The sequence below is a fragment of the Callithrix jacchus genome, chromosome 5 (genome assembly GCF_049354715.1).
Source record: "Callithrix jacchus isolate 240 chromosome 5, calJac240_pri, whole genome shotgun sequence".
NCBI lineage: Eukaryota > Metazoa > Chordata > Mammalia > Primates > Cebidae > Callithrix > Callithrix jacchus.
Genome location: NC_133506.1, coordinates 155,924,565 through 155,996,653, shown reverse-complemented (window position 1 = coordinate 155,996,653; position 72,089 = coordinate 155,924,565). Strand labels below are relative to the sequence as shown.

The 72,089-nt window shown below is 41.4% G+C and overlaps 1 protein-coding gene and 1 pseudogene across 1 annotated transcript; one reads left to right on the top strand and one right to left on the bottom strand.

Moving 5' to 3' along the window:
• The first annotated feature begins 10,526 nt into the window (after window positions 1-10,526).
• On the top strand, window positions 10,527-11,468 carry LOC100403684 (caspase-3 pseudogene; annotated as a pseudogene).
• Window positions 11,469-46,288: 34,820 nt separating this feature from the next.
• Window positions 46,289-49,342, bottom strand: SERTM1 (serine rich and transmembrane domain containing 1). Its single transcript, XM_008998140.5, has one exon. It carries the CDS (start codon window positions 49,193-49,195, stop codon window positions 48,872-48,874), a length of 324 nt encoding a protein of 107 aa, XP_008996388.1. The 5' UTR covers window positions 49,196-49,342; the 3' UTR covers window positions 46,289-48,871.
• Window positions 49,343-72,089: the final 22,747 nt, after the last annotated feature.

Here is a 72,089-nt window from a genome sequence, read left to right as displayed (position 1 = left end):
GATCTTAAGGAAAAGATAAAAGCAAGTTGGCCACACATACTCTAAGGTTCTCAGCTTCTAGTAAACTATCCGGAAAGTGAGTAACCAAACATGTAGATTCCTGGGTCCTACCACTTTAAGATTCTGATCTGGTTGTTCTAGGGTGAGGTCTAAGAGCTACGTTGCTAACCAACTCCATGGGCCACACTTCTGAGTGCCACTCAATGAATGTAAGAGCAGACTTCTCAACATCAGCAATAGAGGCCCTAAGATGGAAAATAGTATTTTCAAAATGCTGAAAGAAAATAATTATCTAATTGGTAAACTATACTTGGCTAAAATTGCATTTAAGAAGGAGAGTAAAATAATATATTTTTGGACAAGTAAGTATTAAAGGTTTATTACAAACATATCCTCAGAAAGGAACTTCTAAAGGACTTACTTTAGAAGAAGAAATAAAGAATGTATCATATTCAACAAGGATTGATGAGCAAAGGTTAATATGTGAGTAAATCTAAAATGTTGAGCCTATTTAATATTTACTTTTGCAGGTGAAAAAATGAAGTTAGCATTAGAAATGTGGTAAAAATCTCTATGAGCTAGGCGATTTTAAGTAAAGCTTTCTAAGAACCTTTATTTCTTAGATAGAGATATTTTATTTCTTGGGTAGAGCTTTTATTTCTTAGCAATGTAGATTAATTTTTAGTTGTATATGAATATTAGCTTATTAACGGTTATTCCTCAAGAACAGAATGAATACTTTCAAAATTTTGAAATTAAAAGTTTAAAAAATAGAATCAATCAAAGGACAGAAAGGAAGAGAAAAGCATAAAGGAGTAGGACAAATAGAAAACACAAAATGGGATAATAGAAATATTTTCAAGTATATCAGCAATAAAAATAGATGTAAATGAACCAAACTTGCCACTCTCAAAGAAAGAGTGTTAAATTAGATAAAAAGAAACCCAGTTTATTTTCTTTATCTGATACAACTGAAATATAGAAATGCAGAAGCTGTAAAAGAATGTACCCCCAAACCTAAAATGCAATAAAATATATATTAAAAAAAAAAAAAGAGTGAGATCATGTCCTTTGCAGGAACATGGATGAAGCTGGAGGCCATTATCCTTAGCAAAACAGGCTGCAGGAGCAGAACAATGCAGGAACAGAAACCCAATACTGCGGGTTCTCACTTATAAGTGGGAGCTAAATGATGAGAACACACGGATACAGAGGGGAACAACAGACACTGGGGCCTACCCGAGGGAGGAGGGTGGGTGGAGGGAGAAGAGCAGAAAGAAGAACTATTTGGTACTATGCTTAGTACCTGGATAATGAAATAATCTGTACAGCAAGCCCCCATGACATGAGTTTAACTATGTAAAAAACCTGCACATGTACTCTTGAACCTAAAATAAAAATTTTAAAAAAAGAAAATAAGGACATTATTATAATTTTTGAAAGAAATCAGCAAATGTACTAGATACATATATATAATGAACACATATTTAATATAAGAATCAATCCCATTCTGTACACAAAAAATATGTAGAAAATGTTGTTAAACACATTAAAATAGCAACAAAATATTGAGAATTAGAAAAAAAATCAAACAAAACATGGCCATGACTTAATTCACACTAAGTCATAGTGTCTTTGCTTGTATGAAGTCTTACGTAATTCCCAGTTTGGTGTGGTGGCTTATGCCTGTAATCCCAGCATTTTGGGAGGCCTTGGTGGGTGAATCACTTATCACTTGAGGCCAGCCTGGCCCACATGGTGAAATCCTGTCTCTATTAAAAATACAAAAGTTAACCTGGCATAGTGGTGTACACATGTAATCCCAGCTACCTGGGAGGCTGAGGCATGAGACTTGCTTGAACTGGAGAGGTGGAGGTTGCAATGAACTGAGATTGCACCACTGCAGTCCCGCCTAGGCAAAAGAGCAACACTGTCTCCAACAGCAACAGCAGTAACAACAACAAAACGTATATAATTCCTAACTGTTTGCTTTGCTTAAGATTGGTTGTCTATCCCAATGAAACTCTCTCCAGGTAAAAAATTGTGCCTTCTACTCATCACACTATCTCATTCAATAATATGCAATAATAAAACATGAAAAAGAACACCTTGAATGAGTTATTATTTTGAAAAGTTTCAAGTATGTTAATCCAATTGGGTTTGGGCATATTTGGTGAAAATAGTGGAATAAAAGTAAACTAATATTTTGGTACAAACTTTCAATTACATCATACATACAATAATTTGGAAAGATAGCCATACTTCAGCACATGACACAAAGCTATCTGAAAAAAAAAAGTAAACAAGAACATTAATATAAATACAGTGGTTAATATAGACAGAGCATCTAAGATCAGCAAACAGAATAAACACTTTCAAAGATATCTAGCCAAATGCTATTTGGAACCTATTGTAATGCACACCACCAACAAAACCTCTGTTACTGTCCCACATATAATCTTGAATGATAGACTTTCTTGACGATCTCTAAACTTTTCATGAGGTTTGAAGCCTTGCCTATGAAGATCAATGTCTTTAATACTTTAGTTTCTTCATTAAACAGAGTTTTGGCAATAGATGCTACATTAAAAATGAAGCTCTTTCAACCAGTAATAAGCAATTAGTGGTTTTGGTTTGTTTGATCTTTGCTAAGCTATTTTTTAGTCATCTTGAGTACAACTTAAGATTTTATAAAGGTGACAAATGAGATAATGAATCATTTTGTATGCCATAAATTGTAATTAGAAAGTAAAGAATATTAGTCTAGAAAAGAGAAGTGAAATTTATTTTCCTCTTGTGGTTCTCTCCTGTGGGTTTCCATGAAATGCTGAGATTTTGCTGGAGAGGAGGGTTGGGGTCTTTTGGGTTCTCTCCTGGGTCTGTGGTGTTCTATGCATCTCTCTTGCTGATGAGGCTGAGCTGAAAGCCACCATGATTTTGAATGCATCTGCCTGCCACATGGTGAGAATGGCTAGAGGGCCTTGGTTGAGGTTAGTTATATCTGAGGTCCTTGGCCTATCCTGGAGAATCGCAGCAGCTCTTTAACGACCAGCAGTTCCTTGTTGGCTTGGAGACGATGAGGGATAGATGAGCTTTAAAGGCATAGCCGTCATAAATCTGCATCATATAGTGGTCTTCCCTAGCTAGGATCCCCCAGGAAGAAGCCACTGTGAGGAGCGGGTAGAGGGGCTCGGCCAGTTGCCTCAGATTAACCCATCCCTGCTGTTATTTCTTCTTTCACAACCCCTATTGAAACATGAACTTTGAATTGCTTTTCGTTTGTATTTATCTTATAGAACTAAAATTGCATAGCTTACATTTCCTTTACTCAAACTCAGGGATTACTTGGAAAAAAATAAATAGAGTAAGCCTCCTGGGTAATTTGAATAAAACTTAGTGCTTGAGAGATTCTTTTAAATGGAAATGAAAAATTGTTATTCACTTCTGACCAGTTTCCATTTTCATTTCTTTCTTTAATTACTGAGCTTCCTTTCTCTGAAATCAAGTCTCTAAAACAGACCTTAATTATTCATTTTGAACTGTGGGAAGATTTATTATTCAAAGAGCAGCCAGGATTCTAGAATAGATGTTGTTTTGTTCATATTTTAAAGGGTTAGTCAGAACTATTTCTTCTAATGGGAATATTTTATACAAAAAGGCAGTAGTCCAAAAGGTAAAAAGCTTAAAAAATATGGAGTTAAAGTCAATTTATAACAGAAGAAAATGACTAAATCTTTCAGAACCTTTAGTCGCACGATCCCATGGAGGAAATGAATTAAATTAACATAATTAGAATAGAAACAATATTTGCACTCATACAACATGTATTTTTCCAAGATCTCATTTTGCTTTCCATCTTGAATAAATGATCCCTCGAAAGTACTCTTAAGCCTATCTTGTCTTATAAGAATCTGTCTAACACTCTCTATGTGTGTCCCCAGAAATGATTTTCTTTGAAAAATGAGCCTTTTTTGATCTATAGCTTTCAATTACACAACTCAGTTTATCTTAAGATGTAAAAGCATCATCATTTTTGTTTTAGTTCTCTGTAGCCTGTTTTATAAAGTTTATTTGCCAAAGGACCTTAGGAAATTATTATTTCTGGAAGCCTTTAAAAGTAGGAGAGATCTTATGGAGGCTAAAGCAACTCCATCTTGGATGCTAAACCATCAAGCTGACTTTGGATTAACTCCGGTTCTGGGAATGCCTCTAAGATTTCCATTTTGTCTACTGTTCCTTGTGTAAGAGCTTGCATGTATGCAGATTCCCATTGTACCCTTTCCTTTCCCTACAAGTTCTGTTCCTTCCCTGTGGTACATAAGCCCTGGATCTAGTGGGTAAGGGTGTGAGGATCCACCATCTTATCTTGCTCTTGCCTGGGTCCAGGACATATGGCTTCTGTTTTTAAGTCCCTATTAAATGTTTCTTTCTGAGAAACTGAATTTGTCATCCTCTTTGTTCCACCTCAGCTTCCTTGGATTTTGGGGGTAGGTTTGCATAGGCCTGCTCACTGCAGAACAGATCTTTACTCTTGTTCATGAATTAATGTGGTTCTACTGGAAGGAAAAACTGATTGATAGACACACCGGTACCTCTGGAAAAGAGCAGATGCAAATTAGTTGTAGACATGTTGTCCCAAGGCTTGATGGTACCTGTAGGTGGAAACCTAGGCAGATGGAAATCAGAATCAGGGCTTGGCAGAGAGGTCAAGACTTCCATGAGGCTCATCCATGCAGGAATGTTGGTTAAAGCTGTGAAAGAGTGATAGTCAATAAAAGAGAAGAGGACCAAGGACATACCTAGGGTGAGGGAGGAGGAGAAAAGGAAGAATCCATGTGGGAGTCTGGAGGGGTGCACTTGGAAAGGCTGGAGGAAAACTAAGGGAACTGCAGCATCCCAGGAGGAGGGCATTTCAAAAGCTAAGACAGGTCAGCTATGTCAAATGGAAACTGAAAATAAACCCACTGTGTTTGGTAACTCAACTCTGATGATGATGATTTTTTATAGATAACCTTGAAAGAACTGGGATAAAAGAACAGTCAAGAAAGAAGGAAGCCAGCCGGGCGTTGTGGCTCACGCATGTAATCCCAGCACTATGGAAGGCTGAGGCTGGTGGATCACCTGGGGTCAGGAATTCAAGACTAGCCTGGCCAACATGGTGAAACCCTGTCTCTACTAAAAATACAAAAATTAGACATGCATGTTGGTGGATGCCTATAATCCCAGTTATTTGGGAGGCTAAGGCAGGAAAATTGCTTGAAACCAGGAGGCAGAGGTTGCAGTGAGCCGGGATCGTGCCACTGCATTCTAGTCTGGGCAACGAAGGGAGACTCCATTTCAAATGAATGAATGAATGAATGAATGAATGAAGCTAAAAGGAGCTGTGGACAAATAAATGCCTTAGTAACAACACAGAGGCAAGATAGGTATGATGCTCCCTGGAATTGCTAGGTGGGAAAGGTTAGAAATAGGATACTAAAAGGGCACTGAGATCAAGTGATTTAGGGTAGAGACATCTAAGCAAATCCGTGGGCTGACTGGCACACTCCAGACCAGAAGAAAGGGTGAAGGTAAATGTTACAAGAAGAACCCAGGAAACCAAGTCCCAGAACAGGAGGGAAGGGATGGGATCAAAGCTGTCTGCAGGAGTAAACCTTAGAACTGAGAATGTGAATCCAGGCGTCTTCTGCCCTTCCTCCCATTCCTAGCCTCAAGGATTCCACTGAACTTGACTAGTGGAATCATCTTGGAACATGAGGACATGTAGTCGAAAACAATGAAGGGGTCACTGATGGCAACAATGTTCATTTTGCCAGTGTTGAAAGGAGCCCTGTATACTGTATATATATGTATATATAATACTGCCAAATCCATTTATTTCAACCTTGCGATGGTGTTACACGAATGTGGCTGGCACTGCACGAAAAAATGCAACTACCTGTCCAGTGGAGAGGAGCAGAAAGTGCCTCGGGGAGTCATTGTCCCGATTTATAGAAAGTGATTGAGGCCTAACAGACATTTCACATTTAGTATGCGTAGGACACAACTAAAGTGTTCCATGAAATTATTCATGAGAGTGACATCTTTGGCATGTAATGGATGAGAAGGAAACTTTGCCTAGAAGGGAAGGGAGGGTTGGGCTTGTGACTGAAGCATGGGAGCACAATGTTATCACCTGGGAAGACTGGTTTGCTCAAGGGCCTAACAAGAGACTCAAGTTCACTTTAGGACAGGCTTGTGGGAACCCTGATAGCACCAGCCAGAACCAGGTCACCGTTCAACCCATCTGTCCTACAACCCTTCCTTCTTCCTGGTTCTATTACCCCGCAAAGCTTCCCACCCCCAACCAAAATGCCCTGGCTTGACATCAAGGGGCTTTCTTTGCTGCTTCCCTCCTGTGCTGTATGCCTTGGGAGTGTAGCTATCTGCCTTGATCCTCCCTGGTCACTGCCTGGCTGAGAACAAGCATGTCTCAATAGCAACCTAATTATGATGTAGGTAAGTCAAGAGATATTCTTGAGAATTTAAAGGGGTATAAATGCTGGAGGTGGTAGTTTCCTCCATGGGCTTTCACACGAACTAGAGATAATGAGGTTCTAACCAATAGATTACACGTCCTCCTATATTTGACAAGGAAGTAAAGACTTGCTAATGTTTACCATTTACCATTATTGCTTTGAATGCACATACTATCTATCTTTTTGCTTTAAGTTTAAAACACTCAGTGTGACATTTTCTCAGTTTTGAAACCAGACTCTTAACTCTCAAGGAGCTTTGTTAGATTGCAATAAGATTTGTACTTTGCATTCTAAGTTGAATGAGAAGTGGTGCAGAAAGAGAACATCTTTACATCTAGTCATTTAAAAAAAATCCTTCTAAACAGACATCCCAGCATAACACTTGAATGCTACCAAAAGCTTAGATAAAACAAAATATGATTTTGATCAGGCATAATGAATTAGTAAAATGTCAGTCTGTGTTATTTTCAAATGAGATAGGAAACACATAATGGCTGGTAAGTTGCCTTTCATTAGAAAACCACAGAATAAAACTGTAAGCTTTTTCTAAGTATTTTTTTCTGAATTTACATGGTTTTGATGTATTTACCAACCACGCTTATGCTTCCTGAGTTATTAAATAGATATGCTGCTTCACAGAATGGGTCAAACTATAAACCAATTAAACTTTACTGAGGGGCAAAATTCTCTGCACTTTTCTATCTTTTTGAGTTTCATGGCTGTGTGGCTAATCCCACTTGCCCCATCCTATCCACCTTCATTTGTTGAAAATTTTGCCACCTAACTCACGAAGGCCTGATTTCCAGAACTCCTGCCATGGTTATAGATAGCATTAACATTCTGGCAAAGAATCCATCCAGACTTCAACTTGAACTCCTTAACGTTTAACTTTTACTGCTATTTTGCATGAGCTATCCATCCTCAACTTCATTCTCACCAAGAAGAACTTCATTTTAGAAGCTGTCAACGTCAATATGAAAATAACCTGTGACCACAGCCTTTTCGTTCTCCAGTTTTCACCCACCATGCCCAGAGAGTCCTTTGGTCCCCCACGCTCCCATTCCCCCTCATTGCTTCCCTTTCTTCTATTCCATCCCTGCATAGAAACGAGGGGCATCTCTCCAGTTTTTCTCCTGCCTGGGCCTGTATTTCCACCAGTAGTATCAGCCTGCTGTGTTCTGACTTGGTTAATGTAAAATTGGTCTTTTCTGTCCCTTAAAACAGGTGCTAAATGCTGGAGGAAACCACAGAATTGTTGTCACCACATACTTTTGGTCTTCAATCTCAGTGAGATTCTCAAAGCTATCCTTTGGTGATTCACCAGGGAACAGCCTCTTGCTTTCTTCCCAGGGATTCTTGCCCTTTCCTTAAGCCCCAACCTCCCTGCTGACATTTCCCTTCTCTCAGCACATGACACTGCCTCACACTTCACAGTGAAAGGCAGCAGCTTTCAGGCACAGATATCACCACTCCCATTCCTCAGGGTTCCAGCCTTTCCTGCAAGGCCTCTTGGTGGACACATATACTGAGATCTCAGCTAGACAGAAGGGATTTGTGTTAAAGTGAGGCAGAGTCCGGGTCATTACGTCAGGATGTTGGAAAACCTCTTTTTGCAGCTACGTTTGTTCAGTTTCATAGCAACTAGGCTTCCAGCTCACAGATAATGAAAATAAGACTGGGTAAGAGAGTGGGTTATTTAATCCATGGGTATTTGTTAAGCACACATTATGGAAATAGCCCTTAGGCCCCATGGACCCAGTGATATCGACAGTGTCTCATTCATATTTCATAGATGCTCACTGAATGAGCGAATTAGATAAATGGATGAACAAATGTAGTTAACAGTCCCTGAAGTGAAGTAATGGATGAAAAATTAAGTGCAAGCTGAGTATCCCTTATTAAAATGCTTGGGACTGTGTTCCAGATTTCAGATAGTTTTAGATTTTGAGTATTTGCTTATACATAATATCTTGGAGATGGGACCTAAATCTAAACACAAAATTTACTTACGTTTCATATACACCTTATCTACATAGCCTGAAGATAATTTTATCTGATATGTTTCATATTTTGTGCATAAACCAAGTTTGTGCTAAGTACTTAATGGAATTTTCCACTTGTAGTGTCAAGTTGGTGCCCAAGAATGTTCAGATTTTGAAGCGTTTCAAATTTTGAGTTTTCAGATTAGGCATGCACAACCTGTATAAGAAATTTTTCTGCTCAGAAGGAGCATATACTCTAATTTAGGAATACCTTAATAGGACCTTATGCAATAAAGTTTTGAAATGTGTGGAATTGAAAATTACAGACAAGGTAATGTATAAGAAGGTGCTACCTGTGTAGTCCAGGCAGGGTAATTCAGGCAGAAAGCTTCTTTTTCTTCTTTTTAATACAGGAGAGATCACATTATCTAGCATTGCATATTCTAGGTTCACAATATATCTCAGGAAAGAGAACCAATAAATACTTCATATTGCTAGAGAAAGGGGATGTTGGACCATGAGATTTAAGGCAATAGGGAAAGAAAAAGGGAATTTCTTCTAGGGAGCATGGCCAAAGGAAAAACATAAAAAAGGCAATGTGAGAATTGCGGGCAGTGAAAATTGTGTCTGGGGAATGACAAGATCAGTTTAACTTGTTCATTAAATTTGATAGATAGAACTTGTATGTGTGTGTGTGTTACACAAATTCCAACTTAGGGACTAGTTTGTTAGGAATTTAGTGACCCTACTGGGACTCATGTTAGAGCACAGTTTTCATGGTGCACTCGTATTGGAAGAAAAACACTTTTGCTTATGATTGTATCCTAGGAGCTTACAAGAATAAATAATTTATTCTTGTTCAGTTGGTAAAGAGTTGATGTCCCTAATAATTACACAGAAAACTTGCAGAGCCTCTTTCAGATGCAAGCGAATACCCTAAATGCTTTGGGAGGTACGGTATTTACAAGAAAATCTCAGGGCGGGCAAAGGAAGGCATGCATAAGCAGTTTGTAATACAGAAAAACTGGATTTGTAAATATTTCATGTTAATATGTGGTCACCACCAGGGGGCGAATTCCTTTCCATTTGTGAAAATAGCTGCCAGAGGGAAGGAAAACTGCTTCCACCAGAGCTAGTGGAGAAAAAAATCCCTGATCCACTTTACGGAGTCACAGAAGACAGTGAAGGTCTCCTCTTTTGCCAGGGGTAGGTTTGTATAGGTTTCTAACAGTAATTGCATTTCCCTCATAAAAATGCCATAAATAGTGTCACCTTCTGACACGAGTACAAGGGATAGCAGGCATGTCACATGGTGAGAGTGGGAGCAAGAGAAAGGTGGGAGGAGGTGCCACACACCTTTAAGCAACCAGATCTCATGTGAACTGACTTATCACCAAGGGGATGGCCTAAGCCATTCATGAGGGATCCACACCCACGATCCAAGCACTTCCCACCAGGCCTCACCTCCAATGTGAGAGATTACATTTTAACATGAAATTTGATCAGGGACAAACATCCAAACTGTACCATCTGTGAAATGGAGTGTTAACTAATTCCAACCCACAGGGCAGGTGAGATGCTCAATGAGCTATAACAGGGGTTTTGAAATTTGAGGGTGCATTGGAATTACCTGGAGGGCTTGCTAACCCCCACACTACTGGCTCCCACCCTGGAATTTCTGACTCGGTGGGTGGAGGATGGAGCCTGAGAATTGGCATGTCTGGCCAGTTCCCTGCTAAGGCTCAGTGAGTCCGTAAGTGATGCTGCTGGTCTAGTGACCACCCTTTCAGAACCACAGCTTTCCTTCTGAAACACTCATGGAAACCTGGCCCTCGTGATTTATTTGTCCATTTATTTGCTATTGGTGTAAATCCTTCTGTTGCTCTATGGTGCAACCCTTCATTTCAGTACCCAGCATCTGAAGTTCCAGCTCAGACCTTTTGAGCTGGCAAGCCTGCTGGGTTCAGTCTGACCTCACCAGTAAAGAACAGAATGGGTTTTCGATGTCTAGTAGAAATATACTGCATGGCACACATGTAATTCTGAATTTTCTAGTAGCCACGTTAAAAAAAATGAGGAAGCCGTGCATGTGGGGATCCTAGTGGGTGGCTGTTCCTGTGAGGTGGCTGTGTGTTAATAAAGGTATCCATGGAGAACACTGAAAACTCGGTGGATTCAAAATCCATTAAAAATTTGGAACCAAAGATCAGACAAGGAAGCAAATCAATGGACTCTGGAATATCCTTGGACAATAGTTGTAAAATGGATTATCCTCAAATGGGTTTATGTATAATAATAATGAGAACTTTCATAAAAGCACTGGAATGGCATCTCAGTCTGGTACAGATGTTGATGTAGCAAACCTCAGGGAAACATTCATGAAGTTGAAAGATGAAGTCAGGAATAAAAATGATCTTACACATGAAGAAATTGTGGAATTGATGTGTAATGTTTCTGAAGAAGGTGACAGCAAAAGGAGCAGTTTTGCTTGTGTGCTTCCGAGCCATGGTGAAGAAGAAATAATTTTTGGAACAAATGGACCTATTGACCTGAAAAAAATAGCAAGCTTTTTCAGAGGGGATTGTTGTAGGAGTCTAACTGGAAAACCCAAATTTTTCCTTATTCAGGCCTGCCATGGTATAGAACTGGACTGTGGCATTGAGATAGACAGCGGTGTTGATGATGGCATGGTACGTCATAAAACACCAGTGGAGGCCGACCTCTTGCACGCACACTCCACAGCACCTGGGTATCATTCTTGGTGAAATTCAAAGGATGGCTCCTGGTTTATCCAGTCACTTTGTGCCATGCTGGAACAGTGCGCCCACAAGCTTGCGTTTATGCACAAGGTTAACCAAAGGTGGCAACAGAATTTGAGTCCTTTTCCCTTGACGCTACTTTTAATGCAAAGAAACAGATTCCATGTATTGTTTCCATGCTTACAAAAGAACTGTATTTTTATCACTAAAGAAGTCGTTGGGTTTTTTTTTTTTTTTTTTTTTGGTTGTAAGCCAAGTGAGAAGACAGTATATTTGGTTCTGTATTTCCCTCTCATTTTAACCTACTCATGCTGCAGAGGGTACTTCCATCAGGTAGAACCACTATGAAGCTACCATGAACTTAGCATCAATTAAATGCAATTGAATTTAATTAGGGATACATAAAAGTGGATACCGGTGCAGTCATTATGAGAGGCAATACTTATTAATTTACAGCTTTCATGACTAGCAAGTTATAAGGACGCTATGCTATGAATTTTCAAGTAATTGTGAAAAAGTTAAACATTGAAGTAATGAATTTTTATGATATTCCTCCCTCTTAAGGCTGTGTATTCTAGTTTTGTCAAACTATAGAAATGATGGTGTGAAAGAACTTGGGCATCTATGGGCATGCTCAAAGGCTCAAACCTTCATTTTAGAATTGGGATGCAAAGATAAATCGACTGTGTTCTTAGACCATTTATCCGGGATTAAGGTTGTTTTCTGATGTTTGTCCCGAACACCTTTGTTGTAAATTTAAAAAATAATAACGTTTAATATTGAGAAAGACACTAAGTATTTTATGGGAGAGAAAGTGAGCAAACCAAGTTGACTCTTTTAAGGCTAAAACATAACATCGATAGAGAGGTGGAGTTTCAGCTGTGAGGTGCAGTGCTATCGATCATGCAGCCAATCTACCAGCATAAATATCTTCTCATTTGTCCCGATGCAAATCAGTTGAGCTTCACATACTAGCAATATATCTGAAGAGCTATTATAAAAAAACACGCAAAGTGTTGATTATTAGCCGGGTAATGTGAATAAATTCTACAGGTACATATGAAAATACTACTTAAATAATAAAAAGTGGAATGTAAGGAAAGCAATAAACGGATGGGCTGAGCTGTCTGTAACTTGAGAGCAGATGGTTTGAGCCTAAGCAGAGACGTGACACAGCCTGTTCCATAAAGGCACAGGCATAGACCGTGGTTTCAGGACGGGCCTGCAGCTCGCTTCTCTGTACACACTGGGGTGTGGGGAGAATGCTGCCAGGGGACCATTGCCAAGTAAGAAAGTGAGCAAAATCAGGAACTTCTGAAGTGGAAATGTTCTAAAGGTGGCGAGCCACAGTAGAAATCACAGTACTCTTTGTAGTAAAATTCTTAAGCATGTTATTTTCTGTTGAAGTTTACAATCAAAGGAAAATAGCAATGTTTTATACCATCTACTGAAAGAAAAGGACCATGGCACATAGGACTCTAGATGGCATCCAGCCGGAGGCCAGAGCTGAGCACCCAGCCCAGGAGGCAGGCTCCAGGCCTCCTCACTCAGCAGGTGCTGAGCCATCACCGCACTGCGTCTCACTGGCTTTCAGTCTGACATTACATGGGAGATTTCTTGTTGCTCAAAAAGTGAACTTGGCATTCGTTAATGACAGTTTTTAAAAAAAATTTTTTACTAGATCTGTAATTTTTGTAAGTACACATAGCATGTAATGGTTTGTTTCCATTTTTTATTTCAAAATATACATTCAAACTTAAAAAAAGACAAGTAAAATAAATCTTAGTTATATATTTTATTTAACCTAAGATATCATCAATGATAGGATATTATCATTACTCTATTATTGATATGGACATTATTAATAAAATATTTTTCTTTTTTTGAACTTTTGAATGAAGTCTTAGAAATCTGGTATGTTCTGGAATGTACTTTAACTTTCCAGTACATCCTCACTGAGAATAGCCCCATTCTAGGTGACTAAGAGCCATATGTGGTTCATGGCTACTGGGCTGGGTGGCACAGTTGTAGAGTATTTTTAAGTGGGAGAAAACTGCTGTGTATTCACAGCATGAAAAACCCCACAGAGAGTAGCGGGTTCTTTATGTTACAGACTCTTCTGTTGCCAAAATGGTATAACCCCTCCAAAGGCCAGGCGTCGTTGCATGAGAAAATTGAAGGTCTAGGCCTGGGATATTTTTTATAGGAAGCTACACATTTCACCAGGCAAAGAAAACATCTTTTGATTTCTGTCACAATGCCCCTAAAATAGTCACATTTCCAAAATAAGGTTTTTCTACTTTGAAATTGAACTAACAACATACCCAGATTCTGATATTTCAGTCAGGCCTGGAAGTGGTGAATTCACTGCTTTTAATTCTTCCTGGGAGAAATTCTGGAAGACCATTTTGAATAGAAATCTCCAGGCAAATTGCCACGTGGGTGAATTAGAGTCACTGTCTTAGAATTCAGCTTCTCCCAGACAGTGGTCTCCAATGCTCACACCCAGGAAGGTAAAGCCTACCCACCCTAGAGAATTTTCACAGCAGATGTGGTTGAGTATTTCATAAAGAAAATGCTCAGTCTAAATTTATGTTTTCTTTTCAGACAAGACTAAAACTTATTTTTACCATTTTTTCTCATTTCTGCTAAAGCAGTTCTTAACCCATAATACATTACCTTTGTAAATATCTCAAGCCAAAAATCATTTAAATTTTGTTTCTTCAGAAAAGTGTTGGTGATTCATAACAGCATACTTGTATTTTCTAGTATTACTGAGAGCTATTTTGAAAACGTGACTATATTTCATGGACAGAATGTCAGATGTTTTGGATTTGCTATGGAATTGCTAAAGTTGTACCATTAGTTGAGAACAAGGTACCTCTAACTTTTTCTACCTGAACCTCTAAACACATCTAGGCATTTTTCAGGCACATAGTTTATCAGGGAAAAATAATATTATTTTCCTATTGAACTATATGAAACTACTGTTTTCGTAGGCCAATAATTGTTAAACCGGGACAATTTCATGTATATAATCAAAAACAGAGAGGATAGCCTTTTTCTTTTCTGTTCATTTTCCATGCCATTTAAAATTGAGTGGTAAGAAAAAAATGTAAAAGCTATGAATTTCAAATATGCACTATTTCTAGTGGAAAAGAAATAGAGCAACATACTTTAGAGTTGTGATTCTCAAACTTGGCAGCCCATTAAAATCACCTGTGTGAAAAATATACTCTAAGGTGACCTCCAATGAGTCATGCCAGTGGAATATAGAAAAGGCAAGTCACTCCCTTAGTTAGGTTTCATTTTATGGTAAAGGTGACATAAATCATTTCTATGATTACATTGTGTTGTATAAGACTCCATCTTAAGGGACTGGAGCAGAGATCTCCTGCTAGCCTTGAAGCAGTAAGCTGCCGTATTGTGAGGGGGCCTAGGAGGGGGCCATGTGACAAGGAACTGTGGGCAGCTTCCAGGAGTAAAGAGTGCTGCTTGACCATCAAGGAAATGGAGACCTGAGTCCCCGAGGGAGCTTAGACAAAGATGACTTCACCGTGGAGTCTCTGATGAGTCCACAACTGGCTGATGATTGACTCATGGCCTTGTGCGGAGGACTCTATTAGGCTGTGCTCAGATTCCTAGCCCACAAAAAGTGTCGGAGAGTAGATGTGCCATTATTTTAATCCTGTAAGTTTGTGGTAATTTGTTTTGCAGCAACAGATTACAGCATTTCACCAGGCAAAGAAAACATCCTTAGATTTCTGTGATAGAAATATGGGAATCTTTAACAAATTGGAATATACCAGACAATGGCATCCATCCGAATCTCTGGGGCCAGGACCCAGGCATCATTGATTTTTACAGTTCCCCAGTGACTCTGACGCACAGACAGAGCTGAGAACCACTGCTGGGGAGTCAGACTGGTTTGAATTCTGGCTTCGTTCACCAGTTCCGAGCTAAGTGACCCTGCACAAGTGACTGGCAGTCATCTTTCTTTGCCTCTGTTTCCTCACTTGTAAATATAGACAGTGATGTTACTTTCTGAGGCTCTGTGGGGATGAAATGAGATCGCATCTCTTAATTATTCAGCAGTGTCTGGGGTACAAGAAACCCTCAATAAAATGTAACTCCTAGATGCTAAGAACAGCCCCCTTGTCAAATAATGTAATTGAATCCTCTATTAGTCAGCTTGGATTGCATAAAAAATACCACAGGCAGGTGGCTTTAAAAAACAACAGGAGGCCGGGCACAGTGGCTCACGCCTATAATCCCAGCACTTTGAGAGGCTGAGGCAGGCAGATCATGAGGTCAGGAGATCGAGACCATCCTGGTCAACATAGTGAAACCCCGTCTCTACTAAAAATGCAAAAATTAGCTGGGCATGGTGGTGCACGCCTGTAGTCCCAGCTACTCGGGAGGCTGAGGCAGGAGAATTGTTTGAACCCGGGAGGTGGAGGTTGCAGTGAGCCGAGATGGTACCATTGCACTTCAGCGTGGGACACAAGAGTGAAACTCTGGCTCAAAAAAAGAAAAGGAATAAACAACAGGAATTTGTTTCCTCACAGTTCTGGAGGCTGGAAGTCCAAGATCAAGGCGCTGGCAGAGTGGGTTTCTGGTGAGGCTGGTCTTCCTGGCTTGCAGATGGTGCTTCCTGCTGGGCTCTCACATGGCCTTTTCTCTGTGCTCACCCCTCGTGTCTCTTCCTTTTCTTGTAAGGACACCAGTGCTGTAGGATCAAGGCCTCACTCTTATGACATCATTTAACCTCCTCACCTCCCTAAAGGCCCTATCTCCAAATATTGTACATCGGGAGGTAGGAATTTCACATATGAGTTTTTGAGGACCACGTGCAAGTTAGGGATTTCACATACAAATTTTTGAGGGCCACAATTCCATCCATAAGAGACCCATACTCAACAGATAACATCGGTGTTTCAGGAGGACATTTACAGCGGTGGCACTGACATGCCCATGAGGTACAGAACTTCTTCTATAGTAGACAGACTATAATACCAGAAAATGAATTTACTGAAAATAGGCCAAAATTTCTCGGGAAATAGTGGAGAAAAGGTTTTACTGAATTTTATTCTGAAAAGTGACACTAAACATGCAAAAATAAGTTTATTTCTGTTTTTAAACACAACTTAATAAAAACTGGAACTATATGCTAATTTTTAGAATAATAAAGAAGGAATCAAGTGTTGTTTTTTTAAGGCATAAATATTCTAACAAACTAGTATGCTAGTAAATACAATTTCCTTCTAGTGTGACTTTCAAAGCACAATCATAATGAAGATCCTTTTTGCAAAACTTCTTCAGCTCTCTCCCAGACCTCCCTAAGTTTTCGCATGTAAATGGCTAAGGCTGTGCCTCTTGTGCCACCATTTCTTGTCTGTTTTCCCTGGTTAACTGTGCCAACTCTCTTGAACCTCATTCGTCAGAGTCTATGATTCTAGCAAAGTTTGCAACATATTTTCATGAACTTGATGAAATTCTGCATCTTTCCAGATGTTTAAAATTTCAATTTGCAATGACTCGGCCTTGTATTTCCAGACATTTACAATATCTGACCATCTGCAGGAGGCTAATCTACAAATGTGTAATGCAAGAAAGACTGTTTGAGGAGGGGCTAATATTGTGAGTGGTAGGTTCATTAGTGAATTACTTCGTGATTGTTTCCATGCCATGAAAGAGGAGCTTTGCGGTGGCTCAAGCCTGTAATCCCAGCACTTTGGGAGGCCGAGGCGGGTGGATCACGAGGTTGAGAGATCGAGACCATCCTGGTCAACGTGGTGAAACCCTGTCTCTACTAAAAATACAAAAAATTAGCTGGGCATGGTGGTGCGTGCCTGTAATCCCAGCTACTCAGGAGGCTGAGGCAGGAGAATTGCCTGAACCCAGGAGGCGGAGGTTACGGTGAGCTGAGATCGCACCATTGCACTCCAGCCTGGGTAACAAGAGCAAAACTTCGTCTCAAAAAAAAAAAGAAAGAGGAGCTTTGATATTCTTATTTCGATCTATCCTGAATAACCTAAACTTGAGGAAATTTACTGCTGGGAGTGAGTGCAGGTGGGCCTGAGCTCTGAGCAAGGGATAAGGTTTCTCTGAAGTGGCGTGGAGCCATGCTGTGTGAGGCTGGAAAGAACTGCTCTCCAGGGGACATGGGTCTGAGAATGAAGAGCACAAGAGTTGGGTGTGCCATGTAGGGAATTTTGTTAAGGGTTTAATAGTGGAATGATTTTTCCTTAGGCAATGGGAATGTCAGGTTTGGTGAGTGTTAACAATTCCTTTCCTTCACACATTCTTGTTTATTTTAAAGTTTCTGCATGGTCTACATTTGGGGAAGTGCAGTGTTTTAAAGAATGGACAGCTCTGCAAGACTGCAAAAGACACTCAAGAGAGGAATCGCTAGGTGAAAGCCATCCTCTCCTATCCCCAGGGAAAGCGGGAGGAAGCTCGATATCTCACTATTGATTTTATTTAAAGGGCAAGATATCTCAGCTGGCATCTGAGCTGCTGATGGACTTTACTTTTTAAACTAAAGATATTCTGGAATATTTTTCTTCAGTGTATTTTAGAATCCAAAAGACATTTTACCAAAAGCAGTAGTGGTGGTTCTGAAAATTTTTATGAGGATTAAAATTTTGTAAACCAAATCACAGATGTCAATTGTCATGCATAAAGATTGTAATGTTATTTTATCTTGATTTAAAAATAATCTCTAATTAGCAATGGTTACTAACATGTTTTTCTGCTCTTTAATTATTTGCCTTTTATTTTCTTTTGCTGAACAAATCTTTTTAGTTAAGTGGCATCCAAACTATTTTAGTTATAAACAAATATTTTAATCTACCCAAAGTGATGTTATTTAATCTTTTTTAAAGATTATTTTAAAGATTTTAAAGCTTATTTTCTTAATCTTTTAGTAAAGCCAATAAATCTTTGTAACAGAAATGGAAACCTTTATTTCATCTGTTTTTTGGTTTGGATGCCAAAATATCAGGTTTGTATACATAATCACTGTTCGAAGGCCTTTAGTGGACCTAAACCTAAAAGTTAAGCTCTTTTGTCTAAATTTGACCTATTTATTAGGTTGGTGCAAAAGGAATTGCTGTTTCTGCCATTATAAGCAATGGCAAAATATTTTATTTATTTTTTTTTGAGACGGAGTCTCACTCTGTCACCCAAGCCGGAGTGCAGTGGTGCAATCTCGGCTCACTGCAACCTCCGCCTCCTGGGTTCAAGTGATTCTCTTGCCTCAATCTCCCAAGTAGTTGGGACTACAAGAATGCTCCATCATGCCTGGATAATGTTTGTATTTTTTAGTAGAGATAGGGTTTCTCCATATTGGGCAGGATGGCCTTGAACTCCTGACCTCGTGACCCACCTGCCTTGGCCTCCCAAAGTGCTGGGATTACAGGCATGAACCACCATGACTGGCTGGCAAAATATTAATATTAATATTATAGAGAAGTAGTAGGATTAATATCAATATAAATATTAATTCCACTACTTCCCTGTAGATATCCCCATTCAACTATACCAGTGTTCTGTTGTACCCAAGTTTGCTGTGCCCACTATTCTATTCCTTCAGCCAGTGCTATTCTTCCTCTGTGTTTTCTGGAACACATCCTTCTGGGTTCTTCCTTCTAGGTCCATTTTCTTCTCAGCCCTTTCCCTCAAGATGCTAACTGTAACAATTTCAACTCCAGGCTGGTATTTCCCTCCTTTCATTTCACAGGGCAGCTATAATCTGGCCTTCAGCCATGCCATTTTGAAGTGCTTTTAGGCAACTAGTGTTTGTATCATTAATTAAGTTACTCCACAAGTATTTATTGAGACCCCCACTATGTACCAGGCACCGTGTCGGGGCTGAAGACGGAGTGGTAAACAAAATCATTTGCCCTTGTGGAATCTGCAGTCTAGTTGAGGAGATTATCATTACGAAACATCAGCTCTCCTCCCTACGCTCCCCCAATCTCACAAACAGCTGTATGAGACTAATTTTTATAGATTCAGTGAAGGAGTGCACAGGGCTCTAGGAGAAAGTATAATGAGGGATGCAGCCTTAGAGAGACAGGACATGTTCCAGTAAGTGATATTGAAGCCAAGAACCAATGATAGGTTGGAGTTTGCCAAATCAGAGGGCTGGGAAAGCCATGCAAGGTAAGAAAGAATGGCGTGGCCAAAGGCCCTAAGGCAGGCAGGAGCCAGGCTGATTGCAGTGTTAGGAAGAGGTTGGAAGCTCCTTGACAGCACAGACCATGCCTTAGATCTCTTTGTACCCTACTACGTCCTAATGGAAATGTGATTACCATTAACATAGTGATGATGTTACATTACACAGCATTTCTCGATGTGAAAATTAGTATATAATTTTCTATTTCAGCTTTTTTTTTTTTAACCCTGGGAATAAGATGACATGTGATAACTTTTCTAAACTCATCTTTCATCTTTTGATCAGGCTCTGTTCAGTTTAAAGCATAGCAATAGAATTTCACAAGAAGCCACACCCAAAGTAATTAACTTATTGTGTGAAATCCTACCCATGGTATATAAATAGGTTTTATTTAACAGCTATGAAAGAAGAGGTACAATATTGAAAATGGTTGCTTATTTTCCAGAGCAGCAAGAGCTCCCTAAATGCACGCTGGAGTGTAATCCCCGACTTCATACTGAGGAGGATTTTTCATTTCATTTTGAATAAACTCCAAGGCCATAATTTGCTATTGACATGCTCTGTTCTCCACCTCTCTCGTTAACCTTACTCTGTGTTCCTCTCCCCATTGTCAGCCAGCTCTAGCCTCACTGGACTTCTTCCCTTCCAGCACTTTGAGGCAGGCTATTCCCTCTGCCTGGAACACTGTTCCCCATCTCTTTGCATGGCTGACTGCTTTCATTTTTGAATCTTAGCTTAAATGTCTGAGCCTTACAGAAGGCTTTCCTGACACTGTCTTTAATACAACTCCAACCTGCTTTACAGATTTTGTCTGTTCACATCTATTTCTGGTTTGCCTCCCCATTAGAATGTAAGTGCTATGAGGGCAGAGACATATCTGTGTTGTTTATCTTTATCCTTTTTTCTTTCTTTTTTTTTTTTTTCAGACAGGGCCTCACTGTGTTGCCCCAGCTGGAGTGCAGTGGTGTGATCACAGGTCATTGCAACCGCTGCCTCCCAGACTCGAGTAATCCTCCCACTTCAGCCTCCTGAATAGCTGGGACTATAGGCACAGGTCACCATGCCTGGCTAATTTTTGTATTTTTTGTAGAGATGGGGTTTCAACATGTTGCCCAGGCTTGAAACTCCTGGGCTCAAGGGATCTGCCCACCGTGGCCTTCTGAAGTGCTGGGATTACAGGAATGAACTATTGTGCTCAGCCTGTTCCAGCAGCTAGCACAGGGTCTCACATAATAGGCCTCTCATTAATGTCTACTAAACGGCCCTGTGAAAAATTAAACAAATGATGCAGAATTCCTCACTGCTACAGGGTTTTCATATATAAGCAGAACATCAGACACTTACCTCTGAGAAACCCTGCAAGGCCCTGAAGGTATTTATCCCTTCACATCTATTAGGGTTCTGCTATCTCTTTATGTCACTGGGAATACTTCTCCATCAGAATTACTTCTTTTCTAAGGCGTTGCTTCTGGAAAGTCACTGTTAGAAAGCAAAATAATCTCCAAAGGGTCATGATCTTACAGGAGTTCCATTAGCTTCCTCTATTCATTTATTAATGCAGGTGAAGTTAATTTGCTGAGTTAGCTGGCTCCTCCCCTTGGAAAACCCAGGGCATGTAGGGCCAAGAATGTACCTGCAGGACCGGTGAGGGCCATGAGAGGGGGCAGAAGAACAGGACTTTAGGGCCAGAGTGGCATGAGACTTCGGCCCAGAGAGAGTTCTGTAAGGATTAAGATTCTAAAAAGAGCCCAAACTTCTCCAGATTCATATTTTGACTCCAGAACAGTCCTATTCACCAATCCACTCATCTGTGATCAGAATGTGACTAGGAAGTTTGCCTTGACAGTCTGAATTGGCTTTAGCTTCAATCTGCTTCTGCAGGGATCTCCCAAGGCCAGGGAACCCTGAGGCAATTTCTCCTGGGAAGACGAAAAACCAACACATACTTAGCCTTACCCTTAGCCTAGCTGTCCTCCACAGTCCCCTCTCAATGACTGGCAATGCCAAAGAAGATGGTGCAAAGGGAATTTTTGCCCCAGTTTGTAGGTTTTGTGCTTTGGACTGGAAAATGAGGTTTCAAAAAGCAGGAGTTCTCATCCATTACTTTTTGGCTTCTTTTAAATATTCATTGACCTCAGCCACTTTTATCAGTGCTAACCTAGTCCCTTTCTAGATATACCTTCCCTCTTCTATTGCTTTTCATCTCAGAAATCCAGGAAGAAATAATCTCATAAGAACCAAACTAAAGGAGTTAGAAGTGGAAGGGTAGGGGAACTCAGGAAGGGAAAATTCCACCGAAGATTTGGCCTGATGAGCTTTCACACTTGTAACTAACCAAGGTTATTTAAAGCTTGATTAGAATAGGTTTACTCAAAGATATTAATTTTGTAGAGGGCCAGGGTGAGCCTGGATGAAAAATTAGATGTCAAGGACTTCAATCTTTGGCTCTCTATTTCAGGGCACTCTACGGCATACCTCAAGCATGCGGTCTCCTGCCAACAAAGCTGTCCTTCAGTTCTCTCTGTACTGGGCCTCAGCCCTAACATTTCAGGTGCACAGAGGATTTGACAGCTTTGCCTTCATGTGTGTTAAATCTGCTCTAGTGCCTTTAAGGAGTCACACTCTTGCTTACCAGAGACCAGATGATACTGGGAGTATAGGAGTACCTGCAAGATAACCCTTGGCTCATGAGGTCTGGTACAGAGCCCGAGAGGACTTCCACTCTAATTTATGCCATTGGACCCTGCTGAAAACTGGAGAATTGGCTCCGGGCTTATCCCAGGGTGGCCGTTTCTTGTTTTGCTACTCTGTGAAAATCTATCCAGTTGGTACTTGATTTTGCCTTGCTAGGCCTGGAATAGCTGAAACCCTCCCTGGACCATGAGAGCCCATGGGACTCGAGCAATGGCCAAGGGGGTGGAGCTGTGGTAGCTCACCTGGAGCAGGGACGTCCAGGTTCAGAGACCTGCCCGTGCCTCAGCTGTGGTGTGGAGGTCTGCACCAGAAAGTGTGTGGCCCATGTCTAGCACACCCACAAAAGTTCACAACGTTCTGCCAAGGAAGCCTAGAGAAACCTTTACCTTGCTCTGACTAGCATGTCACTCTGCGTGTGCAGGTGGTGATGCCTGGAGGGCGGTGAGTTTAAGAAATGTGTACAGATGGCAACCTGGAACAAGGCGTCTTCTGACTTGATGTCCTGACTGCCCAGTCTTACCCGCTCTGCTTTGTGCTTTGTTCGCTTGATGCTTCAAGCCACCATCCTCACTGCCCATCAGTGGCCTGGCCTTGCCCTTTCACTCTAATGCCCCATCCTGTCTCTTCCGCATTTGAGCTGTTTCCTTCCTGGATATAATTGTGTCTTATAATTTTTCTTGCCTCTGCATTCATGGATAGCTCTTGGGCTAACACTCAATCTAATTCTACCTTGTTTGCCTAATATTATCAATTCCCTTTTAGTACATTATCTTTAAGCTAATTGCATATTTTATTACTTTATTTTCCATTTTGCCTTTTAAGCAGGCAGAAGTAACAATTGCAGGGATAGCTGAAAGTATAATTGATGTCATAAACTTTAGAATGAGTGGAAAGAGCTACTCTTCATTCTAATATCAGCTTATGAGGAAAGATCGAGAGGCTTAAAAAATTCCCTAAACCCACTCTCCTGCATTTTTTTTTTTTTTGAGATGAAATCTCACTCACCCTCGCCCAGGCTGGAGTGCAGTGGCATGATCTCAGCTTACTGTGACCTCTGCCTCCCAGGTTCAAGGGATTCTTATGCCTCAGGCTCCTAACTGGGATTACAGGCGCCAGCCGCCATGCCTGGCTAATTTTTGTATTTTTAGTAGAGACAGGGTTTTGCCACGTTGGCCAAGCTGGTCTCAAACTTCTGACCTCAAGAGATTCGCCCATTTTGGCCTCCCAAAGTATTGGGATTACAGGCATGAGCCACTGTACCCAACCTACTCTTCTGCAGTTTAGAAAAAGCCCATGCTAAAATTCTCATCTTTCCTTTCAGAGTAACGGTGAGCTCTGTCCCAGTGACAACTCAGGAAATTGTGGGGCATTGATACTACTGTGTAGAGTGAGGCAGGCATTAAATGAGGACCATGAATGTGTGGTGTTGAACCTATGAAGCAACCTGGCTTTCTATAATTTGTATAAACTGTGCATAATACAAAGGAAGGAAAATCTGGGTAGAAAGGTCTGCCTAAAAAAGGGCTTCTCAATATAGAAATGTAAGGTTGAACCTAAGAAAATCCTTATAAAGTACTGGTCCTTGCCATGAGAACCTCAGAGGAAGACTCCACTAAGAACCCATAATTATCATTAGAATGTGAAATATACTACATGGGTTTTATAAAGGCTGAAAAATTAAATAATTTCCAAAAAGTAGGACTTTCATATGTTAAGCTTAACGTGCAAGTCTTCATAGCAAAAGAATATTTTTCATGTCCCCAGTGAATGGCAAACATGGGGCTTTGCTCTGGGTACACAAAGGTGCAGAAGACATAGTCTCTGCCCTCAATGAACTCCCATTTCTGGGAAGAAGACAGACACACAAGCAAATGATGACAATATATAAGGTGAAGAGTGCTTTGGGAGGTGTAAGAAGGAATGACAAATTCTAGTTGGGAATGAAAGAGGACTCTAAAGAGGACGTGATAGTGAAGCTCAATTTTGGAGGATACATAAAAGTTAATCGTGTACAAAATCGATGAGAACCATTCCAAGCAAAGAGAACAGAGGCACAGAAGCACGAAGGAGAAATGCTGGGAAGAAATGCAATCATTTGGAATGGCAAGAATGCAGAGCACATGTGGGGCCAGCAGAAGTGGAGTAGAAGGTGAAGATGGACAGAGTCCAAGTCATGAAGGACCTTGTTGTTCTCACAAAGGCATTTAATGTTATCTGTCAGATAGGATTCACCAGTCAGGGGAGTGATGCTCCTGGACACATTTTGGAAACATCACTAAGAGGAGAATTGATTGAAGCAGAGCAAGACTAAAGGCATGGAAACTAGACGAATATTGTAATAGTCAAGGTGAATTAAGTAGTACAAAAGAAAATATGAGGAAAATTTTAAAGAATTGAACCAACAACTTGATGATTGATTAGACGTAAGATGTGTGAAAGAAGGAAGAGTCTCAAATGGCCTTTCATCCACTTTATTCCTTCATGTAATTTCGCACCCCGATTTCTTTCAGTCCTGTGTTAATTTGTCCAGTGAATATGTATTGAGGGTCTATTATGTGCCAGGTATCATACTAAACACTGAGGAGACAAATGCCTTTAATCAGCAAACAGTTAATGGGCACTTGCTTTATGTCAGGTGCTGTTCTAGACTCTGGGAAACTAGCAGTGGATAAAACAGACAAAAACCATTGAAACAGGCCAGGCACGGTGGCTCACAACTGTAATCCCAGCACTTTGGGAGGCCAAGGTGGGCAGATCACGAGGTCAGGAGTTTGAGACCAGCCTGACCAACATAGTGAGACCCCATCTCTACTAAAAATATAAAAAATAAGCTGGGCGTGGTGGTGGGCGCCTGTAATTTCAGCTACTTGGGAGGCTGAGGCAGGAGAATCACTTGAACCTGGGAGGTGGAGGTTGCAGTGAGCTGAGATCACACCACTGCACGACAGCCTGGGCGACACTGTGAGACTCTGTCTCAGAAAACATTGAAACAAGCAAAAAAGGGAATGTCTGTGCCATAACACAATACTGCAGACTGGGTAATTTATAAACAAGAGAAGTGTATTTGACTTGTGCTTCTGGAGGCTAGGCAGCCCAAGAGCATGGTGCTGACATCTGGTGAGGTTCTCCCATGGCAAAAAGCATCACATGGTGAGAAAATGTATTCCAGGAATAGAGAAAAAATGGGGGCTGAATTCATTCTTTTATAAGACTGCTCCTGAGATAACTAACTCACTCTTCTTAGAACAGCACTAATCCATTGGTGAGGTGGAGCCCTTGTGGTCTAGTCATTTATTAAAAGCCTGATCATCTCTTAATAGTGTTACAAGAGCATATGAGTTTCCAACACATGAACATTTGGAGGACACATTCAAACCGTAGCAAGGAGGAACCAAAGTTTCCATTAACAAATGTGCTGGGCGTCAGGGAAGACAGCCTCTATAGCAGCTGCTTTGAAATGACTAAACCGCTGAACTATTTTATAGAGTTAGGAGAAAAAGTCAGTCCAAGAAGAATTTCTAGGTAGCGGAAATTCTGACAACAGAAACCAGAGCAAACTTTTGAGCATTCTAGTAGTAAAGTTCTGGAAAAACAGGATATTGGTGGTATTGGTGGGCATGAACAGTAACAAAAGGACTCCTGATGTTTCTTTGAGAAGGGTACATGTGGTTATTTCTTAGTAACTCAATCTTAACTTAGGGCTGAGTAGAATAGAAAAATCAGTATCAGACCAGGGAAATTCAAGGCGGTTCCCCCCCAAAAAATACAGGCTTTCAAATTCTTGCCCTTGTGCTGTTTACATAAAATGAAGAAGATGGAAAACAAACAAAATAAGTAAATTATATAGTGTATTAGAAATTGATGAGTGCTATGGAGAGAACTACAAAGTAGGGAATAGGAATAGGGAGCATGGGGGATGTGTGTGTATGTGCATGTTCACACACGTGTGTGTTAAGTGGGATGGTCAGGGAAACACCCGCTTAGACATTGACAGATGCAAATAAGAAATGCCTATCCTTAAACTCAGTGTCCTGGAGGAGTCAGACAGTGCACGCCACATGAGAAGTGCCAAGACAGGGGAATGCACAGGATGGTATGGGAGGGCGTGCATTGGGCACCTCACCCCAGTAGGGAGTAGGGAGTGGTTCAGGAGAGCATTTCATATGAGGTGGCGCATTAGCAATAACCTGAACTGGAGGCAGAGGTAAGGAAGTTGAGTAAGACGAAGGATCTGAAGGGTTCTGTAACAGCAAGAAGCATCATATGCCAAGGCACAAAGGTCTCATGGTTTGGACCATTCAGGGAACTTCCAGTTGTTCAACATACTGGACACCAGGGTGTGTGTCGAGGGATAACAGTGACAAAAAGGAAGGGCCGAATCATGCATGGATCTCGAACATCACAGCAAGGTGTCTCGATTTCAGAATGAAGGCAATGTGTGTGTGTACATTTGCCTGTGTGTGTACATTTGCCTGTGTGTGTGTGTGTGTGTGCGCGCGCGTGCGCGCACGTGCAAGCATTGTGTGATCCCTGAAAGGATTTTATGCACTGAAAGGATTTTAAGCAAACAATTGTTGGATTTGTTTGTAGAGAGTTCAGGCTGGAGGTCATGTCAAAGATGCCTAAGAGGAGACCAGGGTGGAAAAGAATACTATAGTGATGCTAGGGAGACCAATTTAGAGGTTACTAGTAAATTCAGGCAAGAAATGAGGAACACCTGAAGAAGTTGGAGGCAGTGGTAATAGAGGAGTAAGAGAAGCACATTTAGGAGCTATTTAGATGGTTTCTGTTGATACCAAACTCTCTGGCCAGCAACCCATTTCCCCATCCATTCCATTCTCTCCATTTCCTGTGGCTATAGAAGCTCAGACAAACTCTTCCACTTCAAAAGCTCAGCCTGCGTGAATCAATATGCCTGTCTTTGGCGATAATACTCAGGCAGCTGCTCAGGAACCACCAGCCTCTTTTGACCTTTGATACAAATCATCCCACTGAGCCTCTGCTGTGTGCTAGGCATTGTGCAGAATGTATAAACGTGATGAGCATGAATAAGACGTAGCACTCACCCTGAGCAAGTTGAGTGAGAAAGGAAGACAGACGGGTCGATTGATAAAGTACATTATGGCAAGGGCACTGAGTCATGGAAAGCAGATGCTTGATAAAACATCCACTCAATTCCTTGTGAGTTCAAAGAATCAAACACAGGCTGCTGGAATATAAAGAAGGAATGCTAAACTCTGCCAGGCGAGCTGGGGAAGGCTTCACAGAGCAACGTTTGAACTGGGTCTTGAAGGAGGAATATGTGGTTTTTCAGGAAGTGCACAGACAGCATTCAATTAAAATTAGTAATGGCAATAGAGACATGCATAGTCAGCTGTGAAATTATTTTTCTTTCTTGAAATCTAGCTTAGGTCCACAGCTATATTCTGTTACCTAAATTCAGCCTGATTAGGCAGGAAGGAAATGATTTCATTCCGAAGGCAGAGACATAAATAATCACAGAAAACCAAAAATATAAATGCTATTTATTTCTAGTTCTTCTGTTAATGTGTAATTAACATTTAGAGCAAAAATCTCAGGGGAAGCTAATTCTAATATTTGAAATGATTAACAAAAGGGATTTTTGAGGGTCTAGGAAAGGCCTGGATCTTCTGGAAGCATCTGAGGCACAGGATTTTAAGAGTTAAACCGAGAATTCCCAGTTCCATTTCTGTGTACATCAGCCAACATGTCTCTCCTCAATGAGTCAAACGTATTAAAACAAACACTCAATATGAGTAGCCCTGAAATGGTGCCATTTGAAATCATAAAATTGTTTGCAAGCAATGTGATTATGTGAGCTTGGTCCAGGCTAGCAGATGACATAAAGGAGGTGAGGATGACCAAGGGAAGCTTAGTTTCCATAGCCATAAGCTCTCCCATCAATTACTCTCTTTAGCTTCTTATCACATTTCAAATAGGACACAGATTTGAAACCAACTGCGCATATCTGAGAAAGCAGCGAAAACCCGCCAAAGGCTAACATTAAAATTTGGTTAACACTGAATGAATTTATAGAAGCTTCTCTCTGACTCAACCAGCACAGATCTGCATTTGCTAAAGAGGTAATGTGAGATTGGGTTTGTAGTAAGAATGCTAATACCTGGCTCCCCAGCTGCTGACATTCAACTAGAGATAATCCCCTATGGCCTCAGGGCAAGAAGACAGATAGGGGCTCTAAAATCAAGGGCCCAGTAAGTATGTATACCTGCTATTGGCTTTGCCCTTCCCTAGTTATGGAGGGAATATAAAAATAAGTCTGAGACATATTTCCAAGGGAGCCCCAACCAACAAAATACAATTAAGTATATCCATGTTTTGACTGTCTGCTTCAGGCAGAAAGATTCCTGTCTCTCTTTCTGCCAGTCTCACCAGCAGGGACTGGAAGAGTCAGAGAACACCCCAGAAAGCAGGGCTTCATCTGCCCCTGGAGAAATGGGCAAATAGTTGGGAAAGGGGTGGGGGGGGAGGCACTCCCACTGTGGGCGAATGGAGACAGGCCAGGGTAGGGAGTAGGGCAGAGATGAGAATGGCCCTGTGCAGAAAGGAGATGATTCTATCCAGGAGGAGGGAGGCGGGAAGGGCAGGAGCGTGAACAAGTAGGAATGGAGCCAAATTCTGAAGGTCTTCAAAGCTGCGTGAAGGAAGACTTGACATGGAAAGCAACAGGAGCCATTGCAGGTTCTCGAGCAGGACTTCAAAGTGGAAAATAACTTACGTGCACAGAAGATATATCTGCCAGTGTGGCTCAGAATGGATCAAATTGGAAGACAGCAGTCTGGAGATTGTAGCAGTTTTCCAAGTTGTTTTCAATCATTCAATCCCAGTTGTCCACGTGCCAACAATGGTAATGGGGAGGAAAGGAAATTACTTTATCATCTTTTATTATCCAAGCATCATTCCTTGAGGAAAACATTGGGGATGGGGGGAGTGTGGAGAAAACTGGTGTCCTGTTAGGAATCTAGGACAAGAGCCACACAAGTTTACCCATTGAACAGTGGGGGAAGCTGCCATGATCCTCCGCTGTTCCACAACCCACAGGGGCAGTCGCATTATTTGAAAATGGCCGGCTTTGTATTCTTGTCAGTGGAAGACTAGACAGGCAGCCACGTGATCTTTCAACTGGAGTGTGGAAGCCTGCATATGGAAGTGCAGACTTTCCAGGTCAGGGAAGAAAATGCAAATGCAGAGGGAACTGAGACAGTTGGCATTTCTGTGACAGAGGTCACCGACTCTTATCTTGGGGCCAGGGTCACAGTGCTGCCTGGGATGGCACTGGAGAACACAAATGGAAAAGATAAACCCTCCTGAGCCATTTCTGAATTCTCCACACATTTACATTTCTTTTGACATAGCCCTTGAGATTCTAGGCCTGTCTGATTAACTGTTTAAAAGAGTTTCTCAACATTTTCTCTCTTTTCCGCCTATGGTCTCTTTCCTCATCCGTTGGATTAGCACCAAGTTAGAAAAGTAAATTTCTACACTTCATTCTTATTTTTATGCATCTCATATTTTATTTAGCCATGAATATATCCTATATTATAGTAGCATGAGAATCTTCATCATATTTGAAAATAACCTAATTTCCACAATGCTCGATAACCAGTTTCCTTTGTCAAACTTAATATTAAACTATCAGCAGCAAAGGGCTCATGCCATTCATAATTAAAAGTCAAGAGTAGCATGTCTACTAAAAATCACTGAATCACTGTTGGTGACCAAAGTCCAACACAGTTTACTGGACTTAATTTTTTCAGTAGAACCTTCTAATTGTGAAGTCAGGGAACAGGGATGAGTTAATAACACTCTGAGCAGAATTCAGCGATTTGGTTCCCAAACATGAGTGTCTCCACTGTTCTGGGCAGAACACTTGGTGTTGGTGATTCTAGTTTCCAAGGAAGACGTGAACCTCCTTTCGTCCAGCGCTAAGCTCGCCATCTTCACTCTGGATTTCATTTCCTCCCTTTTTCTCTAGGACTTCATATTTTAATCATTAGTTCATTAAATCATTCATTCAGTCGTTCAATAAGTATTTCCGAAACAGTGGATAGCCCTATTCTAGATCTAGAGGTAAAGGGGTGAAAAGACAAGCCTGACCTGATGTGCTAGGAGGAGCTCGCCATCTAGAGGGAGAAGATGGCTCCCTTCCTGTCCATCTCCCACCTCTGCATGCCATGGGCTACCTCCTAGGTCTCAGTGCAACCCAGACCCTCCCATATTAACAGCAAAATTCAAATTAAATGCAGCCCTCCTTTGACGCCAGCTTTTCCTTTGTAGCTTTGACTCCATGGCACCATGTTCTCCTGCTTCTTCTTAGTCTTTCTGGTGTATTCCTCTTTTATGTGCCTTTATTTTTTTTTGAGACAGGGTCTCACTCTGTCACCCAGGTTGGAGTGCAGATCTTGGCTCCCTGCAGCCTCAACTTCCTGGACTCAAGCTATCCTTCCATCTCATCCTCTCAAGGTAGCTAGGACTACATGCACATGCCACCTTGCCTGACTAATTTTTGTATTTTTCTGTAAAGACAGGGTCTTGCTGTGTTGCCCAGGCTGGTATCCAATTCCTGGCCTGAAGCCATCCTCCTGCCTTCGCCTTCCAAAGTGCAGGGATTACAGGTGTGAGCCATTGTGTTCCGCCTATGGACCACTTAAGTACTGTTTTCTTAAAAGCCACAAAGTTCAATCCTCAGCCTTTTCTCTTTTGGATTCGTACATAATCCCAAAGGGTCCCTTATTCATGCCTTCAGCTTTGGCTGTCTTCTAACCTCCAGACCCATTTATCCAGCTGTCTAAAGCAAGTCTTCTCAGGAATAACTTAGATGTCAAAATCAGAATCTTTAAACCCTTCTCATCTTTCTATTTGTCCTCCCTCCACTTGTTACATGGGCGACCTCCTTCTCTGGCTGCTACAACTCTTACCACATTGCTCTGCAGCAAGTTACAAGCTGTGTAATCTTGGAGAATGGATCTCTCTCAACCTGTTTCTTTCTCTGTAAGACAAGATAATAATCCCAACCACATGGGATTATCATGAAGATTCAGTGAAATTATATATTATCTCATGTAGTGCCTGACACACAGCAGACATCCAGCACATGTCTGTTTCTTCTTCTTTTTTCTTTCTACTTCTTCTCCTTCTGCCCCCGACAGGCTGTGAGTAACCTGGGGACAGAGTCTGTGCTTTCCTAATACCCAATACTGAGTAATCGTTTAGTGAATCACAGAACCTATAAAATTACAGGACCTATAATAGCAGACATTCCAGATATGTATTTAAAATTCTTTGAGGCTGCTAATCTTTCAGCTGCTGCATTCAGTCTGTGAGGAGGTACAAAGAAGTACAAATTTAGGATAAACTCTATACTGTGATTACAATAAATATTCATTAAGCTATTTACAAAAAAGTGTGTCTTCACACGTGTTAGGAACAGATCATCTGTACACCCTATATTATCGCATTCACGGCACGATCTGAAGCCCGCACTTCTAAAATTCACCAAAGTTCTCAGTCTGCATATTGTGTGAGCCAAGGGATTTCATGTTCTTAGTTTTTTTTTCCTTTTGCTTAATTTTAAAAACGTATGATGGGCACATTAATGGTACATATTTACAGGATACAATGTGATATTTTGATGTGTGTATGCAAAATATAATAATCAAATGACCATATCCATCACTTTCAACATTTATCACTTCTTCTAGCTATCTTAAAATATACGTTGCATTGTTATTTGCTATAGTGGTTAACAGAGGCAGGGGAGGATGGAGAGGGAACCAGAAGAGTTTGGTCAATGGGTACAAAGTTACAGTTGAACAGGAAGAATAAACGTTGGTATTCTCATGTCTCTAATTTTAACAGAGTTTTATATTTTAATCAATTTTTCATTACACTGGATGCCAATGTATAAGTAATTATTGGTAGAATACATCTTTATTCTGTGTGTGTGGCGGGGATGGGGGAACTGGAGCACTGAGGAACTGGAGCATGCTTCCTTCATGAGAAATTACCTGTAGTTACCATTCAGTACGACAACGTGGCTGAGCATGGTTGAATTGTGATCTTGCCTTAAAAAAAGATTCTAGCTATCTGCAGTTTATAAGCAGGTACCTTCTGATTATGCAGAGATCTGTTCAGCGTTTCTGTAATTTAATTGTCGTGTAGTATGCAGTGGTTCATTGTGTTCAGTCTGCTTTGAGCAAAAAGGTCTAACTCATTTCCAAGCTGCTGAGTCACCGGGGCTCCTTCAACAAGGAGAAAGTGGCTCCGGAAGAGAATGAGTAACAGCTTGGGGCTGCACAGTCCACAGCAAGGGCATGGGATGGAGTGCATGGTACTCCCACTCCTGCCTCACAGGAAGCTGAAAGGAACGGGTTCAAAGCCTGGGGCACCCATAGATCGGGAACTGCAAACACTGAAAGAGGCTGTGCCAAGCTCTATGCAGTAAATGACTTAGAAAAACATTTAAACCACATTTTTTTTCTGTTTTTATTTCTTTTATGGGGCATTATGTAGCTTATAGACAAACATTTAAAAGTGAAAATGTTTTGTTTACTTTAAATGGATTCTATATGGAAACACTGATGGACACAAGGAAATTTGACTTCTAGTTTTCCTAGGTTATCACTCATTCCACAATCAATTGTGGACTCTTGATTGAGGGGTTTTACGTGCTGCACCCTCTGGGTTGTGAGGATAGCCTGCAGCCTTGCCTACAGGAGCTCAGAGTATCATGCAGGAGGGGAGACCGATGAGTCACCCCAGGGGTGAGTGCCGCATGTTCCGTTAACCTCAGGTGATAGGAAACCTGTAGGAGATGCCCTGCCTGGAAGTGTCTAGAAGATTCCCTGGAGAAACTGACATCTAAGTGAAAAGCAAGGACGTGTATGATCTAGCCAGGCATTAAGGATGAGGGAGGAATAGGTGTCCCAGACAAAAAGAGCAGCGTGTATAAAGATGGGTGGGGGTGCGTTGAAGGAGGGTAGGAGAGTGGTAGGAGATGAAGGATTGCAGGGCAGTGCCCAAAGGCCTTTGACCCACTGGAGAAATTATATCTTTATTTTAGCTCAAGGGAAAGCCACTGAAGGATGGTACATGATGGGTCAGATTTTCTTTTTAGAAAAATTTCTCTGGCTGTAGATTGGAGATTGGATGGAAGGAAGGTGAGCTTAGAAGCCAAAAAAGCCAGGTAAGGATCCTAGCGCTGTGGCAATGTTATTAGGGAGAGGTGGGTGAATCCAAGAACTCTAGGAAGGCCTGAAGGTGAGGATTTTGTGATTGTTTGAATGGAGGTGAGGCAGTGGGTGGAGGCAAGTGTCAGCGGAGTTGGCAAGAGATGGAGAAGGTTGGGGGCATCATGACAGGAAGATGAGGAATTTAGTTTTGGATGTGCTGAGTTTGGGGCAGAAGGTAGTTAGATTGTAAGTCAGCAGAGAGTCAACAGCATGTGGGTGGAAATGAGGCTGTGGGAGTGGACGTGATTGTGTGGAGTGGAAGATAGCCAAAGACAAGTATCTGGGGAACACTAACATTTGAAAGAGGAGTTGTAGGCCAGGCATGGTGGCTCAGGCCTATACTCCCAGCACTTTGGGAGGCCAAGGTGGGCAGATCACCTGAGGTCAGGAGTTCAAGACCAGCCTGGCCAACATGGCGAAACGCTGTCTCTACTAAAAATACAAAAAAAAAAGGAGGGGGGCATGGTGGTGGGTACCTGAAATTCCAGCCACTTAGGAGGCTGAGACAGGAGAATCACTTGAACCTGGGAAGCAGAGATTGCAGTGAGCTGATTTCATGCCACGGCACTTCAGCTTGGGCAACAGAGCAAGACTCCATCTCAAAATAATAATAATAAAAAAAGAAGAGTTAAAAAAAAATGCAGGGAAAGGTATTGAAAAGGAGTGGCCAGAGGACTACCAGAGAAGTATGGGGTCTTTGAAAACTAGGGGAAGAGCGCGTTTTGAGGAGGGAACATTCAACGGTATGTTGAGTGTTGTAGGGAGTTCAACAAGCAAAGGACAGAAGTGACATCCTTCCAAGAGCACAGCAATGTCAGTCATGGTTCTATGTGTGAGAATGTCTGCGTGTGCCAGTATGTGTGTGTGCATAGCAGAAACCAGACTGCAGTAACTAGTTAAGAAGAAAACAGAGACTGTGGGAGTGGAGGCAACTCACTCAAAAAGTTGACATGACAAGGAAGGAGAGAGCGACAGCTGAGGACCCCACGGCTTTGGATGTTGGCATTGGCTCACTCAAGTGCCCTCCTAAAGACCCATCTTTATGAGACTATTTCCCCCCATAACTGCTCTGCCTCTTTTGGTGACCTTGACCTCTTCCCACTACCTAAGGTCTTGACATTCTCCCTACTTGCTCTCTCTTCCCCCAACTCAAGTTAGAACCACGGAGGTTTGTGTAGAAAAAAAAGTGTATTATGAGGAAATAAACACCTGTAAAAATGCTATTCTTTGGCTGGGTGCAGTGGCTCATGCCTGTAATCACAGCACTTTGGGAGGACAAGGCGGCAGGATGGCTTGCACCCAGGAGTTCAAAACCAGCCTGGACAACACAGTGAGATCTCATCGCTACAAAAAATACAAAATTAGACATGTGTGATGACACACGCCTGTGGTCCCAGTTACTTGGGAGGCTGAGGCAGGAAGATTGCTTGAGCCCAGGAGATTGAGGCTCAGTGGGTCATGATCACATCACTGCACTTCAGCCTGGGTGACAGAGGGACACTCAGTTCCCCCCTCACAAAAAATGCTATTCTTCATACACAATGACCACGTTCCTCATCTAAATTATTGCATCAAATTTGAGATACTAAATGTGGCATTCATATAGGAAAACAGAATGGTGTCAAGATTACAGTAAAATAATCCCAGATATTGTGGTTATATTTTGGAACAGAGGTAGTACTAAGAGTAAGAAAAAGCTATTCCATCACCAGTGCAAAGCTGATCGCTCTAAATGCTTTCTGAAAAATTTATATCTGATATTTAGCTCTGTCACAAATCATTACAACATGCATATTGATTTCATAAATGAATTTCCTCCTTCAGCACTTTCTCATGGCAATGTAATTGAAAATCAAATCCTAGGGAGAAACTTTTATAGATTGGAGTATTGGATGTCTCTAAGACCTTAGCTTTGCTGGGATTACCAGTCAAGACAGTTTGAAGTAGCCCAAGGTGCTGAGGAATAAGCCAGCAGGCATTGCTGACTCTCCACACAGCCTAGAGCCTCAGATGAGTCCCTGAGTGAGAGGGCTACTTGTTCCTGGCAGAAGGTGAAGAGACCAGGGAAAATCCTAGAGAAGAGGACCTTTGGGGCTTTGGGGCTAATGAAGGATAGCATCAGAAGGAAGGAACAAATTATTCTCACAAGTGAAAGGGAGCCCAAACCAAGAGACAGCAAAACCTTTAAAGGGGAAAAAGAATTCAGGCAGAACTGTGGATTTCATAAAGCCTTGTAAACAGTGTGGGATAAATTGTCTGCAGGGTCACTGAAGCAGAGAGTATAAACAAGCTTGAAATACTTCCATATTTATATAGAACAGCTTATTGAGAGCTGCAAGAGCATAGTCAGAGAGAGGTTTAAAGTTTCACAGAGGCTGAGTTCACTGAACCAAATAAGATCCTTTCTCCTGTTCGGCCATTTTTTGTGTTCTTTGGCTGATTACCACTGTCCTCATGTCCCCATGAATATTTTCATGGCATGTAGTATACCTTGCTTTACCAAACCACTACTCAATTCGAAAACTCAGTGACGCAAGCTGCATTACTTGCCTTGCGATCTCACGTCTTTCCCCTGACTTTTCTAAGCAAAAGAATGTTTGCTAAAGCTGGCATTATGCCAGCTTTATGGAAAGATTCTCAGAGGATCCTGAGAAAGTCAAGTTGCTTGTATTGATTTTTCAGATGGTGGCAGTAAACTCAATGAGTCAGTTCTCCTCTCTGGTTTAAGGATTCCAGTGCTGTTCTTCTCCGGGAGTGGAGGAAATTTGTTCCTGCCTGGTTGATCTGTCTTTGACTCCCTCATGCATCCTACAAACATTAAAGGGCCATCGTATGTTTTAAGAGCTGGAAAAACAATACTTCAAAGGGGCCACTTCTATGAGCTGGTGGGAATGGAAATTAGCACAACCTCTATGGAAAACTCTGCGGAGATTCCTCAAAGAACTAAAAGTAGATCTACCATTCTATCCAGCAATCGCACTACTGGGTATCTTACCTAATGGAAAGTAAGTCATTATACAAAAAAGACAACTGTATTTGTGTATTGCCACACAATTTACAATTGCAGAGATGTTGAGTCAACCTAAATGTCCATCAGTTGATGAGTGGATAAAGAAAAGGGGGTGTATATACACCATGTAATGCTACTCAGCCATAAAGAAGAACGAAATAATGTCTTTTGCAGTAACTTGGTGGGAACTGGGGGCCATTATCCTAAGAAATGTAACTCAGGAATGGAAAACCAAATACCACATGTCCTCACTTACAAATGGGAGCTAAGGTATGGGTATGCAAAGGCATACAGAGAGCATTAGTGCATGTTGGAGACTCAGAAGGGGGAAGGATGGGTGACGAGGAATGAAGCATCACCTATTGGGTGTGATGTACACTATTCGGGCGAAGGGTACACCCAAAGCCCAGACTTCACCACTAAACAATTCATCCGTGGAACCGAAAGCCACTTGTACCCCTAAAGCTGTTGAAATTTAAATAACAAAAATAATAACAAATATTATGCCTTCTACTTTAAAATGAAGCAGAAGATCGTGTCATTCCCTTGCTTAAGAGGGCTGAGCAGCAACCCCCAGCCACACGATAATGCTCAAACCCAATGTGGCCTAAAAGAGAGTCCTGGAAGGCTGGGTCCTGGCTCACCCTGACTCTCACCACTTCCTGGAAGCACCTTAATGAGTGTTTTGTCATCCTGGCATCAACAGCAGGAAATGCACCCTCAGATCTGCAGAGATGGAGGTGCAGCCTACTCATGCAGGGCTGCTGTCCTTCAATCTGGGTTTCCAGTTCCTCCTCCCCACCCCGTTAAAGTGCTGCATACGGTATCTAGCTACGAGCTTTGAGATGCTGTTCAGACACCGGAACACTGGGAATTAAGATGCCACACTAGGAGTGAAAGGCAGGGGCACTTGGAAGGTGGTTCTGCACTAATCTGTCTCCCTGCTTTTGCACTGTGTGCTGAGAATATGGAAAGCCCAGTAATTCCTTGCACATCCTAAGCACTCTCAGCCTGTATGCCTTTGGAGGGCTACTGCTACTGGCACTCATCTGCATGGTCAAGAGCTGGCACAAGCATCCCCAATTTGGAAGCAAGCTTCTTTCTCTGTCTCTGCCATACGTTATACTTACTTCCAGTAGAGCTAGTTTTCCAGCTAGAAAATGTCTATTACTGTTTCTAGCTATTTAGCTGAGGCTGAGTTGGCAGAACACTAAAGTATGTTTTCATTCCGATTAGGCGAAAAAACTCATAAAAACCTTTGGACTGGGAATTGCCCATATAGACCACATCAGCAATGGAAGATGGAGCAAATGAGAATGTCAGTTCAATGTATCAGAGAGCTCTTCTTTTTTTCCTCCCACCAGGTAAATATGTGAAAGCTCTGTTTGGATTTGTTTTAAATTATTTGTTTTACATGTTTTGTGTTTTATGTTGGCTGACTCCAAGTGGTTAAAATAGTGGAGGTCCAAAATCCATTTTCACACTGTAATCTTCAGAAGTTCATTCTTTGGGTTGTAATTTCATGGTGAGAAGGAGCAAACAGCATCTTCTGAGAAAGGTCTCTCTTTCACTTCTTTCTTAACTTACAACTGAATTCAACTCTTTCTATTCCCATTCCTCTATAGTTTATCCTATGCACCTATAATTATCCAATTTACTATATATTTTATACTTGTCCATTATCGTCTGTTTCCTCCACTAAAACATAAACTTCTTGCAGTGTTTTTGTCTGTTTCACTCACTGTCGAATCCCAAAAGCAAAGAAAAATGCCTAGCACATAGTAGGTGTTCAAGAAACATTCGCGAAAAATGGATGAACACCTCTTTGTTTTGTGAGAAATGAATCTTCCTCAAGAAGGGGCTCCTGGGTGCATCTCGTGCATATGCATCTCCATGTCCCCAGGCTGCTGTGGAGCTGTCACGTTTGTACCCAAACCTGGGAAGCAGGACCCTTATTAATACTGTTTTGGCCGTGGGCATGTCAGTGAGTAAAGAGGCTGTGTTGGACTGTGTCCCTCTTTACGTAAGAAAGCAATAGCCTAGTGTCCCTTTCCTTTTCAGCAAGTATGTGTTTCTACCACAAACTTGAATGTTTTGTTATACACTGATTTCTCAGCTACCTTTGCGAATAAACATTTTCTAAAACATGTCTATTTTAAAAGGGACAATGTTTGAAGGAAAGGAAGAGGAGGAGTGAAGCCTCGTAGTTCATTTGCAGAACTCAGAGCCTGATATTTTGGCTGGATCTTTGATTCTACCACTCATTAGTTTTGTGACCTTCTTCAGTTTCCTAATCTGTAAAATGGGAATAATAATAGTATCTACCTCATGGATGCCAAGAGTGAATATAAAAAGGTACATGACACCCAGTGATGACTACATAAGTGCTAGCAGTTAATATGATTCATTATTATTCCTGCTTGAATAATCACTTTGAGCTAAACTAGTTTGTTTTTACTACTAGCAATAAGCATGTTCAAATACTTTTAATGTTATTCTAACTGGTATTATAGTAAACTAATCTGGAATTTTATTAAGCAGAATTCCCTCTAGACTTGCATCTATGCATAAAGAGCAAAAAATGATGTTTATAAGAATAAGTTTGAGGCACTGGAAGGTCTTGAATGAGCTTCTGAATCATCAAAGTTACTCTATCTTTGGGGGTAAGTGAATTTTATTACAAAAAGCTTTTTCTTAAAAAAATTGGTAATCCTTAAGTAGCAATATGTAAAAATCCTTCAAGAAGTGCCATTGAATGCTAGGGGTAAGTAGTGTAACAGCTACTCTGAATTAAGAAAATAAGGCCAGTTTGAGAATCAGCAATATGCTGTGCAGCTGGGCTGGAAGCACAGCGGTGCTGGGTAATCGGGCCAGCTCTGGAGAACCTGAACGTATCGACAGAGGTTGTGATGTCTGACTTCTCCAGGCACTGTTGCATCCCAGTCCGACTTTCCTAGGGTCACTTCAAGTTTGATCATCACCCCACATCCCTCAGCACCTTCACTATGTCTCATAAGCCACAGGGTGCTCACCCACAGTCCTTGCTTCTGATCTGTTTCTCCACCACTGTGACTTGTATTACGGCACATGACTCTGTCCCCAACACCCTCAGTCCTTGGGAAAGGGATAGGTTGAAATAAGTAGATATTGTTGTTGGGAGAAACAACTTCAGTGAGTTCTCCCCCGATGTATCCTTGCTGAGGTCACGGTGAGACATGGAGGGAGGGTAGGCAAAAGCAGGAAGATGACAGTGGAGCAGTAAGGGCTCAGCAAACAAGAGACTAGGGCAGGTGTGTGAAGAAAGGGAGGATGGAAGAGGAGTTAGATGCATGAAAGAGAAAGCAGGAGGTAGGAAGAGATAATGGTAGGCAGAAATAACAGGAAAAGTGATTCTTTAGAAGTCAAAAGTTAGTGGTTTGCTTAACATTTGCATATATGGTATTACTCCCTAAGTATGTGAATTAGGCAGTTTACATATGAGGCAGGAAAATAGGGTCTGGAGGGAGGGAACATAAGGCAATTCACACTTCAGCTATGACAGCAAATATCTTCTCCACAGGGCATGGTCGCCAGGGCCGCTCAGGGAGAGAGAACCCCGAAACCTGGCATGGAGGCAAAAGGGTAAGAATTTCCTACCAGCCAATCTCTGGCCTCTTTCTCTTTGTGCAAACTGGTTAATCTCCTCTGTAAAGTTGTAAATTAATTGGTTTAATAATAATAAGAGCTTAAATCAAATATTTTGTCAGGAAAGTAGAAAGTGTAATGCCTTTTAGTTGACGTGACTTTAGCAATCTTTGGGAAATACAAAGGGTTTTAAAGACTATTGGTAAAATACGATGGCTTCAAAATGTAAACATGTGTTCTAAATGATGTTGAAATATTAGGTTTGTTTACCAGGTTTTACATTAAAATTTAAATTGCTAAGAATCGCTATTGTAACATGCAATTAAGACTATTAGAAACAGTTTTATATGCAAGGCGTGTGACAACAGTAGAGAGAGAGAGAGAGAGAGAGAGTGTGTGTGTGTGTGTGTGTGTAAAAGGTTTTTACTTCTTTATTTCTGAGTCATTATTTTGGCAAAATAAATAATCTGAAATTCTGAAATCAAACTTCAGTTTCAAAATTGTCTTTCCTAGTGCCTGACTTTCTGGATGGATCGGAGGGTCCCGGAAAACATCTAGAAAGGAGGTAAACAATTATTTGACATGTTTAGGAACATGGGATTGCCAAAATGATGTTCAGTCTTCTTTAGGTTATATTTTTATGAATAATACTAATATGTGTTCTAAAATTATATGGAATTTCTAAAATAGTATGTGCTATCAATTATAATTATGATTATTATGTGAAGTTATTGTAAAAGCACAGAAAACCAAATTTCCTGTATAAAGCTACTAACCCAAGTAGAGCAAAAATTAATTAAATACCAAGAATATACTTTGTCAGATTCAGACTTTTATGTTAAACCAGCTGATGCTGAAATTTTAAAAATAGTTTATAACCAATGCTTGGTCCCATATTCCTGGGAAGACAATTAAAGCTTCGTCTACATTTGCTTACCTTGTGGGCTATGTCAACATTTTATAAAGGGATTTCATTCAATTGTTATTTTCAATGCATGTTTTCTGGTTGTATATAAGCTTTCCCATGTGAGAGGGCTGATGTTATAACAGTAGATTACTATGCTACAATGTGTTTACACCAGCTAGAAAAGCTTCTTGTAGTTTGAATCTTTCGAGAACATCAGAAAAAGACTGTCCTTCTCATCCACACTACAACAAAACCTGGGGACCTTGGGCTTTGGGTCCATGGTCTCACAACTGAGAAGGGTCCTCCACACTTTTGGGACTGTGCACCCATTGGAATCCTTGAGGTAAAGCTAACCAGAGAAATTTCTCCCAAGAGGATGGCATCCTGGAAGTAAACAGTTTTTCCCAAGTTCACAGATGAAGACTTCTGCTGTCATGAAACTCTTACCTTTGAATATTTTTTCTTGCTTGTCCCTCTTCGAACAACAGAAATGGAAGAGGGATCTGTTGTTTGCACTTATGGGGTAGACTTTTATTTGTGAAGGAGTTTGCAGCCAGCCTTTTACATGGATGACCTTCTACTTTGATAGATAGAAGATGAAGGCCCGACGTAGGTAAGAAACTTCACTGGTACATAGGTTGCCTCATAATCAGTCAAAAGCAAAACATTGGTTCACTCCTCTTAACCCACATCATGAGTTAAAGAGAACATTGCCAGTAGGTCTTCACTCTTCCAGAAGGGGATCATTTGTTGGGTTCTTTTTTCATGGTTTAAAGTAGAAGAAGCAATGATTAAAAATGTATCCCTCATGATAGGCCGTATAGCAAATTCACAACAGATTTGAAATTCTTGTGAAAGTTATGCTAAATAATAGAATTGGCTAAACAAAGAAGTACCCGTGTGGCTGCTGACACTTGTGACCTACAGAGAAACATGTCAAATGCAGATTACAGTAATTCAGTTGTAGGGGATTAATGAAAAGGCCACTTAGTCAAGCGAGTAGACTCTTCATCTAGCTCATTCTTTAATCTATTTAATTTTAGGTGGTTTGGTTTCTAGGGACCCTGGAAAAGGAGCATAGTCTGAACTTGGCATTTTCTTTCCAATAATCATAATAATAGTCTCCCTGGTACATTGTGTTCTCTTGGAAGTTTTAAATGCTTGCATGCAGCCATCTCTAGAATGTCATACGGTCTCCCTTCAACTGGAATGGCAAGAGCTGAAAGAAATGTGCAACCATGAGGACACCACAACGTACAACCCAAAATGATGGTAACTGAGAGTGGCACCAGGGCCATAAGTTTTGGTCACACTCTCAACTAAGTGAGAACCTGACCAAAAAGGGGAAATTTAAAAACAAAATTCTTGGAAGTCATTGTTTTGGGCTAAGCTCATGCACTAGACCCCAAAAGACCAATCCAAACCAAAACGGAGTCATTCGTGCTAAGACTTTAAGGAAATGCACGGATTCTAGAAAAGACCAGGTTTTCTCTTCTTTTCTTCTGCAGATCTCTGTAACAGACATTTCTGAGAGCATAGGTATTCAGCCCCTGAAGTTCCCATTAAATCTTTTAACCAAATTCATTTCCTCTCACGTAGAGACCATCAAGCTTCAGGAGATGATGCAAACAAAGGTTTCAGCCAGTTCCAGGTGAAGGCACCACCCTTAGACATCAAGAAGCTACCTAACCTCCACTAGATAGAGCAGGGAGAGTTCTGTGATTCCCCAGTAGGTGGGGACTATGACCCAAGCCAGCATGAAGCAGTTACCAAAAAAAGACCATCGGTCTCTCTGCCTCCCATAAAGAGGTGTGGGGATCACATCTCTCGGGGAGGAGATGGGGCAGGAAAATAGGGTCTGGAGGCAGGAAACCTGAGACTGATTCACACTTCAGCTATGACAGGAAATATCCTCCATAGGGCACAGGCCAAGTAAATGACTTTGTAACGTCATCCTCTTCCTTTATATAGGGTGTACCCCAAGTAAACAATGGAGTCCTTTAGACGGTATTTAAACTCCCCCAAATTCTGAGTAATGGGGTCTTGCAGCCCTTATGCTCAGGCCTGCTCCCACATGACGGAGGGTACTTTCCTTTTCAATAAAACCCTTCATTTCTTCCTTGCTTTGTTTGAGCATTTTGTCCAATTCTTTGTTCAAGACTCCAGGAAACTGGACACCCTCCACGCTTAACACATACAGCTTCTTAATTCTCACAACGTTGTAAGGAGGTTATTATTCTCTTCCAGTTACCGAGATCTGGGGTCTCACAGAGGTTGCTTAAGGTCATAGAGTTAACATGTAGGACGGTCTGAATCCAAACTCCGCGTCCTACGGCATGTAGTGTTCGCTCAGCAGGGCAGATAGATAACCAAGGAGAAAGCACCCCACAATGCCAACTCTCCACGAGAGCCTGGAATGGTAGGAATGGGCCGTACAGTGCATCAGGAATAATAGCTGTTTTGAGAATGGAATTCAAAAAGGAGCAACAATGTTAAATGCTTCAGCTTTGCTGCAGTATTAGAGTTTCATTGCAACAGGAGTCACACATCGTGTTAAAAATACTGGAGTAATAGTTACATGGACTAAAACATGATTGAAATACTTTAAACAAGGGCCAAATGGAGGCACATTAGGTGAGGAAGGGAGAATCTGAGAACTGTGTGTGTGTGTGTGTGTGTGTGTGTGAGAGAGAGAGAGAGAGAGAGAGAGAGAAGTGAGAGAGAGAGAGAGAGAGAGAGAGAGAAGAGAGAGAGAGAGAGAGAGAGAGAGAGAGAGAGAGAGAGAGAGAGAGAGAGAGAGAGAGAGGCAGGCAGACACAGAGAGATAGAGAGAGACCAGGAGAGAGAGGGGGGTGAGTGCGTGGTGGAAATGGGAGGAGGAAGGAGGAGGGTGTGTGGCAATACTCATTCTCAGCTCAGGCCGTTTCCATGGCTAGAAGATGAACAGATATTTGTTGCTGGGAGAACAACTCTCCACCCACTCCCATACCCCACCCAGGGTGGATCTGAATAGGACTTTTTGTCCATCACTGGTTTATTTTCTACAAAACATCTACAGTCATGTTTCTGAAGCAAAAATTCAATTATGTAACTTACCTGTTCAAAATCCTTCAGTGGATTCTTGTCATACTCCAAATAAAATCCAAGTTACTTCTCTGATCTACCAGTTCCTACATAACCTATCCTGCCCCCGCTCCAACTTCACACTCTGCACCCCAGCACTCTGACTTTTTTGTTCACAAGCCTAGCCCTTTCCTGCCACACGGCCTTTGTAGGCTCAATCCCTTTGTGGAGTAGACTCTCCCCAGCACCCTTCAAATACTATGATCTCATCAGGAAGGCCTTCTTTGACCACTATGTCTGGTGAATTTCCCTTATTGTTTATTATTTTACAATTTTATTCTCTTCATAGTGCTAATTGCAATCGCAATTATACATATTGTTTATTTATTTGTTTTTGGACCTTCCTTACTAGATTATAAGCTCCATGAGGGCAAGACCTGTATCTGTCTGTTTTATCTAGTGACAAAGGATGTATTCATTTATTGTATTTTTTAAATTTTAATTTTTGTTTTAAGTTCTGGGGTGCATGTGGAGGATGTGCAGGTTTGTTACATAGGTAATGAATCAACCCAAATGCCCATCAGTGATAGACTGGATAAAGAAACTGTGCTACACATACACCATGGAATACTATGCAGCTGCAAAAAGGAATGACATCATGTCCTTTGCCTGGACATGGATGGAGCTGGAGGCCATTATCCTCAGTAAACTAACACAGGAACAGAAAACCAAATACCACACGTATTCATTTATTTAGTGAATTCCTGTTGATAATAATGTCTTATTACAGTGTCCAGAGTGTCCAAACACCCTACCTCAGAGTGGACCCACTCCAAGATAAAGAAAAGCTATACTTGCAATGGTTTGATGAGGTCTCTGCAGATGTTTAGGCATGGCTTTGAAGGAGGATGAGTGAGAAGGAACTACTGTGCTCAGCTCACTGTTGAAGGCAGGGTGAAACTGAAGTAAGCAGACTTTGAAAACCAAGGTCCTGTCTTCGAACACTGGGGATTATTATTTGTTCTTGGATGGTGTATGTGTGGGTGAAGGAGAGTGTATGTCTGTGAGTTTCAGTGTTATGTGTATGTGTGTTCATGCACACAGATGCATGCTGGGTCTGGCTGGGTAAGGGGAAGTAGGAGAAGTGCAGTTGTCCTCTCACTGATGGAGGCATACTGCAGAGAGCTGGTCCCGGAGATCCAGAGCCTACCTGAACTCCTCTGCTACATGGAGCTCGCCCATACCACACCCATCCACATGTGGCCTGGGAGTGTTCTCTCTTGAATAACTAAGGGTCTCTGAAGTCTTAGGTCCAGGGTGTTGGACTGATAGGAACGTATACCAGGGGACTTTCTAACAGAGAGTGAGAGAGTGGGACCTGGCATTGGGTTGAAGTGGGAGCCTTTCTCAGAGGGGTGGGAGGCAGACTTCGAGACAGGGGAGCAAGTTAAGGAACTGGCACTTCTCCTAGATAACGTTTTCTTAGTTGTTGTGGTTTTCCTTTGGACTGTGGGAATAGTCTTACTTAGTACTCAGTGTAAAGTATTTTCTCTCATCTTATAAATCCCATCAGCTACCCCCAGTTCTCTAACCTAGTCTGTTCCATGCATATCATCTTGTGGGCAATTCAGAGATGGCACAAGAGATGTGGCTTTTTGCACTTCCCGCTTTCGCCAAGTTTATTCCAATAGCAGCAGCTTTCCATTGAGGAGGAGGGTGGTTGGATTCAGACTCGAGCAGGAAAGTAGGTCCAGTGAGGGTTTTGAGCTGTGCAGCGGATGCTCAGCTCAAAGCAACTGCAGTTACAAGGGCAGTGGCTGAGAGGTAAGACCCCTGTTCTCTGCAAATACGTAAGCGCAATACATGTGATCCTTCCTCGGCCACAGTGTGTCCCACCGATCATCAGTATCCACTGGATCCTTGTTAAAAATGTCCGGAAACACCCTGGTTTCACTCCTGAAGGTCTGGGGTGTGGCATGAAATCCTCTATATTGTCAAAACACCCAGATTATTCTTTTCATCAGAGAAATGTGGGACTCACTGTCCTAGAGTGAGGTGACCCTCGCAGGGCTGGAGAGAGGCTGACATTTGGGTCCCACATTACTGACCCTGCTTCCGAGAGAACGTACAGAAAAGGAGTGATATATTTATATGTAAATATATGTCTCTCTATACGTGTGTGTGTGTGTGTGTGGTTTGTCCTTAAAACTCCTAGGAAAAGCTTCTTCTCTAGAAGAGATTATAAATCACCTCACTGAAAAAAAATCAAAGAACCAGGCTTTCAATGGACTCCACTTCTTTATTTATAAACCCATCTTCCAACCTTTCTGAACTTCTTAACAACATGAATTCATCTCAAGTTGTACAATCTGTTACTTGGCAAGCTTCTAATGACAAATCCTGTTTTACGTATTTGAATGTGGCTCTTAATTTCCCTACTTAACGTTGAGAGCAAGAACCATTGCAGCAGGGGAGGAATGGGAGTGTGCTCGTGGATTCGATTTGATTTGATTTTTAAAGTAGTTTTGTTGTCAGATATCTTTGTATCTCTTTCACAAGGAAAGGAAAAAGATACTCTGAGGACGGAGCATACTCAGATTGTTCTGTTGTGGGGCAAATTTGTCCTTTTATTTAAAAAAAATCACTTCACCCATGTTCTTTTTTCTCTCTATAACCAAAACAGCATAGGATTAGTCGAAGAGCAAAAGTGATAATATAGATGCCTCTGTAATTGCGTGTAGCTTTCATGCTACTTTTAATTGGGGGTATGTGAGTGTGTATGTGTGTGTGTGTGTATGTGTGTGTATGTATGTGTGTATGTGTGTGTGTGTATGTGTATGTGTGTATGTGTGTGTGTATGTGTGTGTATGTGTATGTGTGTGTATGTGTGTGTATGTGTGTTTGTGTATGTATGTGTATGTGTGTATGTGTGTGTGTGTATGTGTGTGTATGTGTGTATGTGTGTGTATGTGTATGTGTGTATGTGTGTATACACACATACATATATATACTCAGAGAATGCTAATAATGCACTAAAATAGCAGTTTATCTAGTCCAGTTTTTATACCGCATAATAACACCCAACCTACTGTCATGCTTTAAACAGTAACAGAGGCAAATTTTTCACTAATTATACATTTTAGGGCAGCAACTCTGTTCTGGGCTTACAATGTTTGGGGACATTTTTGATATATAAATAGTTCAATGTGGTCTTATTTAAGTGAGGCTTATGAATTAAAAGAAGAAGCCTTCTGATTTTCATTCCCAGACCTCCACTCTCTCAGCATTTTAGACTGATAAACCCTGTACAAATAGTGTATTCTTTCCCCCATTCTAGTCACTGGAGAGTGCTGACCGCACAACCCAACCAAAGAATGTGTGGCAGCCTCACTGCTTAAGATTATTAAATGTTTTGAACAAGGAGTGATTCGGTTGCGATGGGAAGACGGTGGCATGTTGATGCAGTGGCCTTCCGTAGGTCGAGTAAATTCAGTGTGTACCCTGTGCGCCATTTATTCTTAAAATTAAATTAAAATTCTTACTCTTAAGGAGCTGCCGTTCGTTTGTTTTGTTTTTAGGGGCAGCTTGAGTTCCCCCACATTCAATGTCAGAGCTCACGTGTATGCCTAATTTCAAAGGCAGCCCCTCCCACCCCCCAGCCAAGTTCAGACATAATTGGCTGCCTGCAGCTCAGCAGCTCCTAGGATCCCTAACCCTGCCAGCAGCTACACAGCTTGAATGCCTACAGTTTTTAATACAAACTCACATCCTGAAATCCTAATGTAGAGTATTATTTTAACATACAGCAACTAATTATCAGAGACAAGACATTCATGGAGTATATAACAACACACATATTTCTAATTCAGTCTCTAAGTCTGGCAACCTAATGTGAGTGAACAAATATCAGACATCTTGGAGGCCTAATATGATTCTGCACTAAAATTATAAGACTGTGAAACCGAATCAAGGAACTTACATGACAGCTAAGTTATTACTGTATAAAATACAACTAAATGAATATTTTCCATATGCTTAATTCTCACTGATAGAAATTATTCATATAAAAACTTCTTGGCATCTCTTCTGGTGCTCCTCTTAGTACTAGTAACAGTAATTAATCACAAAGAATTCCACAACTTTGGGGCATTATGATGAAAACATAAGCAGAAAAACAAAATAAAATTACAGGAGGCAGAAATACATGACAAACTCCATCATAATACGTGTGTGTCTTGCTATTAAAAGGTAAACTCTTCCAAAACTTTTCCAAATGGCTTACGTTTATCAGTGAGTGTGATTTTCACTTGGTAAAGGGAAGTTAAAGAAACTGTTTCTCATATATTTACTCTCAGTTTTACAAATGCTATACATTAAATCTAAACTGACTCTCTTCCTTTTTAAAGTTGATGTCTGCACTTTATCTTTTAAGTATGGAAAGTATCTTCTACACAGGTCAGACTTGATTTTCCGGTTTCTGCAGGCTCAGTCGATGTCATGGTTTTGTAAAAGAAATGAAATGCAAGAATCCATGTCCAGCATCCTCGGAGAGGCCACCTCGGATGACTCCACGGCGCCCAACAAAGTGGAATGAACTGACCTACCCAAAGAAGACCACTCCAGATTCAGCGAGCTGTTTGTGTGAAACTCTGCACCTTCGGTTTTGCACACATTTCCACCAGCATCAGCGTCTCCATCCCCAAATGAAAGCATCATGAATAGAAAAGAAATCAGAGATAAAGGAGAAGAAGAAGCAGGTCTACACCAAAAGGGTCATTTCTTTCATCAGGCAACGCTTCACGCGATACTCCCATGAGGGGACGCCAAAGCTGCTGCCACACTTAAGGACTCTTCCATTTTTCTCAGGATGAAAGGTTTGAAAAAGTGGACCTCTGAGAGGAAATGCTGCAGACTTCCAAATTGGTGAAAGAACTTCCAGCGTCGCTTGGATACTCTGGGTAGGAGGAACTGGAGGAGATGATATTTTTGAGCCTCTGGAGGGCAATGATTAAAAGCAGAAGCAGAAATGCTAAAAGGCTGAGGAATATGGACACATAGATGTAGACGTTTGACAGGTGGCCTGAGGATGGGTCCACTGATGTGGACAGGGATGTGGGAAACAGCTCAAGAAAAGTTCCATTCTCCACACTTCCTGAAAACCCCGAGGAAGTGTCAGGTTCAGACATCTTTATGGAGGGTGAAGGAATGAACTGTTAGATTAAAGTCAGAACTTCACACAGGGATTACACAGGACAGATTGGCATTTTTTTCACGGTCGTGTTTGCAGAAATCACAGGCTGTTAAATCAGCACAACAAAACTTCTTGTTTCTCAAAGGCAGCAGGGGATCAGGTGTGCATGGAGACTGAAAAAACAAAAAAAGCAACTCAGTGCATTCTTCAGAAAATATCACATTTGAATTTCATTCTTGGTTTTTATTTCAGTAGGGATTAATTAGAAAACTCACCAGGGAGGAAACAAGATGAAATAACTCCCCTAGGAATCAGTCATGTTTATATCTTTATATTACAAATGGTAGTATAAAAATGAACTTTTATTTTCTGTTCTACAGTACCCTAGGTACCATGTTTCTCCAAGGAACTGAAGATAAAAGAAAAAATACATTTATGATGTGCTCCATCTGCTGCGATTTCAATAGATGCTCCAAGTATATACTCTGAGATGAGAACACCAAAAGTTAGCTCCAAACCTCCCTCCCCCAGAAAATTAATTCCATACATTCTCCAGCTCATTAGCATAATTCCTGACCAGTAAATCCCTCCAGCACACTTTGGAAAATCACTGCACATGTGAGTTAGCATTTTACTGAATGTTTATAAGATGCTGATTTGTTTATAAAAATTCTCTCTCCTTAAAATCAGGTGCCATTTCTATGTAACTCTTTTTCTTAAAGGTACCTAGGTACTTCGTTTTACATACTTTAGGCATTTACTTTAAAAGCTTTAGGGTTGTTAAGAAGAAGAACAAAGGTTGGATTCTCTGTGAATGGTAGAGAGAGTATCAGGTCTGCTGTTAAAGAGACTTGGGTTTGAGTCCTGAGTTCTCCATTATCTTTGGGAAACTGGGCAAATTACTTATGTTTTCTGAGCATGACTTTTCTTACCTGTAAAATGGTCCACACCTGCTTCATCTTCTCATGGTGTTATGCGTGGACCAATGTAACAGACATGGAAGTATGCTGAACTGTTAAGTGTTGGAGAAAAAACGAGTTTAGTGTGCGGTGGGGGACAAAGGGGGATGGTGGATGAGTGAGTGTAAGGTATTGTGTTTTAAGAGGTGTGGAGGGGGAACCATTTCTTCTTAGGTGCAAAGAAAAGCACTTCGCTGTGTTCAGGCTGCGAGACAAGAAGATCTCTCCTGTCTGATAGATACGTCTCTTCTAGTCCAGAAAAGATGCCCTTCCTTGCTCTGTATAGCTCTAGTTGTACATTTCTACATCTTGCCTCCATTGTGGTGCAATACTAACAGGAAAACATTCACTCTGCCTCTAGCTTTCTCTTTCTAAACTCTGCCCTGCATTTTACCTGGAGAACTTGCCTTTTCTTTCTGTTCTTCAACTCTAATTAAGCACTAACTCCTGTAGGGGTTGACATTTGCCACTGTGGCTGGAGCTGAACAGCACTAATGATCCTTGTCAAAGTGGGTACACTTCAAAGAGGGCTGTCCCTGTTGGGTGACACGCAGTCTAATGAGTCCTAGTGAGTTCTTGAGTAGGCTAGGGATGGTGTCTTAGTAGTTCTTAAAATAATTTGACTCCTACTCCTCATTTTGCATTGCCTGGTGATTTTAATTCCATTAGGCTGCTACAGGTTCTTAACCATCCTTGAGAAGAAAAAAAAAAAAAAAAAAAAAAGGGAAGAATCGCAGTGGGACTGCAAATGTGTTACACTGATTTGGCAATACCTAGCCTTTTTACAGCACGTAAATGTTCCAGCTGTTCATCTTTGGGGAATATAGCAAAGAGTCGCAGAGGCAGCATAGAAAAGAAAACTAGGATAGAAACCTCACAGATTGGATGGGAAAAACTATTTAAAATGTTCCAGTACAACCTCCTAAGTGTAGCAGAGGAAACAGAGAAATAAAGAAGCTAGTTGATTTGACAAAAGTTTACATCTCTGATTAGAAGGCAAGCAAGGGCTTTTGGCTTCTCCCCACCCTCACCCCTTATACCATCTGGTTTCAATTTCCCTAACATTTCAGTAGGAAGGATCAAATATAAACATCATTTCTTTTCTAGCATGGGCGGATAAGGTAAAGACTATGCATCTTGTGTGTTTCTTATGACTACTTTGCAGGGCAGGTAGAGCAGGAATCATTCCCATTTTGCAGAAGAGAAAACTGACATGCAAAGACATCGTGATTTACTCAGGGTACACAGCTAGACAGTGACGAAAAAGTGACTAGAATCCATGCCTGAACTGTGTTCTCTCAACTGTGGTAGGAAGAGAAAAATTATGCTTTGGGTGATTAGTTTCTATCTGCCACTTGCTTTGGGCAAGTCCCCAGTTTGGTCCTGAACGTTCATGTTTCTCATTTGCACAACAGTGATGCTTACCTTCCTACTTCCCCAGGAGGTCTTGAGTCAAGAGGTGATAACATTTTCTGTAATCATACTTAGAGAAGAATCAAAGGCCATCCCAAGTAAAGTGGCAGTAGTTACATAGTTCCTTCTAGAAAGTCTAGAGGGACTTTCAAAGTCTGTCTTAGTCCTACAGTTTAGACAGGTATAGGTCAAAGATTCAGCTGAAGTTGGCCGATTTTTCTAAAGCCACCTTCTCTGCTACCCAAATTGGTACCATTTTCTACGGGTGGGGCTGGAGGCATGGGCAATGTTGCTCTGGTATCAGCAATTCAGGGTTAAAGCTCACATCTGGCTACCAGACCTCTTGTTAATATCATTTTATAGGGTAAATATTCCCAGAGTAGGTTTTAACTGCCTGAAGATTGCCTCCTTCCAGCCAAAACTCCACCATGAGCCTCAACTGTCGACAGGGTGGTTTATAGGAAATGGGGCTCAGAAGGTTTGGGTAAAGCATCTGATCTTTTAAGTGGCCTTGGAAAAATAGGAAAAAAAAAAACCAGGAAATGAAAGCTTGTGCCCTTATTTGACATTTCACAACTAAGTATCATTTTCCTTAAATATTCCCCCCAAATATTTATTGATTTACTATCATTTCCAGGGTACTTCTTAATTTAAAATCACAGCAACACAGATTTCATTTCACTATTTCATCTGCTCTGAAACAACAGAGTGTGTGCACTGTTAGAAAGGGTTTTAATTTGGATGTTAATTCTCATTTCCTTATTGAGGTTTCCAAAATGGGAATATCTTCTTTCTCTTGGGTTTGATTTAATAGTAGCCGTATAAGGCTCAGGATGACCCAGGCTGTGTGTGTTTAGGCCTTGTGACTGTGTGGAATGAGGCTGGAGGTGGCACTGCGGAAATGAAATCAAATGAGTGTGTTTCAAGATGATGCTTCTTGGGCTGTTGCTCCCAAACAGATAAGGTTTGAGGAAAAGAAGAAAGAGACTTCATCTTAAATGCATAGCCTTGACCTGTCTCGGGGCAGCGCCAGCAGACTCTCATTTCTGGTGACACCTAAAGCCACAGGGGGATTTTGATGCTTTTTTGTCCCCTCAGAATCACTGTCCTCAGAAGGTGATTTTTGAGAAAGGAAAATGAGACAGCTGGATCAAAACATTATAAATAAAGACCTGTGGAAATGTTTTAGCTCATGGTCAGCCATCTTTCCCTTTTTCTCTTGGAATAAAAGCCTGGTCTGGGAAGAAATCTACAAAAAAGCAGTGCCCTAGTGAAGTGAGGAAGGGGGGATGCACAGTCTCTCACCATGTGCCCAGGGAGGTGGGGAAAATGGGAAACCACGTAGACAGCGCAGACCTGGGGTCTCTGGTTCCAAGTCATTTAGCACCACGGCCCTGGGACCCCTTCTAAAGAACGAAAGCTTTCCTTCCTGCAGAAGAATTTCGGGTACTGGTGATATTTTGGAAGAAGAAAAGCGTACTCTTTAGCACATACCTCCATTCTCCATAAATGAAGAGCTGACCAGCTCTCATCTGAGAGAGCTCTCACATAAGCATGGCAGGACACATGGCAGTCAGCGTGTGGGCACAGCCTGTGCCATGGCCTTGACTTCTATGACACAATGGTTTGTAAAACTCAGCCTACCAGTCAGCCTCAAACATGGCACAGCAATTTTGGATTTCAAGACCTTTGTTCAAATACATTTCTATGTGAATAATGACTATTTGAAAGGTTTTTGTTGTTGTTGTGGAAAACTGGGACAAGCTGCTTTGTTCCCTTGCCTGGCTGTTAGATGCCACATCAATGTTCCATCATTATCAAGTTCTGCTGTCAAACTTCAAAAGGTGATCCTCTCAAAACCATGAGGAAAGTGGCATAAAGTATTAACACAATATAATAAAATGCTTTTTCCAGTACTCAAAAGGAAGATTCGATTGTCAAATGGAATTAATGGTTTTAGATGATGTATTTGATCTTTTCCTCTGTAGAACACCTAAAAATGAGTATTTCCAGAATCCAGAAGGGAACTTATCACATCTGAGCAAAGCTGTTTCTCATTCTATTTAGAAAATGCATGTTTTATATAAGACCTTGCAGCCATTCCTCTACCCTTTGCACAAGTATCTTCTCTCTTAATGCTTTCTCTCTGCTTAGTGGCCTTTTAGGTCATGCTAGCTGGAAGATTACTGCTGACAATACACACTTCCCACCATCCTTCTCTAAATGTAAATCTCCACTTGCATTCAATGGCAAACATTTACCCCTGGACTTGCAGTAACAGAAATAAAGTTTATTATCTTATGTGCTACCCTGACTCAAAACTGACTCAGCCATCCATAGAGTTACCTGTTTGAGAACCGCCGTTTCTTATCAGTACAGTGCTTTGGGAGAGCAGAGTTTTGTGTGAACTCTCATTATGAGTCCTGCAGTCAGCACAATAAAAACCAAAGCCAAGTGAAGGAAATAAACTGCATCTATCTGCTACTGCGCACTGAGAACATTGAATTAGAGGGCCATGTTATGTGAAGAAAGGTGGGGAGATGAAGATTCTGAATCGTCCGTTGGAATTCATGGATCTGGACTGGTTGACGTGAGACAAAAGATGAAAATGAACAGTCCTTTTAATCTACAGCTCAAATGAATGATCAGAAAATACAATCAGAATGTTTTCATAGTACTTTGGTGGATAAAAATTACAGAAATGACAAATAATAGCTTGGTATCAGTGAGGTATTTTAAAAATCAATTCCAGGGCAGGTCATTAGGCTGCTTTGCTTTCAGCCCCATCTCCTCCATGTCTCCCTTAGTGATGGCTTTCGTCTGCCTGGATTACTCCTAGGCTTTGTAAAATATTCCTCAGCAAGAAGTAAAAATAAATGTAAATTATACTCTGAATATTTTTACTTTAGAGAACTTATTTTGCACTACTTTAAAAATTAGTTATCTATATAAGGTATAATTCTCAGAATATTCACAATATATTTTTCTTGATATATAAGACAGAATCGATAGAGGGAAGCTAAAAAAAGAACACAGGAGAATTTTTCAAAAAAGGAATGAGCTTAATTGTTTTGATCATCTACCTCATACAGTCTCAAAAGTAATTAAGTATAAGGCCCTTGCATTTATTTAGCTTTGTGTTTCTGGGGGAAATCAAACTCTTCTTTTCTTCTTTCTTCTTCATCTTCTCCTTCTCTTGCTCCTCCTCCTCCTCCTCCTCCTCCTCCTTCTTCTTCTTCTTCCTCTTCTTCTTCTTCTTTCTTCTTCTTCTTCTTTCTTCTTTTCGAGACAGAGTCTCACTCTGCCACTGAGGCTGGAGTGCAGTGGCACAATATCAGCTCACTGCAACCTCTGCCTCCCGGATTTAAGCAATTCTCCTGCCTCAGCCTCCCTAGTAGCTGGGATTACAGGCACCTGCCACCACGCCTGACTAATTTTTGTATTTTTAGTAGAGGTGGGATTTCGCTGTGTGGACCAGGCTGGTCTCGAACTCCTGACCTCAGGTGATCTGCCCATCTCAGCCTCGCAAAGTGCTGGGATTTAAGGTATGAGCCACCATGCCCAGCTGAAACTATTATTCTTAATACATTTTTTAGTATGTTTATATCCATGGGAGGATGTTATATCCAAATCACTGCCTTAGCAAGAATAAGCATTTAAAAACAGTGTCTTAGAATAAAATAGATAGTTAAATGGATAATTTTCTAGATAAAAAGGTCAAGTACAAAACCAGGTCCAGGCATTGCATTTTCATGATTCTTTTACGGTGTTTAGAAGAGACCAAGGAGTAGATTTCCTGCATTCACAGAGACTGGACCCATCTTGGTTGACATAAGTAGCCTAAATCAAAACAAGAAAAGGAGTAATCTGAAGGTTGAAGGAAACAAGAACTGGATAAGAAGTAGCAGAATGAGGCAAGGCACGTTCAGAGAGCAGGAGAAAAGGTCATTGGCTAAACACTTGATTGACAGAAAAAGCCAACAGCCAGAGAAATAATGACTTGAAGATCATAAGCAAGATTATAAGGAATCAATGGGAAGAAAGAAGGTAAAAACAACATTGGCTTTTCAAGATGTTACAGCATTTTTTTTTTTTTTTTGAGGCAGAGTCTCTCTCTGTTGCCCAGGCTGGAGTGCAGTGGCGCAATCTCAACTCACTACAACCTCACCTCCTGGGTTCAAGTGATTCTCCTACCTCATTTTAAATGAGAGCTTATGGGATCAATTCTTTCAGCCTCCCAGCTCTGATCATTTCCAGTATTTTAGGAGTATATTAAGAAAGACATCTTCTAATCTCAGAGTAACTAAAATTGGTTAAATCATGGCATTAGTAAACAAAAAGTCTTGCTTATTCTTAGCAAAACTAGACAACCTTTCAAAAAATTCTGACTGGACAGGGTGACTTACGCCTGTAATCCCAGCACTTTTGGAGGCTGAGGCAGGAGGATCTCTTGAGCCCAGAAGTTTAAAACCAGCCTGGGCAATATGGCGAAAACCTGTCTACCAAAAATCCAAACCACAGCCAGGCATGGTGGCATGCACCTGTAGCTTCAGTTACTCAGAGGCTGAGGTGGGAACATCGCTTAAGCCTGGAAGGTCAAGGCTATAGTGAGCCATGATTGTGCCCCTGCACTCCAGCCAAGGTAACAAAGTGAGACCCTGTCTTAAAAAAATAAGTGAAATAAAGTAGAATTCTCATGAAACATGCTGTGTTAGGATAATGGAAGGGTGTTTGTTCCTTTTCTTTGGTGTCTCATTTTGTCTCTATAGTAAAATAATTTGTATCTAATATATATTTTTTGTCCAATCAGAAAATGTTCATAACTGTCTCCATATATAGAGTGATATTTAGAAAGATTTTGTACTTGTAAAATAAATTTGTGATTGTCATAAATCCCTGGGAATGAGTCAGCCAGAGCTTTTTTTTTAAGTTCTTTGCATGTAAACCACTAGGTATCCTCAGGCTTCAGGGGCCTTTGTGCCTCTAAAACTGTCCTAAGAGAGCAGGGAAGAACTTGAAATTCTGTCTCCTGTACACATCCAGGCTAATGAGTTTAATAAGAACCTTTTTGTTGGTCTATGTTCCTGTAAATGTCTATTATTGTGTGTGTGTGAATGTGTGTGTGTGATTTATAAGAATAGATATGCAGTAAATATTTCATTCACTCCATAACATAGACACAAAACTTCATTGCCACTTAAAATATCTTGATAGTTGAGGCTTGATTCATAGAAAGAGAGCAATGTAAGCTAACCTATGTAACCAGTTCTCTATTTTTGCACATAAGAGTACAACAAGGAAGAAGAACCATTATCCATAAGATCACATGTATAGACACAATTTGAAAAAGAAAAGTAAAGTAAAGACTCCCCATTAAGGAGATATTTTTCCCTTTAATGTCATGCAAGATCATTGGTAGATTTCAGATCCACTTGTCTGAAAAAAAATTCAAAAACAAAACTTCAGCATTAGCAAAATAATTACACAGGTCACTATTGGCATCTATCTCTATTGACAACTGTAGTCATGTATTTGTTTAAACTAGGGTACTTTATATCCCCTAAAAATGGATTAGAACATCACAAATATGCATGAATGTTATGTGTCTTGCATTTCCCAATGGGAATTCAAGCTAACAGAGTCTTTCACTTAATGACATTTTTAATCAAGGCATAGCATTTCCTTGAATTAATGAACCATTGTTTCTCATAACACAACTACAGATAGAACCCTAGTTGATTACACAGTCTGTAAATTGCTCATCTCATCCAGATATTAGCCAAGTGTTTGGCATAACATATACATATGAATTTTGCCAGATAAATGATCTCATTCTTCCAGTCCTCCATGGCTGACAGTCAAAGTATGAAAATGCTTTCAAGAGTAAGTGGGTATTTAAAAAGAATAATGCCTGGTAATTGGCAGCTTAGGCGGGCTAAGTTTTGAATATATTCAATTTTGGCTATATTATATTATTTAGTAGTCAGCTGAATACTCAGAGAAAAATAGTAGGATTCAGACCTCAAGATTTCTCCCCTTACAAGGATCCAATCTAAGATCCTTGATGGATCTTGGATCAATTAAAAGAAAAAAAAATCTTAGTTATAAAACACATTATTAGGACCACTAGGGAAATTTGAATATAGACTGTAAATTAGATAATTATATCATATCAATATTAAATTTCCTAGTGGTAATATAGGAGAGTGTTCTTGTTCTTAGGAAATGCATATTGAAAGTATCTAGCCATAAACTGTCATATCATCAACTAACCCTCAAGTGGTTCAGCCAAAATAGCAAAAAAATTACCCACACATACACACACACATACATACATACACACACACACATACATACATACATACACACACACATACATACATACATACATAAAACACATATGTCAAAATGTTAACAACTGGTTAATCTAGTTGACAGATACATAGGTATTTATTGCTATTATTCTTGCAACTTTTCAAAAGGTTTAGAAATTTTCAACATACAAGTTGAGGAAGAAAATAATTTATCCCAAGGAACTCAAGAAAATATGCTTAGAAAAATATGCAGTAAGTCAGCCAAAATGTTAGAAGCTTCTAAGGAAATACAATGATGGAAGCCAGATTCTTCTGTGGGCATCAGAAAAGCTCAACTACTTGCTGCTACCATCAGCTCACAATGCCCAGTAAGCCGCAAAAACTTGCAGTGAAGCCTCAGAGGATGAACTAGAGGAAGTTTAATACGACCAGGAAACTGCATCCATGTTGGTGGGAGAGGCTGCCTGAAGACCAGGAGCGGTGACTCACCAGTAAGCCTTATTCACAACTCTACTCCTGCCACCGCCCACTGGACTGCATCTCATCTGGGCCTCCAGGAGCAAATAATCCTGTTATGTGCATCTTACATCATCAGTCATCTTCAGAAGCAGCCAAGCATGCCTCTCCTGCAGTTTAAATACCCAGTCAAAGCTTGGGACTAGCGGTTTCCTAATGAGAACTAATGAGTAGGTGATCCGTGAGAACATCAGGGAGAACCCACAACAGCCAACGTGGTCCAGGTTCAAAGTAGGGACTTCAAAAGCAGCAGATAAACTAAAAGAAGTAGAGACTTTACTAGGCGTCTAAGTCAAAGAGGCTGCGAACAGCAAGTTCCACAGACAAAAATGCTCACCCTTCTTACAACTCTTACAACTAGCATGGCTTGGGTGTGTTCTCTAGTGTAGAAAGAGTCTAAACTTGACCCCATGAACTCACTTACAGTCCAGGGCAGACTCTTGCAAGGGGATCAATGAACAGTTTAGAAATTGAATCTAGTCATGGCAAAATGCAGTTGCAATTTAAAAAAATAGGAAACATTGATGTGAACAGTGTTTTTCCCAGTCATCACCAATCATATGACTGAGGATACAGGTAGGGACCTGAAAGAGTACCAGAGGAGTCTGACAGTAGACAGAGGTTACATAAAACACGAGCTCTACAAGGAGACTAAGCACTCTCTCCTGGCTGCAAAATTACTCATCTACCTGGATTTCCAAGGACACCTGGGAAGGGAGAAAACAGAAAGAGGGCATTGTGTCCTTCATTAGGAAAGCACCTTCCTAGGTGGGGTTTCCTGTGGTCCTGCTAATCCTCCGTGTGAACACAGTGGCCGAGCCTGCCAATGCTCTCTCTTTCTCTCACAGGTGGCACAATCAACTAAAAAGTCTGGGAAACAAAGAAAATGTCCACATGTTCCTCATAACATGGAACAAAATGAGATGGCAGGCTATCAAGTGTGGGTGGAAATCAAGTCCTCGGAAGCCTGTTGTCATTTTATATAACGATTCAAGACCAGAGCCTGTCAAAGACAATACAGAAGCAATAGACAAGGGTAGGCTCACATTCTCCCAGAGCATATTTCAACTTGAAAATGTAAGAAGGTGAAACTGAAAAATAATTAGGAATTATTTGTAGAAAGCAGACTCCAAAGTAGTGACCTACAGAAAATAGTTACAAATTCTTTTAAACATATAAGTAAATATCTTTTTACTCAAGGAAATTATGGATAACCTTTAATATATAATTTAATTGACTTTGTTCTTTATCAAGGCTGAGCTTGTCACCTTACTTTCAGAGGCTATGAGCTCTGCATTTTTATTTCCCTCGTAGAAATAGCCTACACTTTCACCCGTTATTCACTATTCTTACATCTAGTATTAGTTCTTTTTGTTTCAATGGTGTGAGCTGAGACATCGGGACACATGGCAGAAGAATGATGAGAGGTACAGGGGAGGGGAAGGGGTGGGTGAGGGCATCCCCAACTCATTGAGAAGTAGCAGTCTGTCTTCAGAGCATGATTCGCAGACGAAGGCAAACCCAGGATGCTTGTGGGGGTGAAAGAATGTGCAGACGAATCAGTTTGAGAAACAAGAACAAGGGCAGCATAAATGATGGCTGCTAGTATTTATCAAATAAAAGCATGCACCAATTTTGGATGTGTGTCTGTATATGTACGCGTATTTTCTTTAATTACCACAACTCACTAAGATAGCTGTTATTATCTCCCACAATTTTTTTTAGCAGATGACAAAATTAAAGCTCAGAGAATTTTTTTAAAAAAAATATGCAGAGTCTTGCTCTGTCACCCAGACTGGGTGCAGTGGCATGATCTCAGCTCGCTGCAACCTCCACCTCCAGGGTTCAAGTGATTCTCATGCCTCAGCCTCTCCAGTAGCCGGAATTGCAGGGCCCCGCCACCACGCCTAAGTAATGTTTTTACTTTGGTGGAGACAGGGTTTCACCATGTTGCCCAGAGTGACCTCAAAGTCCTGAGACCACTGCCTGCCTCCTCAGCCAATCTGCCCGCCTCAGTCCCTCAAAGGGCTGGGATTACAGGCATGAGCCACTGCATCCAGCAAGCTCAGAGAATTCAAAGCCTGGTCCAAGCTCACCCCACCACTAAGAGGCAGGTCTGGAATTCAAATCTACAGCTCTCCATCTCCAAATTGTATGTTCATTCCATTCCTTCTCTCTGGGGAGGCTGTGGGTTGAGGAGGAATATATTTGAGACTTGCAGTCACTAGTGTTGTTCACGAAATGTTTCTTTTTTTTTTTTTGAGACGGAGTTTCGCTCTTGTTACCCAGGCTGGAGTGCAATGGCGTGATCTCGGCTCACCACAACCTCTGCCTCCTGGGTTCAGGCAATTCTCCTGCCTCAGCCTCCTGAGTAGCTGGGATTACAGGCACGCGCCACCATGCCCAGCTAATTTTTTGTATTTTTAGTAGAGACGGGGTTTCACCATGTTGACCAGGATGGTCTCGATCTCTTGATCTCGTGATCCATCCTCCTCGGCCTCCCAAAGTGCTGGGATTACAGGCTTGAGCCACCGCGCCCGGCCATCACGAAATGTTTCTGATGTGCCTTCTCCCAGGCCTGTTGTAGGATTGCATGTTCTAACCCCCTCTGAATTTAGGGTGGCCATATGACTTGTTTTGACCAATGAAGTGTATGAAAGGCGACATGTCGCTTCTGGATAGAAAAGGTAAGATCTGGTGTGAGATTTGCCAGCCCCTTACCTCTGCTGTAGTTACTGTGTCACGGTATAAGTACCTGCCAACGTCAATCAGTCTGCATCCTTGTGTTACTACAGTGAGTCTCTTCACTCCTTGCTGGCCCCATTGACACTTATGTCAACATCAATAAACTTTAATTGTTTTAAATCACTGAGATTTGGGGTTTGTTACTGTGGCATTATTCTCCTTCTGTGGGCCAACATAAGGTCTCACTATACTTTGATGGCTGAGTTTATTATGGGTCTCTAAGAATTTGACCATAAATAAGTGAAATTATGACTATCTGAGAGTTGTATGAATTGTGTATGTAATATGTTAAAACTCTCTTTTGGTACCGGTGAGAAAGAAGGTTTTAAAGGCTGTTTTGGTTAGCTTTGATTTCATAGATGCGTTAGGTTTAAGGGCATGAGATTTAGCCACGGGTAGAGGCAAAGACATGTTCCTTAATAAGCTCGAATATGATGAGCTGCCACTGTATACGGATAATCCTGACCAGCTGTCACTTAAACAGGCACAAATGGTTTCAAATGAGAACCAGTGAGAGGCAATGAGGCTATCAGACTAACTCATGACTCCTAGAGGAAAAAAAAAAAACTCATGGTACAAGTAAGGGTCAGTATATCACCTTTGGTTAAGAAAAGTATATTCTTTGCTGCATTTAATCATACACTGAATGGATACTTCTTAACAATGTACAGGAAGGGGTAGAATGTTATCATTATGTGCATGAGTCTAATGCATCTACAATTTATATAGTAGCCAGCTCGAGTAAGAAAGCTAAAAGACTTGTCTTATATGAGCTGTCTCTTATGATCTGGCCACAGGCTACTTTTCCAGTCTCATTTTTACTATTACTATTTTCAGTTCCCCAATTAAAAAATACTTACGTTTAATCCTAATATGTGTACATGTCTTCTCCCTAACTTAAACCCAAATCCAATTTATTCATTCTGGGTCTTTACTTAAGCCATCCAGCCTCTGTCTCATCTGTTTATTATTCACCTATGTACATTCTTTATGCAAATTTCTGGCTCCCTTCTCTGCATTCACAGCATACTTTCTGTAACTTTCTACACTAGCATTTCTCACATTTTATTATACTTACTATATTTATTTACCTATCTGCTCTAACAGACTGAGAAGTCCTAAAATAACAATTCACTTATTTTATATCCACAGACCAGTACAGGATGTGGCATAAAGATGATCAATCAGCATTTGCTAGATGGCTGCATGAATGAAAAAATAAGGGAATAAAGAAACTTGAAGCTTCTTGGAGAGATAGCTCACGTTTACTCTGTTTTTACAGGTAAAAGAATATTTAATGAATGAATAAATGATCTTGTGTGAAATCATAAAGATTACTCAAAGGGGGTAAGCATCAGCAATAAAGAATAATGATGATGAACCCTCTCTAAATTTTAGAAATGTTTTAGTTATGGCAATAAAATTAATAGTTTCCAGTTCCAGGGCAAACTCTGCCCATATTTTAAAAAATAAACCAATTGTGTCTTTCAACAATGTCTAACAAAGCTAAGATTTTATTTGGTCAAGCGTTCACCAGGATAACTGAGGAAAGGATGGAGGAATGTGCTGGAAATGCTAAGATACATTTTTGTGAACAAACTGGAGGGTCCTAACAAATGCATTCTGAAGGGCGCAATAAAAATCAATAGGGTTTACCATAGTGAGATGATGAAGCTGAATGTGAACCAAATGCATTGTTAAAAGAATTCCTTAAGTTACACTCCATGGTAATCCCATCCTTTGAAAATTACAAGTCCTTTATCATCACAACCTATGATGCTGTGCTCATATGTGGAATAAAAAGGGTCAAGGAAAATACCCACTTCATGATCACTGTAGGGGAAGCTTATTATAATTCACTAGCTTCCAGAGTATCACATAGCATTAGCTGCTCCATTTCAATGCTAAACCAAACCAAACCAAAATGAAACCAAAACAGCCCAAAATTCAATAGCAAATCAGCACAGAAAAAAAAAAAGGCTTACATGTTTAGAAATTTTTCAATTTGACTATGAAGTGCTACTTTGGAGATCAAGGCTACTCAAAGCAGCCGCCTGGCCCCCTCCCTGACGTGTTGGTCCCTGTGAGATAAGGAACTTGCAGAAAACACAGTGCTTCCTTCATCAAGAAAGTCTTGTTAAGAAAGAAGGAAAAGAGAAAAGGGAAATAGCTAAACTAAAAAGTATGTCTAGAGCCTTATTTGATGTATATTCTGGCACGAGTTCTGTATCTCATGACGAATAAGTGATAATTCAAATGGGCGCTTGTGCACGGACCGTACTTCAAGCAGTCCTCGACACAGATCACAGCCATGGTGATGTGAGCAGCAGTCTCCTTAGCAGCGCTATGCCAGGGAATTAATCCAAAAACCTCAGCTTCTTAGGAAAATAATAAGAGGAATGAAAACATATGAGCAGATGCACACAAGAGAAGCAAATATTCTCTTTTTCATTCATCGTACAACTAACTGCAAATATGTATCAAGTACCTAATGCATTCTTTTGTTTTCCTTTATAATCCCTCTCAGTCTTAACTTTCCCCTATTAAAAGAGAGAAACTCCAACTAGTGACAAAAAACACACATTGAGGGCCCAAGACCCCTTTTGCAACCTAAAATCCACTCCACACTCAGAGCTGAGCTGAGTGGCTAACAAGAGGAAGGCAGACAAAAAAGAAGTTAAATTTTTTTAATCCAGAGGCTTTTTTTTTTCATCATATGAATCAAAATATGTGCCAAGCAGGGAGTCCAGTGGAAAAATGTAAGACCAAATCAACAGGGATAATAAGATGACACTTGAACACACTGAAGAATCTTGGAAACTCATCCCATTCAACTGGACCCACTTTGTTGGCAAGGAGTCTTTCTGAGAGTCTGAGACTAGCATCCAAGCTCACCAAGGACTTTCCCATGAGGAGTTGTGAGAATGACAGGTTACCTCGAGGGGAATGGCAGATGGTACAGATTGAGTAGCCCTTATCCAAAATGCTTTGGACCAGTAGTGTTTCTCATTTGGGATTTTTTTTTTGTTTGTTTGGATTTTGGAATATTTGAATATACATGAGATATTTAGGGACGAGACCCAAGTCTAAACACGAAATTCATTTATGTTTCATATACACCTTAGACACATAACCTGAAGCTAATTTTATTCAATATGTGTAATTTTTTTGCATGAAAGAAAGTTGTGTGCATTGAACCATCAGAAAGCAAAAGTGTCACTATCTCAGCCACCCATGTGGACAATGTATGGTTATTTGGTATCACCATCATTCCTGACTAAATTTATATGCTGCTCACAGCAATTATTTTCTTACACTTATTCATACATAAATACTTAACACTAAAAGATATGACATCATTAACACAGAGAAAAAATGTGTTCAAGGGTAACTAAGCAGGCCAGGTTCGGTGGCTTACGCCTGTAATCCCAGCACTTTGGGAGGCTGAGGTGGGCAGATCACTTGAAGTCAGGCGTTGGAGACCAACTTGGCCAACATGGTGAAACCTCGTCTCTACTTAAAATACAAAAATTAGCTTGGCATGGTGGCAGCTAATTTTTACAGGTACTCTCCTGAGTTCCTGTAATCCCAGCTACTCGGGAGACTGGGGCAGGAGAATCTCCCAGCTACTTGGGAGGCTGAAGCAGGATAATTGCTTGAACCTGGGAGACAGGTGTTGCAATAAGCCGAGATCGAACCACTGCACCTCAGTCTGAGTGACAGAGGGAGACTCCATCTCAAAAAGACAAGAAGTCATTAAGCAGTCCAGTTGCATCACAAGAATACTTGTATCAGCTGTTCACCAGCAGCAACAACAAACAGCAGGCTTTCAGTCTCAACCTGCCATGCTGCCTTTTGATGAAAAGGGCACCATGCATCATGGCGTCATGCCAGTGCTCAAAAAGTTTAAGATTTTGGGACATTTCAGACTTTGGATTTTTGGATTAAGGATGCTCAACCTGCATTAGTAAGTTTTTTTGGGGGGCCTGGTACCATTTATATGGGTGTGTCATATTGAACACATAAATCATAAATTATGTCTTTATGATCTGTGTACTTTTCTATATGAATGTTAACTGCTAATATATTTTTAAAGGAAAAGAGTATTATGTGCCAGGTCATAGTGAGGAAGGTCTACTGCTGGTTGCATGAACTATTTGAATGCTTCCCTTTTCACACAAACTAGGTGGCATTACAGGATAACAGTGTAAATGATACATTTTAAGAATGTATCCTATGGAGAAAAAAAATCAGCAAGTTTAAAAGCACATGCACAAAGATGTATTCTGTGGCTAAACATCGAAGTTACTAAAATGTCCGTGACTTAAGGATTGGTTAAATAAATTACAGAAGAGGGCTGGGTGCGATGGCTCATACCTGTAATCCCAGCACTTTGGGAGGCCAAGGTGTGTGGATCACCTGAGCTCAGGAGTTTGAGATCAGCCTAACCAACATGGTGACACCCTATCTCTACTAAAAATATAAAAATTAGCTGGGCATGGTGGCAGGCACTTGTAATCTCAGCTACCTGGGAGGCTGAGGCAGGAGAATTGCTTGAACCCAGGAGGCAGAGGTTGTAGTGAGCTGAGATCAAGCCATTGCACTCCAGCCTGGGCGACAGAGTGAGAGTCCATCTGAGAGAGAAGAAAGAATGAAAGAAGAAAGAAAGAAAGAAAAAGAAAGAAAGAAAGAAGAAAGAGAGAAAGAAAGAAAAGAAAAGAAAGAAAAGAAGGAAAATGACAGAAGAGTCACACAGAAGTCTCCTGGTCCTATTATATTAAAAAGGGGCCGGGCGCGGTGGCTCAAGCCTGTAATCCCAGCACTTTGGGAGGCCGAGGCGGGTGGATCACTAGGTCAAGAGATCGAGACCATCCTGGGCAACATGGTGAAACCCCGTCTCTACTAAAAAAAATATAAAAAATTAGCTGGGCACGGTGGCGTGTGCCTGTAATCCCAGCTACTCAGGAGGCTGAGGCAGGAGAATTGCCTGAACCCAGGAGGCGGAGGTTGCGGTGAGCCGAGATCGCGCCATTGCACTCCAGCCTGGGTAACAAGAGCGAAACTCCGTCTCAAAAAAAAAAAAGGGGGCTGTATAAAATTTTATTTCAAGTTCCAGATACACGTGCAGGACGTGTGATTTGTTACATAGGTAAACGTGTACCGTGGTGGTTTGTTGCACCTATCGACACTTCACGTAGGTATTAAGCCCCACACGCATTACCATGCTGGGCTGCTGGGGTGCTCTCCCTCCTACCACCCCTGCGACAGGCCCCAGTGTGTGGTGTTCCCCTCCCTGTGAAAAAGGACCATATTTTCTAACATGAAAAGATGCTGAACATTTATGGCTAAGTCAAGAAAGTAACCTTCAGAATAGTATATAGTATGATTCCATTTCTGTAAAATTACTACTGCTCCTGCTGTTACTACTGTTATTCACACATATATTTTAGATGCAAAAGCCACAAAACAAAAGAAGAGGTCATATACCAGACTGTTAACATACGTTTTTGTCAGAGGGTAATATTACGGGGCATGTTAACATTCTATTTTGTGCATTTCTGTATTTACATTTTGACAAAAAGAATGTGTATTAACATCAGAAAAAAAAGCGATTTTCATTAAGAAATAGAAATAAAATTTGATTATAACATGTGCCATAAAAATACTCCTGGTTTTTAAGCCCAGAACTTTTTTCTCTTCCCTCTCCTCCTTCTCCCCTCTTTTTCTTTACCGTCTATACTTAACACAAACCTTTGAAATGGTTCATTTCTACCACATTTTTCAAAGTTTGACTCTCAGGCTGATGCCAGAGAGTAAATCTTCCGAATAGGGCTGTACTTTGAGGTAGCATTGCATTTTACAGGATGTCAGTGTTCTACTTAAGAAATGAGAATGGTATATCCCTCTGATATAATCCTGGTCACAGGGAAATCAAAGGTGAATAAGGACCAAACCAGTTTAACGAGTAACAACAGTTGATAGATTAACAGGTGCTTCTGATCAGTACCAGACAACCCTGGCAAATTAACCAGGAAAGCTACTATATTGGCTTCCCTTGGGAAGGGAATCTATACGTTGAATGTTCCCTGAATGAATTTAGTTCATTTAACTGTGGTTTCAGTCATCTTCCAGTCTCTCTTAATTTGAAACTGATTCTTATTGCCACTTATCCTTCTGCTTCTGATCAGAAGTTGGATTCAGGTCTGTTATCTTTTTAAGTCACCCTTTTAACAATTATTAGAGGCATACATTTTCCAGACCCCTTCACTGTTAACAGTATCAGCATCAAGAATCCAAGTACAAATTGTAGAGCTAGACAGACTAATTTCCTGTCTTAATATAGCTTAATAGATGAGAATTTAAAAGTCAGGAACTCAGGCGTTGTTAGTGAGGTGCCCCATTCCTGATGGCAACGAGGAGGTTTGTCAGACTGGCACTGTTTTGGTTGGATTATGCTACTTCATCTTGGACGTATGTTAAACTGCGTATGGTTGCTTGATGGCTCAAATATCTTTTTTTTCAAAAAAAATCTCCAAACTTAGTAAAGGTGAAATAATGACTATTTCCTATATTTGTAAGAAACTCTTGAAAGAGGCATTTTATGTCGTGAGACTGAGCATGAAGACATTGTATCCTAGAGACACATCTGCCACAAATCAGAATCAGAACAGAAGGAACCACAGGCCCAGTAGACTGTTGACCGGCCCTTGAGATGGCCAGTGAATGCACAGATGGACTTACTGAATTCTAAATCAAAGGTTGGGCCGCATTTGCATATAAAGGGCTTCTTCACCTAAGCCTCTGGCTTGAATCTTCTAGGCACATATGTTGGCTAAAAAGGAATTCTGTCAACTCACACTCTAAGCTTGAACTTTTTCCTTGTTGGATTTCCTATTCTATTAATTAACTTAAAGGCTTTATTCTTCTTCTTTTTAGCTCTCATTATAAACAATCATTAAAGTCTGTAAATATTAGGCCTATAATACTTTGTATTAAGATACTAATATAATACGCTCCACAGGTAGATATTTGAAGAAAACAGCATTCTTCTGCAGCACTACTTTTTGGCTTTTACTTCCATTTAACAAATTTTTACTGAGTGGCTCATTGGTACCAGAAGCCAGGCAAGTGGGACCTACATAGTGCCTGGCACCCAGGGCCATTCCGAAATGTATTTTTTCAGATTCCTAAATTACTACTTAAAAAATTCAGATTGAACAAAACACAAAAATTCAGCCGTAATTTTCTCACTTCTCCATCATAACTAAGTAAAAAAGTGTTCATACAAACCGTACAAACGTTTTTAAATAAAGGACCCGCCCAAATGTTGTCATATAAATAGAGGGAGAAGAGTAAGCCGGAGAAGAGCGATTATCAAATGAGCTCAGACTTGATCTAGCAGAGGCTGAATCAGAATTTTTGCTGTGATGAGTTAGTCTTTCTTTTTTTATAATGAATGGATAACTCCAAGTTTGCTTAAAGGTTAGTATGGTTGGTCATTCTTACAAATCAGCTCTGTCATTAATCATCTGCCCTCATTAAAAAAAAGAAAAGAAAAGAAAAGAAAAAGGAAGAGAAACCCAGGAAACCTGCAAATAAACTCTCATGGATTTGATGCCACACACAATCACACGGTTATTTGTCTCTTAACCCGTGATGTGCTTGTTCACATCCTAGACATATAGTAAAATATGTTGAACCGAACAAATCAACAGCAAGGGAGTATAAACTCGATCTTAGCTTACAACAGGTTTCTTTAATGAGAACAATAAATGTGTGTGTTCAGCTCTTCAAAGCACTTTGGCTTACACAGAGGAATAAAAAAAATAATAAATAAGCCCCTCAAAGCCAAAACACAAAAATGGAATATCCCACCCACTTGCTGGCTCTCAGTATTTCCAGATCACCTTCGAGGTTGGCAGATCGTTTGGGTCCCTACGATGTCCAGCATTTGAAGGTGACTAGGGCATGGGCTGAGGGAGGCTCTGAGACCAGGCAGCCTCACTTACAAGCCCTCCAAAAGGCAATTTCCATTACAGATCAACTAAACACAGTGTCCTGTGTGTGGTGGTAGAGGGGAAAAGACATCTCTCTACTTTGTAAAGTGATAGCATTTAGTACAAAATGAAAAGTATTTAGTTACAAAAAGATACTTAAGAACCTCTATGAGCGGGATCACAAATAAGCTGAGACACCCAGACTAGTTGTATAATTCAGCAAATTAAATATATATATATATATATATATATATATATATATATATATATATATATTTTTTTTTTTTTCTCCCCAGAGAAATATCATGGGCTCCGCAAGACTGCATGAAGAGACAAACCCTTTAAGAAAGACCATCACTTGTCGAGACTCTTTTCCTGTTGACAGGCTGTTGTCTGAACAATGAATCCTGGAAGCACCTAGGAGAAAGCACCTAAGAGAAACGTCTTAGGGAGTAGTCCCGCGGGTCCGCCCCAGGACAATAAGGCTGTCAGTTTCCCCGCCCTTTGCACCTGTAGTACGGGCTGTACCCAACGCGAGGCTTTGAGACATCCTTTAGCCATCGGAGCCCATCATCTACCACAAAGAACCACCGAAGTACTTACTTTAGCAGAACAGTTTCCGGATGAAAATTATCGGGGAGAGGAAATGAAGGATATTAAGAAACAGACCCCGTCTCTAGAGTCTGAGATCAAACCCGAGACCGATGGAGCCCAGGCATCTGGTGGAGGAAAGCAGGCAGGCATAGCCCTAATCTGGTCCCCAGCAAGATATTTCTGTGAATGAATGGGTCCCTCTGCTCCCTGGAGGAGGGCACATTACAGATCCCTTTCCTAAATCGGAACTTAAGCAATTTGCCCATGATTTGCACACCTCGATAGGGAAAGGCAGGCAGGGTTCCAGTGTCTAATCAGACCTGGGAAAAGGGGAAGGGTCGCTGGCGCAGTTACCTACTGGGTTTCCGGGAGCTAGGGAAAACACCCCTGGGAAACGCAAGTGTTCAGCGCTACATAAAACTTCCCCGGATTTAGGGCCACCCGAAGACGGGCGAAAAGACACGCCAGCGCCTTAAGGTGCAAAGCCAGCTGTCAGTGTGCGCGTGGCGAGTCCCCGTTCCCGGGAAGGGACGCAAATGACCCTAGAAAATCAGACAGGAGCAAAACAAACCCAAGAATGGCCCTCCACACCCTACAAAGGCAAAAACACGCAGAATGTACCTAGACACACACTCGGCAAAGTGTAAAACAGTCTACGCCTGCCTGGAGGAATCCACCTTTGCAGAGCGGCAGACGCGAGGGAAGACCTTCCCGGCTCCTTGTGTCCGGGACCAAGGCAGGTCATCCCGGGGCCAAGGACATTGCGCTCAGGGCTCCTTGCGGCTCCTACTGCAGCCCGTGGATTCACCCCGAGCCTCGGAGAGCCGGGCTGCGGGTGCTGCTCGGGACAGTAAGGACATCGCGAAAGGGATAGATTTGGGGGTGTTCCACAGCAAAGAGCCAGATCTCCGGGAGCCCGGAAAGAGTCTGGGAGGCGGCTGTCCTCCAGGACCCGAGGCCGCCCCAGGCAAGGAGTCGGGGCGCCTCCGCGTTGGGCAAGTTCACCCTCAGAGCTCGGAACCCTGCAAGTCTCCCTTACTGACCTGCAGGTCAGGACACGCGACTTCCCGGGCCGGGGTCCTGAGTTCGCGGTGGGGCGATCCTTCAGGCTGGACGATCCGCACCCGCGAAGCCGTCCTCGGGAATGTTGGGCGCAGGGGCTCGGCGCGCAGCCTGGACGCACGGTGGGCAGCGGGCGCAGCGGGAATGGACAGGGGCTGCCTGCTCTGCACAGCCCGCGCGTCGTCCCCCCGCCCCTCCCGACCGCACAACCAATGGCTGCGAGCTGGGCCCACTCCTCGCCGCCCCCCAGTCTCCGCTCTGGCGGGCGCTTGGCTCTAGGAAGGCGCCCAGCTCGGTTGAGGGAGGAGCTTGCGCCATCGTTGGAAAATCCTGGAGGACGAGAAGGCGTTGCGCAGGGAGCCCCATCTGGGGAAGGCAGGTGTAGTGGGTGAACTTTTGTGTGTGGGGGGGAGTGGGGTGGGGGGTTGGATGCAGTTTCTTTAGGGCTCAGGGACCTCTCTGTAGATGAAAACATCCACTTCTTGCCAACTTTCTTCTCCTCTTACATCTTCTATGAGTTCCGCGCAGCCCCCACCCTAAACAACTACTCTGGGTGCATCATCGCAAGCTCAGCTCCGACTGAGCTGCGTGGGGCATGGCCTTATCTTGTGATGGGCTTCACCACAGACAGCGCTAGCTCAGCCTTCGCCGCGTGCCCCTCTGAATCCTATACCAAATCATCAAATGAGTTGAATAGGATTGCAGTTTCTGTCACTGCCAGGGAGACAGGCAGCCATGAGTCCCTACTAGGGAACTGGCGTAGAGAGTCATGTATCATAACAGAACTGCGGAAAAGGAAGCTTTAATTGACCCTACTAACTTCAGTTACCAATCAGTGCTGCGACCTTGACCAGACAACTCTCCCGCTGCATTCCTGTTTTTCAACTGGAAAATGAGAGACGTGGATCACCTGTAGGTCTCTTTCACTCTGACATTCAACAGTCCGTTTGCTCTGTGGCCCGCAAAGGGCTGAGTCCCTGAGAAGTGTTGGAGCGGCTACCTGTTCCGGAGCCCCTACTCTGTTCGGTTCTGCTGTCTCACCGTGAGACCTGTTTGTGGCCAGAAAAGCAAATATGCACAATAGAGAATCAAGCCACCCAAGTCCCAGTGACCACCAACACATGCACGTATGCTTCCACCCACTAGGTCCCAGCTTCCAGGAGCCTGCTACCTCCACCCATGTTCAACTGTTCTCTAGGTAGAGACAGGCAGGGGCATCTGGCTTAACTCAGAGGCTCTGTGGCAACAAAGTAAAGGCTCTCTGTCTCTTTCCTTCCTTCTCCAGGGCA

Excerpts from the sequence above, each read along its gene's own strand:
- SERTM1 (XM_008998140.5), bottom strand. The coding sequence starts at position 49,195 with ATGTCTGAACCTGACACTTCCTCGGGGTTTTCAGGAAGTGTGGAGAAT.